Below are 69,059 nucleotides of genomic sequence, written 5' to 3' on the forward strand. Positions count from 1 at the left end.
AGGCTGGGAAAGGGAGTATGAAGAGATGAGGCTCCAGCATCGGGGAGGATTAGGGGCTGGCGACGAAGGGACTCAAAGGCCATGAGGATGACTTGGAACTTTATCCCATGGGCAGCGAGGAACCAATGGAGGGTTTTCAGTTGGTCGGTGACATGCTGGGACTTGTGTTTTGGAAGAAGCCCTCCAGATGAGTATAAAAAGGGTGGTATCCCAGGAACGAAGGCAGGGAGACCGGGAGGAGGTCGTTGCCATCATTCTGAAGAGTAATGATGGTGGTCTGACTCCTGCCATGGCAGTGAGGTGGGAGAGAAGGGGCAGAACCCACAGGAAAGGGTGACAGGCCAGATGTGGGGCGTAAGAAGCAGGGAGGAGTCCAGGCCAAGTCCAGGTTTCCGGATGCCTGGACAGAAAAGCAGGTTTTCAGGAGAAAAAGTGGAGGAGCTCATGTGGGGGCATGTTTAGTTGGGGCATCTGCAGAGTATCAGGGGGAGATGGGGGTCTGAGAGGCAGGACCGTGAGATGCTGCCTGAGGTGGTGCAGAGTCAATGTCATCTCCAGGTCTAGGATGCAGCCCTAACCCCACCACTATCTCCCACCATTCCCAGGCGTGTGCTACCTCTTCCTACCTCTTTTTTTTTTTTTTTTTTTTTTGCAGTACACGGGCCTCTCACTGTTGTGGCCTCTCCCGTTGTGGAGCACAGGCTCCGGACACACAGGCTCCGGGGCTATGGCTCACGGGCCCAGCCGCTCCGCGGCATGTGGGATCTTCCCGGACCAAGGCACGAACCCTTGTCCCCTGCATCGGCAGGCGGACTGTCAACCACTGCGCCACCAGGGAAGCCCTTCCTACCTCTTTAACAGCCTTCAACACACTCTTCCCATTCCAGCCTCCATGCCTTTGTTCTTGCTGTTCCGCTGCCCTGAATACCCTTCCCTCCTCTGTACAAATCCCACTCATCCCTTAAGTTCCAGCTGGAGTTCCACTACAACCCAGGGGCTGCAGCAAAGATCCAGGGTCAGAGGTGGGGTGGGGGTCGAAAGAGAGGTAGTGAGTGTGGCAGAAAATGCAGAGACCTGATTTAGAGCCCAGCTCTGCAGAGAGCTGGCTGTGTGACATGGGGCTGGTCACTTTCCCTCTCTGGGCCTCAGCTTCCTAACCTTTCAGAGGAGAATAAGGAAAGGTCCTTGTCCTCAGGGAGCTCAGAGTCTAGAAAGGGCCATAAGGGAAAACATGACCTGTGAATTTTGAGGTCTATCAGAGTATGCAAATGCTCCCAGAGTAAGCAAATGAGGGAAAAGTTTATGGAGAAAGACTTAGTGGCATTTTCTCTCAGCCTTGAAGCATGGGTAAAATTTCAACAAGCAGAGATGGAGGTGGAGGAGGGCACTCCAGGAAGGGAGGACAGCCCGAGCCAAGCCTGGGAGGCAGAGAGTTCAGGGTGTGTTCAAGGAAGAATGAGTGTCCAGATTCTGGTTCCTTCTGAGTCAACAGCTCAGGCGCTTTTTGTAAGCGGGCAGCCCAAGCTGGGCAGCCTCCAGTAAACACCTGTTTGCACAATCGAGGTCACACACGGGGGCGTGTTTGCACAATGACCTGTTTGCACAATCTCAGCCGACTGCTGTATTCCAGCCAAACCAGCCCCAGGCGGATGAGCAGAGCCTCCGCTTCTGGACACTCACCCTGGCTGGTCCACCTGGCCTCTGCCTGCAGAAACTGAAACCACCCAACCCGCAGTAGGGCTGCCGAGCATGGGGTTCCCCACCACTGCAGAACTCCCTGACTGGGGTTTCCAGCCCCCAGAGGCCACCCAGTCTGAGGGAGGAGGGGGCGGGGCAGGAGAGCTGGAGGAGGAAGTATCCACAAAGCAGACACTAGGTGAGAGGGAGGGGTTGACTTCACAGCTGTCTCGTGCTTTCCAGCTCACCAGAGTAAACATTTATTGAGCATTTACTGTGAGCCTGGCTCTGGCCCATGAGCCTCACACGCATTAGTTCACTGATTTCTCTCAAGGATCCCCTGAAGTAAATACTAACATTATCCCCATTTTAAAGATGATGAAACGGAGGCTCAGAGAGGTCAAACAACTTGCCCAGGGCCACACGGCATTAAGTGGGAAGTCAAATCAGTCTACTCCTCACCCTCTGCTCTTAGCCTCTCTATCTGCTAATGCTTCTTACCTAAGGAAAGTTTCTCCTTAAATCTAATTTTCATTTCAGCTGTGGCAGCTCCATTGCCTGGTGCAGGTCCTCAGTGGAGAATGGAGCAACAGTAGAGCCTTGCTCTGACATACTGAACTCTGCAGAGCAGAAAGAAAGTAAGGAATTTTCTTGAACACCTACCACGTGCTTGTTACCATGCTAGGCTCCGTACCTCCCATAGCTCATTTAATCCTCACAAAACCCCTGGAAGGAGTTATTACCCCTGTGGCAGATAAGGAAACTGAGGCTTGGAGAGGGTAAACAGCTTCTCCAAAGTCCGCAGTCCAATAGATCTGCACTGAGAATTCTGGGTGCCCTGTGCTGAGGCTGCAGGCAGAGAAGAGAACGTGGTTTCTGCCCTCAAGGAGTGCACAGTCTAATGAAGGAAGCAGACAGCCAACAGCCGCTGCAGCATTACAGCATCACCAAGGAGGGAAGGCACCCGACCCAGCCCGGAGAGATGCTCAGGGCAGGCAAGGTGCCCAAGCAGCAGCAGAGCCAGAACTTGGCCAGCTGGAGGTGACGGGGGCTCAGCCCCGGAGGGAGGCAGCAATGTGTCCAGGTGAGGGCTGGGGACACCTGACCCAGAGATGAGATGAATTTCTGAGCTCTTGATAAGCCTGAGCTCCATCAAGGCAGAAGCTAGGGCTGCTTTTGCTCACCATCATGCCCCTGCCACCTACTTGAGGAACGAGTTTTCTGAATGATGAACAAAAGGCCCATTCTCCTTCATTAGGAACTGACTGGATGTGACAGTGGGGGGGAGGGGCGTGAAGAATGACTCCTGGGTCCCTGGGTTGGGGGACTTGGGGGTGATATAATTTACCAAGATGAGGTTTGCAGGGCTTCCCTGGTGGCGCAGTGGTTGAGAGTCCGCCTGCCGATGCAGGGGACACGGGTTCGTGCCCCGGTCCGGGAAGATCCCACATGCCGCGGAGCGGCTGGGCCGGTGAGCCATGGCCGCTGAGCCTGCGCGTCCGGAGCCTGTGCTCCGCAACGGGAGAGGCCACAACAGTGAGAGGCCGCGTACCTCAAAAAAAAAAAAAAAGATGAGGTTCGCAGGGATTGGGGACAGGTTTGGTGACGTGGAGGGAAGATGCATCCATTCAATCGTTCACTCAACGAATATTATGTATTGAGGGCTCCCTATGTGACAGTGTTGAAGACCCTGGAGATAAAGTTGGTTTTGTTTTTGCTTTTTAATTTTATTTATTTATTTATTTATTGGCTGCATTGGGTCTTCGTTGCTGCGCGCGGGCTTTCTCTAGTTGCGGTGAGCGGGAGCTACTCTTCATTGTGGTGTGCAGGCTTCCCATTGCAGTGGCTTCTCTTGTTGTGGAGCATGGGTTCTAGGCACGCAGGCTCAGTAGTTGTGGCGCATGGGCTTAGTTGCTCCGTGGCATGTGGGATCTTCCTGGACCAGGGCTCGAACCCGTGTCCCCTGCATTGGCAGGCGGATTCTTAACCACTGCGCCACCAGGGAAGTCCCTGGAGATAAAGTTCTAAACAAAACAGACTAAAACACTTGCCCTCATGGAGCTTCCATTCTAGTGGGAGGTGGGGCTGGGGGCAGCCAGTGTCAGATGGTGAAAAGGGTAATATTGGGGGGGAAAGAGAGCTAGAGAGTGAGGGGTGGTTGCAATTTTTTTAAAGGGTGGTCAGAGAAGGCCTCAATGAGAAAGTGACACTTGAGCAAAAAACCCAAAGAAGGGGAGGGAGTGACCCATAGAGTGATTTGGGGGAAAAGAGTCCGGGCAGAAGAAACAGCAAGTGCAAAGGCCCAGAGGCAGGAGGGAGCCTAACAAGTCCAAGAAATAACAAGGACAACAGAGTGGCTAGAGCAGAGCAGCAAGGGGGAGAATAATCACAGGAGAGGGGCCAGGGAGGTAACGGGCCCCGGGTTCAGTAGGGCTTTGTAGGTCATTGAAAGGGCTTTGACTTTGAGTGAGATGAGAGCCCTTGGGAGTTTGGGGCAGAGGATGACATGAATTGACTTCTGTTTGATCAGTACCACACTGGCTGCTGAAGGAACAACAGACAGGTTGGGGGGATGAGGATGAATGGAAGTGGGAGACCAGGGAGGGGGCTACTGCAACGAATCAGGTAAGAGAAAGGATGGCTTAGAGCTGGCTGGTACTGGTTTAAGTGATATTTATATTTTCCAATTTTTCATCAGGAAAATATCCAAACATATGGCCAAGCTGAACTTTACAGTGAATACCTATCTACCCAGGATTCTAGTTATATTTTGAAAGAAGAGTCAATGGGATTTGTTGAGCATGTGAGCCTTCGGGGACACCTCCGGGAGGTTGCTACAGACAGTTGGATATTTCGTACTGGAACGAGAAGTGGAGCCCAGGTCTGCCCCATCACAACAGACTCAGAAACCCACTTTTTCTGAAAAGGATCATATGTTATAGACACTCTGCTAGTCTGTTGGTACCTAATCTTTATTGCATCATAAACCCAATAAACTGTGAACAGTCTGAACCCTCTTTAGGAAAATGCACAGAAAATTATTTGTAAACAATTGCAGAGGAATTGTGAAAGACATAAAATGTAGTCTGTTTCACTCAATGAAAAAATATTCAGTTTGGCAGAATCACTGTGAGTTAACGTTACTAATCTCTAGTGAGCTGTGAAGACCAGAGCCTCACAGGCAATCCCCTGCCTTGTCCCCAGAGTCCGCATTCCTCTGTCTGTGTGGCCTTTGGGCAACAGTAAGGAACATGCCATGCAGAGGGAGTGGGGAGGAAGGTACTGTGTTACAGAATTCCCTGTAACCTGGAGGACGCCCCTCTGAATATTGGGAGGATCAGGGCCCCAAGGCTAGTGCTAAAAAGAGGCTTAGGGCCGAGCGAGCCTTCGAGCCAGGGTCTGTCTCCAAGTGATGCTCCCCCAGGGCAGGGGGGTGCGGGGGCATGGGAATGGCACCCAAGCGGGTTGGAGCCTGGGCCCTGCCAGCCTCAGAGCTTTGAGGTCAGGAAATCCGGAGGCAGAGGAGGGGGACAACGTTGCCACATCCCTCTGCCCCTTTAAGACCCCCGAGGCAGGAAGGCTGCCCGGGCCCCACCAGCTTCCCTCCTAGGCTCCTTCCTGGGAGGAAGGGGCTGCCCATGCCAGCTTCAACAATGCAAGGGCGGGAAGGAGGCTGGGCAGGTGTTGCAATCCGCAGCCCCTGCGCCTGTCAGAGGCCGAGCCATTAACGACAGGGCTGGGGAGAGCAGCCGGGCTGTGGCTGTTTTCAGGAACTTGCCTTGAAGAGGAGAGCAGAGACCAGGGAGGCCAGGCGGGCGCCCAGCCGCAGGCTCCAACGTGAGTAGGGGAGCCCCAGGGAGGGCTGGGCCTTGGGCTCGAGGGGACCCTGGAGTCCCAGTTATGCTCCCCCAGCTCTGTCAAGGGCGTGCGTATGCAGGGGGCCTGGGAGCAGAGCTCCTGCCTTTAGGATTTGTCCCTTGGTATCAAGAGCCCTGGACACTGAGTTAATTTTCCCAGGGTGCCCCTACTTTTCTTTGCACTGGGGAAGTCACAGACAAATATCTCTTTGAGGACACTGTTCTGGGCTCAGGAAAGGGCTGGACTCAGCGAAGGGCATACTCATTGTCCCTCTCCCCGTCTCTCTCTCAGAACCTATGTCTTACCTGCTCCCGGTCTCCATCCCTGTCTATTTCACTCTCCATCCCTGTCTATTTCACTCTCCATCCCTGTCTATTTCACTCTCCATCCCTGTCTATTTCACTCTCCATCTCTCTTTCCTCCTCAGCCCCTCTCTGGCTTGCCATGCCTCTGAGCTTCTGTCTGTCTCAGAGTCTCTCTGTGCTTCTCTTTTTGTCTCTCACAGTTCCCTTTGTCTCTTGAATCTTAAAATCTCGAGTATCTCTTGCTTCTCGGCCTCTGAGTGCCTCGGTCTCTGTGTATCAGCATTCTTGTCTCCGGCTCTTTTCTCTCTCCTGCCTCAGTCTTTATCTCTGTGAGTCTCTCTCCATCGTTTTGGTCTGTGTATCTCACTTTCCTACTTTTTCCGCCCGTCTCCCTCTGTCTGAACCACATCTGGGAAGTCCTCTCCCTTTGTTCATTGCCAGCCTCCTCCTCCCCCCAACCCTCTTCCCATGGAAAGAATCCACGTGAAGGGGAGTAGAAAGGACAGGCGAGAGAGGGGTGTGAACTGGAGAAGTTTGAATGTGATGCAAGGGAAAGGAGAAGAAAGCAGAAAGGAGTGGGGGGTGATGCAGTGACCCCAGGGGCCAGCGTGGTGTGCTGGGACTCAGAGAGAGGCCAGAGAGTGAGCCGAGATGGCTGGAGCAAGAGGGGAGACTGGGGGGCCAAGGAGCAGGGGATTCAGAAATAGGGCTTTGGAACGTGCAGTGTGACACGGACAAAAGCAAGGTGGCAGTCCTAGGAGGTTGTGACCACGCAGCCTGTAAGCAGGGCAGGGAGGCACTAAACCATGCTGATTTCACAAGGCGGTGTCCCGCTTTGTGGCATGTGAAAATAACACGGTTATTAAGTGCTTCCTCTATGCAGGCTCCATATTAAGTGCTTTTATCAGGGACCATCTCATTTCATCCTCACCACAACCCTGAGAAGTGAGTGCTATTGTTATCCCTCTTTCACAGATGGGGTAACTGAGGCTCAGAAAAGTGAAGTAACTTGTCCAAGGTCACCAAGCTGGTAAGTGGCAGAGCCGGGGTTCAGACCAGGTGGTCTGACTCAGTGCTGGGCCCCCAGAGAGTGAGACCATGCTCTACCTGGCCCCAGATCCCGCTCAGCTGGGGTAGAGAGCGCCCAGGGCTGCCGTGGGGGACCAGGGACCGATGCCAGACATGCCAACCCTTGGCAACCCTGGGAGAGGATGCCTGGGCCCCTGGGGGTTTGAGGTTGCATTGCCCACTCTGGACAGGAGCCAATGGAGAGGGATGAAGTGGTAATTCGCTGGGCAGGAGGGCTGGGATATGATCAAAAATACATGGAGATGGGCACCAGTGTCCCAAAATCTGGGCCAAGGAGGCTAAATCTTCCCCAACAAGTGTGCATGGTGGATAATCATACTGGCATGCTGTAAGAAGAAAGTTGCCAACCACTGATTGGTAGACTGGGGTGCTCTGAACAGTTGTGCAGGTTTCTCACTGCACAAAGCTGCCCAGCAAGCGGAGGTTGAAATTCAGCCTGTTCTCTAGTTGCCAGGGCCTAGTGTGGGGCTGCATTCATCCAGAGGAAGGGGCGCTTTTTTCTTGATTTGCAAAAAGGTGACTTATGGGCTAGCATTCACCTGGTGTCCTGATACTGCAACACATAAGGACAGACCAGGGGTTTAAGTAAGACCCAGGCAGGCAGGAATAGCCTTGGGTATCTGGGCATTTCTTATTCACACCTCTGTCTTGGAGGGAGAGAAAAGGGAGAGGAGTTTAATTCTTTCTGAGCACAAGGGATCAGCTGAGACACCACGTACATGTATGTGTTCATGTATGTACAGGCTGGTGATTCCCACTGACCTACCAACAAGAGCATCAATTAGTGCTGGAGGATCAGGTGTCTGGCCCCAAGACCCCAGTGGGAGCAGAGTAGAAAGGCTGGAAGCCCACCCCAGCGGTAGAAACCCACGCATACTTCCTGAGACTAATGAACTAATTAGAGGGAACTAATGCTCCCTCCATCTGGGCACTGTCGCCGTGACCACAGGATGCCTGGCCCCAGAAGGCCTCCAGAGGTCTGTGCCCAGAATTGGGGGTATCCTCCAGCCCACCTTCCCTTTAGCCATCTCTGCAGCAGCCAGCTTCCCAAGGTGTAACCTGTCCTCAGCTACTCTGTGGAGTTGTCCCTTTCTGCCAGGGAGCGTCTCTGATATTCACCAGCATCAGAGGAAAGGACTTTGAGCATGGCTCACCCAGGAGAACCTGCCTGGTACTCATGCATGTGCAACATGGACAAGCCAGAGAATTAATACACCAAGGGACAGCCCTTGACCAACGGGGGGCAGGAACTGGTGAATAAATGTTCCCATTCTCTCAGCCAGCCAAGGGATGAATTGTCCCTTGGGTGGACAGTTCTTGAGGCGTGTTCTACATGGCTCCTTGGAAGGTTCCAGCAGGACTGAGCCCCAGTTGTCCATAAATGTGACTGGCTTGATGACGAACTCTTGTGTTGGCTTTCCCTCCTTACCCATTTCATTCTCCCCACTCCCTCACTCTGTTCCTGGAACCGTCCCAAAAGAAACTCCCTGCATGCAAGCCTTCATCTCAGCCTCTGCTTTGTGGGGGAAACCCAGCTAAGACAGAACGGAAGTGGAGAAGAATACTGTTCCCTGCGGCTCCTTTCCCTGCTCTCTCCTGGAAGGCAAATAGAATAATAACAGCGGCTGTCACTTACAGAGTCGTCTCCTATGTGCCAGGCCCTGCGTGAAGCCCTTGACTTGTATCATTTTGGGTCCTCCTCCCAAAACCCTATGCAGTATAGGCTGTTGTTACCTCAATTTTCCAATGAAACTAGGCTCGGAGAGATCAAGTAACCTGGCCGAAGCCACACTGTGGCAGAGCAAGGACTAAGCTCAGCTCTGACTGCAAAGCCCATGACCTTAACCATCCCCCTCTGCCTCCAGGTGAGCACCGAGCCGGCACTATGGCGGGGCTGGGAGCCTGGAACCTAGCGAGAGCCGCTCTGATCATCCTGCTGCTCCCCAGAAGTGAGTGTGGCCAGGAGCGAGGGTGCCGAGGGGAGCGGGGAGCACAGGGAGAGATGCTGGGGGTGGAGGAGGGAGGCATTTCCCAGCACTGCCACAGTGCTCCTGGGACTCCCAGAGAATCCCAAAAGAATCAACTGGGCCACAGATGTGGGGTAGCCAGGCTCCCATGCATAGACCTCTGTAGGCAAATCACCACCTCTGAGGAAAAGTGAGAGGACCTGGGCTGGCCAGCCCGGAGAAGGTGGGGTAGACCCAGGTCTTGCCTGCAAATCTGTGCCGTGTTGTCAGAAGGAACCCCTGAGTCCTGTGCAGCCTTCACGGGCAGCAAAGAGATCAGGGTGGAAGACGTAAGGAGGCAGCTTTAATCCTGAAATATAGAATCCCAGGGAATTCCCTGCCAGTCCAGTGGTTAGGACTCTACGCTTCCACTGCAGGGGGCATGGGTTTGATCCCTCCTCATGAAACTAAGATCCCGCATGCCACATGGCACGGCCAAAAAATAAATAAATAAAATAAAATAAAAAGAATCCCAGGCAGAGCTCTCCACACTATGGAAACTCTATCTTGATAGGTGGAGAGCCTCCCATCTCTGGGGGTATGCAAGCCAAGGCACAGCAGGGGTCGGCAAACTTTGATGTAATGTTCAGCTTTGCAGGCCACCTACGGTCTCTGTTGCATGTTCTTGTTTGGTTTGGTTTTCAACCCTTTAGGCATATAAGAAATGTTCTTAGCTGGCAGGCCATACAAAACTAGGCCATCCTAGCCCTGCTGCGGAGGACTCAGTATCAGGTGGAGTTTTGAAGTGAACAGTTGGCAAGTTTCCTTCTAGTCTGAAATTCTGAGTCTGTGGAGTAGTACAAGCCTCCATGAACTTGCTCTGTGACCCTAAACAAATTGCTCCTCCTCTTAAGGGCTCAGCACCCCCATCAGCAAAATGGGCTGAAGAACACCTGGGAGAGGAGAGAAGGCATCGTGGGCAAAGTGCAGTGCTTACTCGTTTATGCCACACGTACCCACCAAGGGCCTGCTCTGTGCTAGGTGCTGCGAATGCAGCAATGAGTGAGACACCCAAGGTCTCTGGCCTCACAAAACCCATGGTCCAGTTTGGGGGACAGACAAGCAAATGATCACATGACTACGTAATTATGAAGACAATAAGAGCTCTGGGAAAGTTCAAGGGGCTTGGCCTGGTCTGGTTGCTCAGAACCTGGTCTGGTTCCCTGCAAGACGCCTAAATGTTAACCAGGTGAAGGAGGGGTGGGAGAGAAGCGAAGGAGCACCTCCAAAAGGATCAGCAGGTACAAAGATCCGGAGATTGGAGGGAGCATGGCGTTTTCAAGAATTAGCAAGAAGGCCAGAGTGATGGGAGCTGGAAAAGGATGGTCTGAGCTGGAACAAGGAGGCCTAGGCAGGGGCCAGGCCACAAGGGCTGTGAGAAGGATCTGAGTCTTTATCCTAATCACGGCAGCAAATATTTACATGACAGGCACTGTTCTAAGTGCCTTACACGTGTTCTCACATCTAATCCTTCCAGCAAAACTAAGGTAGGGACTTTTTAATCCCCATTTTACAGATGAGAAAACTGAGGCACAGAAAGTCTCAGCGACATATCAAGGTCACATAATTAATAAGCAATAGAACCAGGCTCTAAACCTAGGCAGTCTAGTTCCAACATCCATGCTCTTACCCACATACCATACTGCCTTTCAGAGGAATAACGTACCATTGAAGTGCTATAATCAAGATGGGGTAACAGATTGGAAATCTGAAAAGATTGCTGTGGCTGTGGGGTTCTTATCATTCTAACCATTGTTTCACCACTGCTGGGGAGGGGAGTAATCTCCCATCTGGTGGCGTGCTGGGGTTGGCTTGCAAGCGCTGACTGTGTACATCTCTTCCCGGGTTCACATTCAGTGATGTCACACCGGTAGCTTGCAATCAGCCACGGTGGGAATATTTACACCAGGGAAAGCAGTCCAGGCTACAAACCAGGATCTGTTTCTCTCTGTATAGCCAGCTGATAAACATTTACCCACACACCGCTATCTTGATCTCACCCCCAGAGCCTCTCACGGTCCCCATACACATCCTCCCCATTCCAGTGACACGTCTTGGGAGGTAAAGCATGAAGGTAACGGCACAGAGTCTAGGGGTACTGAGTCTAGGAGCCCAGCTCTGCCAGGCAGAGGAGTCACTTACGGCCCCTTCTCTTCCACCCCAGGCCTGGAGCAGTGCGGGCACATCAGCCTCTCAGCCCCCATCGTCCGCCTGGGGGATCCCATCACAGCCTCCTGCACCATCAGCCAGAACTGCAGCCGCCTGGACTCGGAATCGCACATTGTATGGAAGTTGGAAGCAGAGCTTCAGCCCGGGGAGAGGCAGCAGTACCTGCCGAATGGGACCCTGCAGTCCACCATCACCTTGCCCCACCTCAACCGCTCTCGGGCCCTTCTCTCCTGCTGCCTGCACTGGGGCAACAGCCTGCAGATCCTGGACCAGGCTGAGCTACAGGCAGGCTGTGAGTCCCTGCAGCCATCCACCCACTCTGCCTCCAATGCCCTCCTGCTAATACTAATAAGAACTATTCTTTCTTAAGCTCTTGCTCAAGAAGCACTTTAAAGGCACAATATCATGTCATCTTCCCTACCAGTGGGTAGTGTTATTTAGCCCCATTTTGCAGATGGGGAAACTGAGGCTCGGGGAGGGTAAGTGACATGCTAAAGGTCACAAACTAATAAGGATGGAGCCAAGATTTATAACAGGCAGTGTGGCTCGAAAGCCAGTATAGTAACCACTACTCCATATGGCTGCCGAGTAAGCCCAAGCCCTCAGCCATAGGAGAGTGTCTCCAGGGAGGATGTTCTCTATGAGCTGGGCTTGCTCCCAGCTTCTCCCCTACCCCAGTCTCAGCCTTCTGTTCAAACTGAGAAGGATGGATTTGGGCCAAGCCAATGCATAACTAAAAACAAAGAAAGACCAAGGTTCTCATTTAAGAATCAACAACAGTGAAAGCTAACACTACAGGGCACTCACTATACGCCAGGCACTGCTCCGAGCACTGTATACATAGTAAGTCACTCAGCCCTCACAAGACCCCTAGGGGGTAGGTACATTACCATTACCCCCATTTTCCAGATGAGGAAACTGAGGCACAGAGCCGTTAGGTGACTTCAAGATCACACAGCTAATGAATGGCAGAACCAGGATGAAAACCAGATGCTACACTGTTACTGTCAAAGGGGACAGAGTTGAGAGGGTTGGAGACTCTGTGGTACTTATCCCTGTATGTGCCTGTAACTTAGCTTCCCCCAGGGCTGCCCCTCTGGGGTCACCCTGCATGGAGACAAGGGAATGACCCAGGGCAAGGAAACGAGGCCAAGTGGTCCCAGTAGGAGTTTTCTGAGTGGTCTTACCTGAAGCCCTCACTCTCCCCACCCCATACACAGACCCTCCCGCCACACCCCACAACCTGTCCTGCCTCATGAACCTCACAACCAACAGCCTCACCTGCCAGTGGGAGCCAGGCCCTAACACCCACCTGTCCACCAACTTCACCCTGAAGAGCTTCAAGTGAGTAGGGCTCTCTACGCCAGCCCCCATTCCTTTGGGTCCTGGGACAGAGCATGGGTAGGACTGTAGGGGTGGGGAGCGAGAGCCAGAGACGGGAGGGAGAAGGGAGCCTCGCTTTCTTCCCCCGCCTGACACCCAAGCCTGGCCCGTTGGCAGGAGCCGGGGCAACTGTCAGAGCCGGGAGGACTCCATCCCCAACTGCGTGCCTAAGGACGGGCAGAGCCACTGCTCCATCCCCCGCAAACACCTACAGCTGTACCAGAACATGGGCATCTGGGTGCAGGCCAAGAACGCGCTGGGAACCAGCGTGTCCCCGAAGCTGTGCCTTGTCCCCATGGACGTCGGTGGGTGACACTGAGTGTGGGGGAGGGGAGCGGCCCCCACCATGGGCGGACACAGAGAGGCACGGGGAGGGAAACACAGACCCAGCGACAGGCAATGAGACGCTGCAAGATCTAGAGGTAGAGGAGGAGGAGAGAGAAAAACAAAGTGGATGTAGTCGTAGACAGAGCTGTGGAGACCCAGACAAGGACGCGGAAGAAACACAGAGGCAAAGAGATAATTCTTTCTGCAAATTTCTTGAAGTGCCCACTCTGCGCTAGGCGCTGTTCTAGGTGCTGGGGATATGGCAGTAAACAAAAGGGCAAAAATCTTGCCCCTAAAATGTTACATTCTAGTGGGCAAAATAAACAAAATAGAATGTCGGGTAACAGCAAGCATGATGAGGAAATTGAGCAGGGGGACGCGACGGGGAGAGGGGGCTATTACTATTTCAGGAAGGTGGTCAGGGAAGGCCTCATTGAGAAGGTGACATTTGAGAAGATCCTTGGAGGAAATGAGGGAGCAAGCCACTGGATATCCGGAAGGTAAGTGCTCCAGGCAGAGAGAACAACCAGTGCAAAGGCCCTGGGGCAAGAGTATGAAACAGAGAGAGAAACAGACACATATACAGAGACAGACCTGCAGAAACAGGATGACACAGAGATGAAGAGACACAGAGAGAAACAGAAAGACACAGAGATCCCATAAATGGAGACCCAGAGAAGAAATGGAACCAAAGACAGGGAGACAAGTGGAAGCTAGGATAGAGCCCGACAGGACTGATCAGAGAAAGGGTCTGACGATACCTCTCTTTGCAGTGAAACTGGAGCCCCCCACACTGTGGGCCCTGGGGCCCAGCCCTGAGGTGGCCCCGCCCCAGCCAGGCTGCCTGAGGTTGCGCTGGGAGACCTGGAAGCCAAGCCTACACATAGATCAGAAGTGTGAGCTGCGCCACCAGCCTCTGCTTGGAGAAGCCAGCTGGGACCTGGTGAGGCGGAGGGCAACCTCAGGAGGCTGGGGTGGGGCTGGCTGAGGGCAGGGTAAGTTGAGCTGGCACCGAAGGGCACAGAGATCCAGGCTCAGAGCCACACACGCCCCCCACCAGGTGGGCGCCCTGCCCTCCAGGACCCTCCAGTATGAGCTATGCGGGCTCCTCCCATCCACAGCCTACGCCCTGCAGATGCGCTGCACCCGCTGGCGCCTGCCTGGCCACTGGAGCAACTGGAGCCCCAGCCTGGAGCTGACCACCACACAACGGGGTAAGTGGGTGGTGACAGGCTGGGAGCGGCCATCAGGACCCAGTCTGGCCTCCAGGGCCCTCCCTGACCCTCTCTTCCTGCTCCACCCACAGCCCCCACTGTCAGAATGGACACATGGTGGCGGCAGAGGCAGCTGGACCCCAGGACGGTGGCCGTGCAGCTGTTCTGGCAGGTAACCCCCTCTGAAGGCCATCCCTCCACCTCTTTCAACCCAAACAGACCCCTGCAAGCTGGGGCTCAGGACCCCAACAGGTTTCCGAGGCTTGGATGCATTTGTAGGTGATTTGCACTCACTTTGCATGTGCCTGGGTAGGAAGCTGGGTGGGGCCCTTCTGGAGAGACTACAGTGGAGGACTCATCTAGTTTGCTGCCTGCTGCATACACCGACTTGCTTCTTCCTTCCCTCCCTCCTAGGGCCTGGCACAGAGGGAGGAGGGCTGGCTCCCAGCCTGGGGGGCTTAGTTCTTGGGACATGGCCACCCCATCTAGAAGCTCTCCCCCACTCCAGATGAGCTGGGCATCCCCTTATCTTTTTCCCCCTATGCCCACTGCAGCCAGTGCCCCTGGAGGAAGACAGTGGGCAGATCCAAGGGTACCTGGTCTCCTTGAGACCCTCAGACCAGGCTGGGGCAGACCCAATGCTCTGCAACACCACGGAGCTAAACTGTACCTTCCAACTGCCTTCAGAAGCCCGGGAGGTGATCCTTGAGGCCTATAACACAGCTGGGACCTCTCATCCCACCCCAGTGGTCTTCTTGGAGAGCGGAGGTAAAGGGGGCCGGCAGCTAGTAGAGCGTGATGGTTACGCATGTAAATTCGGAGGCTAGACTGCCTGGGTTCAAATCTAGCCCTGTCACTTGCTAGCAATGTGATCTGGGCAAGTTACTTACCCTCTCTGGCCTCAGTTTACTCATTTAGCAAATGGGAATGATACAGTATCTAACTCAAAGCATCGCTGTGAAGATTACGAGTTAAGACATGTGCCTGGCACAAAGTAACTGCTCCACATGTGTTAGCTATTATTATTATCATTAGCCAGAACCAGGCTAAGCCGGTGGTGGTGCCTACACACACACCGTCTATTCTGCCAAGGAAATGGGAAAGAAAGCCCGAAGTTTTTCCAGCTCGAACACAGTCCCTGAGTGAAATGCTCATCCTCAGGGGATCAGCCACTACCAACCCCAGGTGCCCCTGAACACGGGTCCTCATGAAGTGAGACTCACAATAACAATAGCTAATATTCCCATTTCCCAGCCATGTGACCCTAGGCAAGTTACTTAACCTCCCTGTCTCGGTTTTCCCATTGCTAAGATGGGGACCGTAGCTGTGCCCCACAATGGGACTGTTGGCACACTCCGTGAATTAATACATACCGAGAACCACACAGGGTTAGCTTTCATCATCACCGAGCACTACTCCGTGCCAGGCCTGTTTCATGTACCACCTCATTTAATCTGCACCATGACCCTACGAGGTAGAAACTTTTATCATCGTTTCCACTTACAGATGAGGAAACTGAGGCTCAGATGTTGACTTACCCAAGGTCACCCAGCTTGTAAGTAGCAAAGGCCAGATTGAACCCAGGCATCTGGCTCCAGGGCCTGCATTCTTTTCATCTTCATGTCATCGTCTCCTACTCTGTCTCCAGGCCCACCCCTGGGCAGACTCCACACCGTGGCTCGAGACCCTCACAGCCTCTGGGTGGGCTGGGAGCCCCCCAGCCCTCAGCCTCGGGGCTATGTCATTGAGTGGGGCCTCGGTCCCCCCAGCCCCAGCGGCAGCCCTAAGACGTGGCGGATGGAGCATAATGGAAGCATTGCAGGGACCCTGCTGCAGGGTGAGGCAGGCCTGGGGGGCTGGGCAGGTGGGCAGGGCCCGGGAGAGGGGGGAGACATTTTACCTGCCTGACAGTAGGCAAGGGGCGAGCTGAACCACCCTAAAGACGCAGATTCCCCAGTCTTTCCTGTTCTTTCACTGTTCTCATCTCACATCCTCAGAATCAGGAAGTCCCTCCTGCAGTCTAACTGGATCCTCTGTTTCCAGCCCTGACTCTGCCACCTTCCTAGCTCTCTCTTCTACTCTTTGCCCCTTACCCGCACCAAATGGTCTGAAGAAGAGACTGCAGAGGCCAGCCCTGCAGAATGAGGCCCAGGTTACCCCTGAAGTCTGAGGTTAGCCCCCGACCATCATCAGAGGCTAGCCCCTAACCAGGGTGCCCCTATTTTCTCTCTACAGAGAACATCAGGCCCTTTCAGCTCTACGAGATCACTGTGACCCCCCTGTACCAGGACACCAAAGGACCCTCCCAGCACATCTATGCTTACTCCCAAGAGATGGGTTTGTCAGCCACCAAGCCTTTTCTCAGAATCCTCTCCTCTCTCTCAAGGCCTGTCTAGGCCCCCAAAATCAGGAATACGAGGGAACATTTTCTTCCTCCCCTACCTCTGGCCCAGAAGAGGGTCTCTCCCAATCCTAAGATTACCTCTGGCTTACACTGGACCCCTGCAGCTGGAAAGAAGTCAGGTGGTGGGGTAACAGAAATTGGGCAGTGAGCACGGCAGAATTCAGGGAGCCAGTCTGGCAAAAACTGATCCGGTGTCACGTGTGATAGAAATTCAACTGAGGGCCTGGCATAAACTTAAGAGAGTCAGTGGCAGAAATAATGAACCAGACAAAATCAGGCCTGGCAGAAATCAGGTAGCAAGGCTTTGGAGTCAAAGAGGAGCAGGTTCAAATCCCAGCTCAACCACTTATTAGCAGTCGGTGGGATTCAGGGAAAGTTCCTGGGATAATGAGGCTTGGACATGAGTCCCCCTGGACTCTCTCCTATCACCCACCCCCACAAAGTGTCCCAGTTCTTGGGTCTGGGGAGCCACAAGAAGTCCAACTGGGCTCTCCCCGCCGCCCCGCTCCCTATCAGCCCCTGTACCTCTCTCTTCCGGCAGCCCCCTCCCATGGCCCAGAGCTGCATCTAAGGCACATTGGCAAGACTTGGGCCCAGCTGGAGTGGGCGCCCGAGGCCCCTGAGCTGGGGAGGAGCCCCCTTACCCACTACACTATCTTCTGGACCAATGCTCAGGACCGGTCCTTCTGTGAGTCTATCTTCAGTGCCCCACAGCCCCAGAAGGCCAGGGAGGGCGGGTTCAGAAGCCTTGGGGCGGCCCAGCAGCCAACCCAGACTCACCATTCTCCTCTCCTCCCAGCCACTGTCCTGAACGCCTCCTCCCATAGCTTTGTCCTCCGCGGCCTGGAGCCTTCCAGCTTGTACCATGTCCACCTCATGGCTGCCAGCCAGGCGTGGGCCACCAACAGTACAAGCCTCACCCTGATGACCTTGGCCCTAGGTGAGGGGAGAAGGGGGCTGGCAGGACAAGGCTGTTGGGAGGGTGCCTCACCCAAAGGATCTCCATTTTGCAAGTAGATAAGCCTTGCGTGGATCCCCTGCTTTGAGGGAGGAGACCCAGCCCTGCCCTTGGACCCCAGTCTGAGGCAGGAGACCCAGTCCGGCCCTTGGACCCCAGTCTGAGGGAGGAAGCCCAGCCTTACCTACGTGCACTCTTGCCTCTTCTGGCTTTCCCCTCACTCTAGAGGAGTCTGAGCTGCACATCCTCCTGGGCCTCTTCGGCCTCCTGGTCTTGCTCATCTGCTTCTGTGGGGCTACCCAGCTCTGCTGCAGACCCAGGTGAGTCCTTTTGAGAGGGCTGACACCCAACTAACCCTGCCTGCAGGGAAGTGCAGGCCTGAGTGAGCCGGTCTAGGCTCGTCTCAGCCTTGCCAGGCCTCAGGACCCAGGTCTGGGGGTCGGGCCCTCCACCTTCTCCTCTCTACATGAAGGGGTCATCCCTTCAGCTGCTGTGAGTAGGTGGGAGAAAGGATGGAAAGATGGGAGGGCATGCCTGACCTAGCCTTCACCTGCCCCCTTCTCCAGCAGGAAGAATCCCCTCTGGCCAAGCGTTCCAGACCCAGCCCACAGCAGCCTGGGTTCCTGGGTGCCTACCATCACAACGGAGGTGAGAACACTGGAGGGAGAGGGAAATGGGGCTGGGGGTTAGGCTCCCACCCCAGGCTCAAAGTGAAGGGATACCCCTCTGAGGATGAGTACTCAGGCCTTCCCATCACTTCACCTCTTTGGAGCAAAGCAGACCTAAGTGCGAATCCCTGCTCTACCCATTCAAACCCTCAGTCACCTCACTGTGAAATGGGACTAATCCCATGCAGAAGCGTTGGGGAGATTCACCAGGCTACGTCTAAACAGCACATAACACATGTCAGGAACATATGAGATGCTTTGCATCCTTTGAGTAACCCTTTGAGTTTCAGCAAAGAGCAGCAGGAAGTGTCTGGGGCAGATATCTGAAATGAACCAGGCCCTCACCCCACATCCTTATGTCCAGGATACCTTCCAGCTGCCCAGCCTTCGGGACTCCAGCATGCCACCCATCACCAAGATCACGGTGCTGGAGGAGGAAGAGAAGAAGCCAGGACCCTGGGAGTCCAATGACAGCTCAGGGACCTGTGGCCTCCCCAGCCTGGTCCAGGCCTATGTGCTCCAGGGGGACCCAAGAGTACCTCGTATCCAGCCCCAGCCCCAGTCTGGCACCAGTGACCAGGTCCTTTACGTGCAGGTGCTGGGCAGCCCCACAGGCCCACGGCCTGGGCACTACCTCCGCTGCGACTCCACTCAGCCCCTCTTGGGGGGCCTCACCCCCAGCCCCAAGTCCTATGAGAACCTCTGGTTCCAGACCAGCCCCCTGGGGACCCCAGAGCCCCTAGTCCCAAACCCGGAGGATGACTGTATCTTTGAGCCACTGCTTGACTTCCCTCTCCTGCAGGGGCTCCGGGTCAGTGGGGTGGAGGGTCTCGGGGGCTTCTAGGGCTTCCTAGAACTCCCCACCTGGGCCTGCTTCTTGATAAGCCTGGGCTATCCAGAGAAGAGGAGGTCAGTAAGCCCTTCACTAAAAAACCCCAGCCCCAGGAAAGGCAGAAAGTCTCCCAGTGTCCCCCTATCTCTGGCCCCTAGCATCCCTCCCCCATCCCCCCAATTTCCATGGGCTGGGCCTCCCACTTCAAAGGCCAGAGAATGTTTTTTCAAGCCCTGCCCACTAGCTTTTTGTACTTGTTTCCTATAATTTCAGTCTCTTAAACTGGTTTATGGTCTGATTTGGTTTGGCTTGGTTTTGAGAAACTCTTGAGTGTGCCTGAATCTCTGTTCTTTTTCTTTTCAGAACCCTAGAAATCGGGGCGGGGGGGGTTACTCCTTAGAATCATTCATTTATTTATCCTTTCCTTAATTCCTTCATTCAGCCAGCCCTCACCTAGCATCTAGGCCCTGTGCTGGCAGCGGGGGTTCCAAAATGACTAGGCTCAGTCCATCCTCAAAGAGTTCCCATTCTAGGGACTTCCCTGGCGGTCCAGTGGTTGGGACACCGCGCTTCCACTGCAGGGGGCATAGGTTCGATCCCTGGTGGAGAAACTAAGATCCCGCATGCTGCACGGCGAGGCCAGGAAAAAAAAAAGAGTTCCCATTCTAGTGATGGAGACTTGAGAAATGACCATTAGGGCACGGTGGCCAGGGTTACCGAGGGAGTCACAGAGAACTGTGGGACATGGGGAACAGACCTCAGAAAAGAGTAGCCCCTGTTGCAGAAATGTAATTAAAAACAAAATCTCCTGCCAACCTAGAAAACCTCTCCACAAGGGTAGAAGAGGAAGAAAACTTTTTTTTAATTGGATGAGAATTAAACCAGAATGTCACAGGCAATCAGCTCAAGAGTTTGCAAAGATGAAGAGAAATTGTATCTGTTTACACAGCCAAGTGGATACAACTCATTGCATACATTTTCTCAAGATAATCACTAGTCCTCAAGCAAGAGGACTTGACAGCACTACTTGTCACACAGGGGTCATCCTAAATTCAGCTGGGAAATGGGGTAGCCACCTGGGTTTGCTAATTGCCATTAACCAAAGGAAAAATAAATTTCTCATATCTTTATGAGAGGAGGGAGGTTTGCAACTTGGAGCTGGGCACCTGCTGAAGTTAGGCTCCTACCCTCCAGCACAAACTGGGAGACAGGGGCTCTATCTTTCTTAATGATTATATTTCAAAGAGCCGGCTCCCAGGTCCTTGAAAAACACATTCCTGGGTTGTAAAACTGGCAAGAGCCTTATTTAGCTTTTAAAAAGATTTACATACATCTCAAAAGGGCAGAGAAAGAACTCACAGTTACAGGTATTCTAAAGTAAATGCTCTAAGAAAAGCAAGGGGCAGAAGAGTCTTTCCCCTTTTTGCACCAGAGAAAATTAAGATTTATTTTTCCTACTTTTAATTGGTATTTGTCCTTACACCCCTCATTTCACAAATATCAAAGCTAGTATTTCTTGAATACTTAACTATATTCCGGGTGCTTTGCACACAACTGCCTCCGTTAATCCTCTAACAACCTAAAAGATAAGAGACGGTTATTACCACTCCCATTTCATGGTTGAGTAAGCACACTGTGGCCCAGAAAGGTTGAGCGACTTGCACACAGAATCACACAGCCAGTAAACGGCTGAGCTAGGCTTCCAGCCCAGGGCTGTCCAAAATCAGCGACCTTAATCACCACGCTGCAACACTGCCAGAGAAGAGGCTGAAACCTAGTAGTTCTTACAGGGGTCCATCCTGCACTCTGGAGGGAGAGGGGGTGGAAATGCTAGGTTGGGGGAAGAAGACACGACAGGCCCCAGGGAAGCCCCCAAGATAATCGGGGCCCAAGGTCAGGAACATGGAGTAGGATTAAGGGCGGGAGGCATGCTCAAGAAAACGTGGCATCTTAAGAGTTTATACAGCACCGCACGCCACTAACGATGTCAGGCGACGACCAAGCTCCCTCAATCTCGCGCTACAGCTAACCAGACCTCTCCCCTCGACCCAACTTCGCGTCATCACTGAGTCCGGCCTGCCAATCCATCATCTCGGTCCTCATCTGCTCATCCGGTCTCGCAACTGCACTCGATTGGTCGAGCCTGAGCCAATATGGCGGCGCCCTAAACCAAGTCCGTACCGCGAAGGCGACGGCGGCCGTGGGGCGGGCCCCTCGGGGGTGAGAAGCTACCATGCTGAGGGCGGCGTGGAGGGCGCTGAGTTCGATTCGGACCCAGGCAGTGACCCAGGCCCCAGTCCTCGGGCTGCCGGGCGGAGGGTGCGCCAAGCTTCTCTCCGTCCAGCGGGACCTTCCCTCACGTCCTGGAGGTAAGGAGCTGAGAAGCCGGACAGCGGAAGTAGGGAAATGGGGTTCGGCGAAGATAGAGGGTACGCGGGAAGAGGTTAGGGGGGAGGGGGGGCGGAGTGTAGCGGCAGGAGAAAGAGTGGTGGGTGGGGAACAAGTAAGGCGCGGTGGGAGAGACATGGCGTATTCGGGGTGCGGAAGAAATGGGACTGTGGTCCTCGCAGAGAGGCCAAGACCTTGGAAGAAGGGTAACGCAAGGGCCGTAGACGAGAATCGAGGCTGGACTGTTAAAGGAGAATGTTCTCAGCCCCCACCCTTTTTTGTGTAGGTTTCATCCTCCGGGCCGCCCGCGGATATGCCACCCAGAAACCAGGTAGGAGCTCTTGGGTGGGATTTGGGGCGGAAGAGAGATTAGATTGCCTGGAAAGCTTGGGGTGGCCAAGGGGACAGAGGTGTCTACGTGGAGCCACTGGGGGGGAGGGGGGTGCGGGTGACGGGGGAGGGGGCCGGAGGTCCTGCGAAGAAGCCCACGCCCACCTTATGACAAAGCCGTGGGCCTGGAGCCTGCATGAAGGGCAAGAGGAGGGGAGGTGGAGGGTGGGATATAGCGCTTCGTGTCCGCCCTTCCGAGGGGGAGGGCCCGGTTTCCCATTCCCAGGCAGTCTGCATAGTTGTTCAGATCTCTTACTAAATCTTAGTGTTATTTAGTTAGTACTATTTGCATAGCGGCAGAGCAGGGGCTGACTGGAGAAGACAAATTTCCCTCTCCCATGCCTCTCCCTCACCTACAAGCACATTCCAAGCCTGAGGGTTTCCTTTGATCTCTATTTGGTGTCTACAATTCAGGCATCTTAAAGTTCAGGGTTCCTCCTCAAGCCCCTTATTTCATTCATGCAGTCAGCCAGCGAGCATTAGTTGGGCGTCTATGCTGTGCTGGGCCACAGACCAGACGTGGGGGATTCAAAGGGAGTCGACCTCAGTCCGTCCACAGGAGCACCCATCCTAGCGGGACGTCTGATAACTGTAGAGCCAGACAGGTGTGTGAGAAGTGCAGGCACAGTACAGGGTCTTGGGAAAGGCTACCTACTCCCAGCATGAAATATCAAGGCAGAGGCCCACAGGATTTGCAGAGGAGAAACTGAGCCCGGGGTTACCCAGTGCCTTGCTTGAGACCGTGGATGTCTCTGACAAAGTTGGTGAGAAGAGCCAAGTCTGGGAGGATGGGCAGTGAGAGTTGACTCTGGGTGTTTTCCATCCCTCCACTTGACAGTCCAGCCCAGCCATGAAGATGACCCACCCCCTTCTATGCTGCTCAAGGACTACCAGGACATCCCCGGAATTGAGAAGTAAGCAGGAAGAAATCTCTTTGATGAGGCAGGGGGCCCTGGGAGGATTGGCAAGGAGGGGGCTTCGCGGTAGATGCTTGATGTATCTGCAGCTTGACTATGGAACAGGGCAGAGAACTATAGAAGCCCAGGAATGGTGAGGATGAGTGGGCAGCAGGGGCACATGGAGCACACCTGCTTGCCGTTTTTGTGCTCTGGGTAAAGACCCTCTACCATGAGATACCAAGGAGGCACCGTGCCTCACGGGTGTTTGTAGAAATCTTTCATCTCTTGATCCTGTGAGGGAAGAAATAGTGTCCCCATTTTGTAGATTGTCAGACTGCCCAGTGTCATACAGCTCCTAAGGGGCAGAGCTGGAGTTTGAATCCAGGGCTGAAAGATACCAAAACCAGGATCCTCTGCTCAGCCCCTGTCCTGTGCAGTGGGAGCTGGGCAGTCCCTCCAGTCCCTCCCACTGTGCAGTGTGGCATGAGAAAAAAACAATGATTGTAGAATTGAAGTGTCTCAAGAGAGACTGAACCATACTCCAGCTAAAATGGAAATCCTCTGTTTGCTCTCCCTGTGACAAGCCTGAAACACTTGAGCTGACAGCCCCAATTTTCTGTAGTTACCACATCATTCCGTGTTCACAGCCCAGCAAATCAGATCCGTGCTGACTTTGAATCCCTGAGAGATGGCACCCCGCTTCCAGAGAGACTCATGTTGTAAAAGAAATTTTCACTCATCCTTGGTTTTCAAACTGAAATGAAAACAGCATTGCTCCCCTTCCTTCTTCCCACCCACCACCCCTGCCGACACCTGTCTCTCATTGCTGTGGTTTTTCCACAGGGTTGATGATGTCGTGAAAAAACTCTTATCTTTGGAAATGGCCAACCAGGTGAGTGGCCTTTGCCAAGGCTTGGCCTCTCTCAGTCCTCTCCTCTGAGATTCTCTCCTACCCTGGTAACACCTCCCAGCCCATGCTTCTCAAGTCACAGCACTTATCCCACTCTCATTCTATATCCACTTGTCAATACCCCCAGACTGAGCACCTCCAAGGCCAGGACTGTCTTGTTTCCCATTGTACCCTTAGCACCTGACAAACAGTAGGTACTCGATAAAGATCTAATGCCTGAATGAGTGAGCACGGTTTGGGGACATTCATCCAACATTCTTCTGTCAGTGGCATTGGCCTTAGGCTCACCTAGATGTGAACAACCATGTGGTTGGCCAGAGGCCACACCCTGATGAGCAGAGTAAAGTCACGCCCTGAGCCTTATGGCCTAGTTGCTATGACTGTGGCCCTGGCCCTGGAGGTATGAGGGCAAGTTCTTACAGGGTGGCAGACCTCACAGATTCTCGGTCTCTGTCTTCAACAGAAAGAGAAGCTAAAAGTCAAGAAAGAGCAGCTGATGAACAAGGTCGTGGAAAACCCTAAGGACACCGGCTCCCTGGAGGCTCGAAGTTGGTCGGGGGGCCCTGGGGGGGTCGGGGTGCAGGGGAGTCTGCTAGCTGGTACTTAATCCAGGCCCCTCACCTGCAGATACGCTGGTATTAGATGTGGCTTGGTAAAGGGAGAGACGGGAAGGACCAAGGACAGTGAAAACTGGACTCTATCCGTGATGCTGTAGTCAGCGCCCAGGTCCTGCCTCGTACCTACCTCTGTATGAGCTCAGGCCAAGCTCCTCAGGAACCAGAGCTTGTCTCTGTCTCCACTCTGCAGCTGAGGTGGTGTGAAAGGGCATGGGGTCAGGGGCAGCGTTCCCACTGCACTCTCTGCAGTGTTCCCAGAGCTCAGTGTGTGTACGGCAAGGGCCTGCTGTAGTGACAGCCTCTCCTTGGGGCCACCTTCTGCTTTTGCCTTTGCAATATAGGTTTGAGCTAAATAAGAGGATAGCTGAGGGAAGAATATTCTGGGGCTTTAGGAGATGAGTGGGAGCTGATAATTCTGAAAACTAATGAAAACACAGAGATAAGGATGGCAGCTGGAAGGGAAGAGGCAAGGAGGAGACCCTTGACAGTCTTGGGATCTTAAATTATTACATTGGTGAGGACCTCCAGGGCAGTATTGAATCATAAACCGTGACAGCAGCCATCCCAGACTAATTCCTGAATTTAACAGGAATGTTCTAAAGTTTTACCATTAAGAATGCTAATTTGGGGTTTGGGGATGATACCTTCATAAGATTAAGGAACTTCCCTTCCTTATACTTTGCTTTCTAAAGGAAAGATAATCCAAAGGCTTTTGAGATCTTGAAGTTCAGAGTGCTCTGGGAGTGATAGAGAGGTGTACAAGAGCTTTGGTGATTGTTATTCCTTGAGGTCTTCTTTTTTTTAATTTATTTTATTTTATTTATTCTTGGCTGCGTTGGGTCTTCGTTGCTGCACGTGGGCTTTTCTCTGGTTGTGGTGAGCGGGGGCTACTCTTCGTTGCGGTGCGCGGGCTTCTCATTGTGGTGGCTTCCCTCTTTTGCAGAGCATGGGCTCTAGGCACGGGGGCTTCAGTAGTTGTGGCACACAGGCTCAGTAGTTGTGGCGCTCGGGCTTAGTTGGTCCGCGGCATGTGGGATCTTCCCGGACCAGGGCTCGAACCCGTGTCCCCTGCATTGTCAGGCAGATTCTCAACCACTGTGCCACCAGGGAAGCCCTTCCTTGAGGTCTTAAAACATAACCAGGGTCTGGCTCTTCCTTCCTCTGTGCCCGGCTCTCATCCTCTGTGGTTTGTGGTTTCAGTTGTTGCCTTGACTGTCAAGATCCACAGTTATGAAGCACACATGCAGAAACACCGAAAGGTAACCCTTGGGCCTCACTCATGGCTAGCTGGGGGAGAGGAGCCTGAGCACTGATGGGCTCTGGGTCCAGAGAAACAGCTTGAGAAGCCAGGTGGCTACAGCAGCAGAGCACCCACCCCTCAGCTGCGGTGGGAAACACACTTCCCTTCCACCTCCAGGGGTGAAATGGGAGCCTTACAGGACAGTGCTGAGTGTCACTAATGGTCAAGAACACAAACTTCAAAGCAAGGGCACAGCGTGTGGCACATAGTGGGCGCTCAATAAATAGTTGTTGAATGCGTGCATGGAGTCAGATTGCCCCAAGTTCAAATCCTAGCTCTGCCACTGCCACTTAACTGGCTGTGTGGCCCTGGGGAAGTTACATGTCCAAGCCTCAATTCTCCTGTCTGTCAAACGGGGATCATAATAGTACCCACCGACAGGATTGCAAGGACTGTATGAAGTAATGGCAGCCAACATGACGCATATAAAGTATTTAGGCCTCATGCTAAATACTTTACATGCATCAGTTCATTTAACCCTTATACTTGTCTTTGTATCCCATTGTACAGAAGAATGAGCTAGGCTGGCGTAATGAAGTTATCCCTCCAGGCACAGGCACACCACTAGGAAATGATGTGCTAGGACTTGAAACTTGGTGATCTTGCTCCAGGGCCCACACTCCTAACCATTCTGCTGGATCTCAGCACAGTGTCGGACACAGAGCTGCTATAATTAGGCAATTGCTGGTATTTTTAATAAACACACAGTTGTGAACACAGACTGGCCCAGCTCCACACCTAGCACCTCAGTGTTCCCTGAAGCTAGTTGAGCTGTTCCTTGGAGATCAGAGTTGGAGTATGGAATGCCAGCCCCACTGAGGGAGCAGTGCCTGGCTGAGAGCAGGGGTTTTCCTAAGCCTTCCCTCCTCTCCACCCCAGCTGATAGTTTGCTGAGCTGTGCAGAGGCTGAGTGGGTGGTACAGGGGAAAGAGCATGAGATGTGGAGTCAGACCACTAGACCTGGATTCAGGGTCTAACACAAGGTCCCGACCCAGCAGTTCTAGAACCTTTAATGAATCAGTTAACATCTATGAGCCTTTATTTTCCCATCTGTAAAATGGGAATAACAGTAACACTGCCTACCTCAGAGTTGCACTAATATTTGCCTAAGATTGTGGGGAAGTTTCATTGCCAGGGTAAAATGACCATCCTTTGCTACTGTGAAGTGGCACACCACTTATTTACATAATACTCAAAGTAATACCAACTCTCGTACAGGACAAAGCCCACAAGCGCTATCTACTGATGAGCATTGACCAGAGGAAAAAGATGCTCAAAAACCTCCGCAAGACCAACTATGCTGTCTTTGAGAAGACATGCAGGGAGCTGGGGATTGAGTACACCTTTCCCCCTCTGTACTACCGGAAAGCCCACCGCCGCTGGGTGACCAAGAAGGCTCTGTGCATTCGGGTACGAGTCGGGACTGCTGCTTTGGTTGCCCCACTCCAGGACCGTGGTGGGGAGAGCATAAGGGAGGGGTCGTCTGTTTCTGAGCAAGGCGTGGAGCTGGCCCCGAGGCTTTGAGGTGGCTCCCAGGGCACAAAGCCCATAGAGAAAGGCTAGGGTGACCATCTGGGGGAGTCACTTCCCACCCCAGATGCTCGAAGTCTGAGGTTTTGCATAGCATTACAAAGTTTTTTCCTGCCCTCTCTCATCCCCAGGTTTTCCAAGAGGCTCAAAAGCTGAAGAAGCAAAAAAGGGCCTTAAAAGCTGCAGCTGCAGCAGCCAGAAACAACGCCAGAAGAACCCAGAGAGGCCTTCCAAAACTGGACCAGAGGCAATCAAAGAAAAGCAATAAATGTTAAAATTATGTCTTGCTGCCTTAAAGAATAACAGTAGACAAGGTGGGGCTCTTAGTGGCCTGAGGACGAGGAAGAATTCATTCCATCATGGAACTCTGGGGTCCCGGGGATATCTGAGGCAGAGTCCCTGCCCTCACATGCCAGGGGATGCATTCTCATAACGCACCTCACACACACTCACAGAAACAACCCCCTGTCCTCCAGGGGCCGTTCAGTGGAGGCAAGACTGAGCACACAGCAGCACAGAGGAAGCGTGAGGAGGCCAGCATACGAACTCCCTTCTAGATGGGGCCGTATAGGATGAGTGGAAGTTCACCGGGCAGAAATGGGAGCGAGGGCATCCCGGGCAGAAGGAATTGCAGGTGCAGAGGCAAAGAAGTGTACAGGTGCATGCTGCATTCAGAGAGCAGCAGAACTGGACAGACAGCTTGACGGGTAAGCTGAAGCTGGGATATGAGAGGTTTCCTATGCTGGCTGAGGAGACTACACGGTCCTCTACGGAGAGGGGAGACAGTTATGGTTTGAAAACCAAAGGCGTGATGATGGTAACAAGGCTGTTTGATAGTTAAGCAGCATCAGTGTGGAGGTGGATGGGAGGGGGAGAGGTCAGAGCGATTGAGTGATTGGGGGGCAGTGGTTTTGGTGTTCAGATTGAGAATGGTAAAAGCTACAGGTCCTGTCCCTAAAACTGCACATGTACATAACATTGTTTATAAATTCCGGGGTGTCATGGATAAGCCCTTCCCCACAAAGCCCACCCACTTACACCAAGTTAAGTGCCAAGGCCTTGAAGCCTGAGTATGCTTAGCATGTTTGAAGAACCCAAAGAAGACAGTGTGTCCAAAACTGAGTGAGCAAAGAGTAGGAGGTCCGAGAAGCAAGCAGAAACCAGGTAATATGAAGCTTGTGGGGTGTATTAGTCTGTTTAGGCTGCCGTTTTTAAATACCATAAACTGGGACTTCCCTGGTGGTCCAGTGGTTAAGACTCTGCACTCCCCATGCAGGGGGCCTGGGTTCAATCCCTGGTCAGGGAACTAGATCCTGCATGCTACAACTAAGAGCCCACATGCCACAACTAAAAGATCCAGTGTGCCACAACTAAGATACAGTGCAGTCAAATAAATAAAATACCATAAACCGAGCGGCTTGTACAACAAATTTATTTTCCCACAGTTCTGGAGGCTAGGAATTCCAAGATCAAGGTGCTGGTCTGTTTGGTTTCTGATGAGGAATCTCTTCCTGGCTTGCAGATGGCTGCCTCCTGACTATGTCCTCACATGTGGAAGGAGGGAGGGACGGGGAGAGAGAGTGAATCTCTTCCTCTTATAAGGGCATTAATCCCATGATGAGGGCTCTACCCTCGCGACCTAATTCTCATGATCTCCTAAAGATCCCCTAATACCATCACATTGAGGGTTAGGGCTTCAACATTTGAATTTGGGAAGGACAAATATTCAGTCCATATCACTGTGGGGAAGACCTTAGACTTCATTCTGAGTGAGAAAGGAAGCCAGAATTTATAAGCAATGTTTTTTGTACCTGTGTGATTTTAGGGACAGGACTTGTAGCTTTTATCTGATTCTCAATCTGAACACCAGTACCCCTGCCATTGAGGAAAGCCGGAAAGGAAGGAAGGTGTGTTAAAGTGATGTCCAAAGAGCAGCTGGAGACAGGTTTGGGAGTTACGTTTAAAGTGACCCAAGCCATGGGTGAGTGAAATTGCCCAGGGAGGGAATGTAAACAAAGAAGAAAGGACCATGTCTGGATGGGAAGAATGATCTCTGAGGGCATAGCCTGAGTCAGGAGGAGTAGCCGAGGTTAAGGGGAAGGTGAAGTGAGGGTGGAACAGAGGACCTGGGATCCTGCAGAATCAGAAATGAGATGAGAGGGTCAGAACTGAAGATGAGCTGCTCAAATACCACCTCAAGAACAAGAGGGAAGGCCTTTTATGGGGCAGGACTCACAGCTACTTAAGAGGTATTGTGTGGAGGGCCAGGTGCTGACATTTAAGGGGGCTAGTGGAAAGAAGGCAAGAAAAGGAACACATTCGCACATTCGTGGAACAGGCCCTTCGGGAAAGGCATTGTTTTAAGTGCTGTGTTAGGCACATTAACTCATTTCATCTTTAAAGCTGCCTTTACCTATTTGGCTCCCCTCACCATATTGGCATAATTATCCTCATTTTACCGTGAGAGAATTAAGGCTCAGAGAGGTTAGGTAATTTGTCCAAATTCACACAGCTGGTTAGGGGCAGGCAAGGATTCAAACCCACATCTGTCTTGACTCCAAAGCCCGTGTTCTGTTCATTATCACACAGCCTAGGGCAAAAAGTGGTCTGAGAAGCTCTGGTAATTAACACTGTAGCAAACTCAAAAGCCTTTAGCAACCAGGGAGACAGCATAATGCATGAAGGCCAGGTGTAAGATAATGATGCTAAGCTGCTTGTTACATTCCCATCCTAGTTATATTCCCTTTTGTGCACAGACCAGGCAAGATCAAATCAAAGCCTTGGGCTGCCGGCTTTCAATTACTGTATAGTATCCAATGCTGAGATGTCAGTTAAGGACCAAAAAGTCTTCATGGTGAAGCAGTTTCAGTAGAGTGGAGGGAGCTGAATCCAGTGGTAGTGAGGTGGGGAATGAGGATGTTACGGAAATTCAGGTTGTGAGTGTAGACTACTCTTTTTTTTTTTTTTTTTAATTTTATTTTTTGGCTGCATTGGGTCTTCATTGCTGCGTGCGTGCAGGCTTTCTCTAGTTGTGGGGAGTGGGGCCTAGTCTGCGTTGCGGTGCACGGGCTTCTCACTGCAGTGGCTTCTCGTTGCGAAGCACGGGCTCTAGGCACACGGGCTTCAGTAGTTGCGGCATGCAGGCTCAGTAGTTGCAGCGCGTGGGCTCTAGAGCGCAGGCTCAGTAGTTGTGGCGCACGGGCTTAGTTGCTCCGTGGAATGTGGGATCTTCCCAGACCAGGGCTCGAACCCTTGTCTCCTGCATTGACAGGTGGATTCTTAACCACTGTGCCACCAGGGAAGTCCCTAGACTACTCTTTTTAAAACTCGGCTTTGGGCTTCCCTGGTTTCTCCATATTAATTGCTCTCTTTTCTTCTCCACGGGCCTGGCTGCTAGGCTAAATTTCAGAAGACACCACTTTTAGTATGACATCCCTTCAGTGGCTCTCTACTGTTTGGCAGATCACAGGTGAAATGCCTTTGTATGGCATTCAAGGCTGTCCACTCTGGCCAGTAGAGAGCCACTGAAGGGATGTCATACTAAAAGTGGTGTCTTCTGAAATTTAGCCTAGCAGCCGGGCCCGTGGAGAAGAAAAGAGAGCAATTAATATGGAGAAACAGTAATGCAGATAGAAAGAAATGAAGAGGTAAATTTGAGAAAGATTTTGGTGGAAAAAGCAGAATTGGTGACATAAGAGGACCAGGGGGAGGGAGTTGGAAACCAAGGCTAAGGTTTCAAGTCTGATTGGTTGGAGGGGAAGATGATGAGTAGGTCATAGAAGTATTGAAATTTACAGAAATGGTTGCTCATCAAAGTAAAAATGTGCAACAGGTGATGAAAATGTGATCCTGGAGCTCAAGATGGGGGTGAAGTATGTGGTCACTGCCCTCAAAGCAGAGAATTGGATGCCAGGCCTGCTTAACAGCGTGGGGGGTAGCTTCGGAGAGCCCCCAGCATGCCTCTTCCGACAGCGGGACAGACGTGAACAGGCCTGGTTTGCTTCCGGTGTGTGAAACAGGAGGGGCTACACTCCAAGTAGCTTTTAGGGAGGAAATGCAAATAGGTCCTTCCCCCACCTAAAAGTCAGTTACCATTTTATTGAGTGCTTTCGTGGCATTTTGTGATCGCAATAACTCCTCTCTGCAACCCTGGGAGGTGGGTGTCCCCTCCATTTTCCTATGAGGAAGCCCAGGCTCAAAACACCTGCCCCAAGTCAAACAGCGAGGAAACTGTAGAGCTGGGATTCAAACCCAGGTCTGTCTGCCCGGAGTCTGCTCTAAAGGAGTTTTGCTTGGGTTTCCCTGGTTCAGGGGCACGTGGGCACGTGGGCACGTGAGCACGCGGGCCGGCGGGGTGAAGGTGACTGTGTGAAAGCCGGGCCGCCAGCCCTGCCGGGTACTCACCCATCCGTCGGGGCTCAAGAAACTCAAAACAGGCGCTGCGGGCCTAAGACCCAAGCCGCTCCCACCTCCGGCTCGGACCAATCTACCCTGTAGGTCTTCGCCGCCCCGCCCAATACGCGTCCGCCCCCGGGCTCCTCCCAACAAGCGGCCTGTTGATTGGCTCTTCTTTGCCGTCCGCCGTGTTGCCTAGCAACCGGGCTTCGAGGACGCGTCTGACGGGCCTCCGGGCCTCTGGCTACCAAACTTCCGGGCTCTGTACCAGCTGCGTTCGCTTCCGACACCATGTCGGTGCGGACGCTACCGCTGCTCTTCTTGAACCTGGGTGGGGAGATGCTTTACATCCTGGATCAGCGGCTGCGAGCCCAGAACATCCCGGGAGACAAGGCCCGAAAAGGTGAGAGGGACCAGGCCCGCACGGCCAGCCCCCGCCCCCGCTCTCGCAGCCAGAGCTCCCCAGCCAGGCCCCTTTACAGACTGACCAACACCCCTGCACCCTGCTCTCTCGTAGCCATGGACCTCTTTCACAACCCACAGCCCCATCCAGGCAGAGCCCTCATGAGCAAAGTCCCCAAAAGATCGTTTCACCGCGGAGGGATTTAATACCCCCGTTGGATATTATTAGGGAACCTGACCCCCCCCCCCCGCCATTTACTCATCCCCTTAAATTGGAGATGATTTCCCAATCTCTCTTGACAACCGGTCCCTCCCAAATGTGGGAGTCCCAGTAGCCCACCACCTGGCGACACACTCTGCTAGTCCGAGCATCTTCTTTCCCCCCAGGGAAGGTTCTGAGCCTCCATTCCTCTGTGTGGTATCCTCCTTCATAAACTGGAGGCCAGTCTTGCTAAGTTCAGAAGCTATTTCTCGAAAGGTGAGGTTCTGAAGTAACATAGATAAATAAGAAAATAGAAGACAAGTTGTAAATCTTTTCCCTTCACAATTGTTTGGAGAGAATGCAATTGTGGAAGTAATGATATGAGAGCTTCTAAAGTGCAAAATGTGCCTCCCGTGCACAGCACATCTAACCCCAGAGGAATGTCCACCCAGAACTCTCTGCCACCCCTTTTCTCTCCCTTTTTCCCCCTCTTCTCAACCAACAACTGTTTTCACCAAGTTTCCTGGATTAACTATGAAGGAGATATTATATTTCAAGGTAGAGGAAGAAAAGTTGGTACAAAGGTAACTGACATAGCCGCTGGTTAAAACATTTATTCTATCCAACAGTTTCTGTATGCTCCATTGATGTTAAACATACAAATTCAGATGTTAAGCATATATATTCAGATATTCACTACTGTATCTGTGCAACTGAGTGCAAGTCCATGCATAAAGAGATAAAAGAACTCCCTATAGCATACCTCCTCCATTCATTCTGTACGCTGCTGCCAGTGAGCTTTCTAAACTGCAAATCCGTCCACACTTCCTGCTACTTGAAACCCTTTGTCAGCTTTCCACTGCTCTCTGGATGGAGGCCAAGTCCTTGGCAGGACATTTCAGGGCCCTTCCTGATCTGACCTCTGTCCACCTCTGCAGTCCCACCTTTCACCACTGCCTGCCTCCTACTGTGTATCTTAATACCAAACTGCTTGTAGGTCTCCATTTAAAGCATGTTCATTCGTGTTTGCATGCTAGTAATTCCCATTCTACCCCACACCTCCCATTTCCATGCTAGTTATCCCCTTGCATCCTGCATTATTCAGCTTAAGAACCATCTCCCTCTCATCTCCGCATGGGAAAGGGCCTGTGCATACTCCCATAGCACCCCAGTGTGTCCCTCTCTACCTTATCGCTGGCCACATGATACTGAAATGGTCTGTATATGCGTCTGTCTCCCCCATGTGATTGTCTTATTCATCTTTGTATTCCAGCACCTAGCATAATGCCTGCAACAGAATAAATCAGTGCTCAGTAAATGTTTGTTGAACTGCTGTTTTGTATGACATTGCCATTTCTTCCTCAAAAGTGTTCTGTTTTCCTTGGCGCTATGTTATGTGATTTCATCTGGGCTATTGGCACTAGTGAGCTGACAGGTAGTTCTTGGACTGGTAGTCTACATCTTGGAAGGCAGTGTAAATTAGCGATTAAGAGCATGCTCTCTGGAGTCATACAGATATGGGTCCCAATTCCAGTTTTGCCATTTAACTAGTTCTGTGACCTTGGAATGTAACCTCTATAAGCCTGTTTCTTTCTCCATAAAAGGGGAATAATAATATGCACTTTACAATGAATTTGTAACGATCGAATGAGGTCATGTATTTAACACGTTTAACCCAATGAGTAGCAGGTGCAGTCTTTCAGGAGGCAGTCTGGGCAAGATCCTGTGAATACTAGGGGACTGGCTTCCTTTGTGTTCAGGAGCTGCAGTCCTTCTGGGTTTGCTAGATACAGCTTCAGGGAGTTTCAGCCACCTTTCATAATTCACCTTCACACACTCATTCCTTCCACAGTTGGGTTGAGTGTCAGATGCCATGTGAGATGCTGGGTGGAGCCTGATGCAGCCCTTCTGCACATCCACTGGAGGTAGGGCTTTTGATCAGTCTGTCCAGTAACTGATTCTAAACCTGGGGGATATGTCTTCCTAATACAACAACAACAAACATTTTTTTAATTTATTTATTTTATTTTTTTGACTGCATTGGGGCTTCGTTGCTGCACGCGGGCTTTCTCTAGTTGTGGCGAGCAGGGGCTACTCTTCATTGCAGTGCGCGGGCTTCTAATTGCGGTGGCTTCTCGTTGTGGAGCACAGGCTCTAGGTGCATGGGCTCAGTAGTTGTGGCACACAGGCTCTAGAGTGCAGGCTCAGTAGTTGTGGCACACAGGCTTAGTTGCTTCGCGGCATGTGGGATCTTCCCGGACCAGGGCTCGAACCAGTGTCCCCTGCATTGGCAGGCGGATTCTTAACCACTGCGCCACCAGGGAAGCCCCAAAAAACATTTATTAAGCACTTACCATGTACCATAGACATCTCTGAACACCTTAATCCCCACAACTATCTTATCATATAGGTAATAGTCCTGTCCCCATTTTACAGATGGAGAAAGTAGGCTAATTTGCCCAGGGTTACATAGCTGGTAAGAGGAAGAGTAAAGGATTTAAACCCAGGTCATCAGACTCCAGAGTTCATACTCTTCACCTGTATCCTTAACTGCTGCCCTGTACTTCCATACCCAAGGGGACTGTGTCAGAATCTTTGTGGGGGGAGTGGGGTAGGGAGGGGACTGGAAGATTGGAAGGAGACAGAGAGGTTTGAAAAAAAAATACAGTATAACCACTGATTTTGTAAAAGAAATGACAGAAAGTAGTTAGTTGATGAGGACCTGCAGAAGACAGAGCGAGAAAGCAGGGCAGGGAGTGCGGGATTCAAAACATCGAGAAACACTCATCTCTTCCACCACTTAGAGCTGGCGTAGCTGCAGGAGCAGGGGCCTCTGTGACAAATGCCCCTGCACAGAGGCCTATAAAACACCAGACACAGTAAACTAGTCCTCATTGAAGCTTTGAATGGAAATCGTATTTCTTCTAGATGTTTTCACTGCCTTATACAACTAATTGGTCTCCTGGAGGCCATCCTGCTCCCACAAGGCCAGTGCAGATCTTGCAGTTCTTCCCCACAGTGCAGCCTCTAGTTTAGAATTCAACAGAAAGGAAGTGCTCTCTCTGTGGGGCAACTTTTGAGTGTTGCATATTGAATGCGGTCCCATGTTTAAGCAATCGCGAGAATAATAAAAGCTGCCTTCGCCTCACTCCCACCCTCTTAAAGATACTCATCAGTAAGACCCTCTTACGTTTTGTCTACGTTCCTCAGCTGACAAGGGGAAACTGAGGCATGGGGCCATTAAGTGATTTTCCCAAGATGCGCAGATCACAGCGTAGATCACAGCAACCGAATGCCGTGAGGTTCTGTTTTTATTTTTCTAGTTCCAGTTTAACAGGCAGCTCTGGATATCCTTGGGCCTACCTCCCACTCAAAATATAAGTAAAGTGGAATTGTCGCAAACAAGTCATCTGGAGAAATAATAGAAAAACAGGGCATCCTTTACCTTCCCCGGATCCTCAGGAGGAAGTGGGCCAGGTGCACACAGCACGACAGAGACCTCTGCTGGAGCTGATTGTCACTGCCTGCAGGAGTGCCTGGTAGCCCTGGGCATGTGTTAGCCAGCTCTGTTTTGTCAGCAGCAGGTAATCACTGTCCCTTAGGGTAGGTGAGCCCCTGGCAGCCCCTCTGTTCCCAAACACACCTTCAGGAGGGTTGCAGCTCTATCTCTCTGAATTCCCACGAGCCTATCAGGCAAGACCGCCTGTAAAATAAATGCCACGAAATGATAGAAGATGCGGACATTATGCCAAAGAAGCCAGCATCTGCTTTAAGAAGGCCAGACTCTTGGTGCTGCTTCCCCAGTGTTTTCTCTCCTAAACCCTGTGACTCTTGTGGGAGAAAGATGATGAATTTTCCCAGCGGAGTCTGACATTGCAGTGGGAACCCTTTGCAGTTAGTTAGGACATGGCACTGGCTGTGCTTTCAGGCCAATCTCTTCGAAGCTGTTGGTATTGTGTACTGAAGGCACATATATGCTTTGCTTATAACCTCAGAAATCACCGCTCAAACAATCTAGTGCAAATGTTTCCAAACTACACCAAAATACAAAAGGTTTTTGAAATGTGGATGTGTGTGGAGCTCTGTTTATCTGTGGGTGGTTTCTCTAGATTGTAATCTCTCCCAAAAAATTAAGGAAAAACAAAAATCACCATCCTTTATGGGTGGTGTCCAAAGTTCTGCAGTAGAGAAAGCAGAATTAGGAGAGAAGCCAGCTAAGTGCCTGATGTGTCTGTTTCATCCCCACAACAACCCTACAAGGTAGGTGCAGTTATCATCCCCCTTTCACAGATGAAGAAACTGAGGTTAAACAAGCTGTTTGAAGTTATCTAGCTAGTAAGTGGTAGAGCCAGGTCTCAACCCATAAAGGGTCTTGATTCTCACAGGTTTCTCTAGCCAAGTACATTTTTCCTTATTTGGTCTCTTCTTGGCATCTCCCTGACTACCTTTGTCCTCAGGAGCTTTCTGTACATCATTATTTCCCTCTTTTTACATAGAAGTCATGCCTCTCTCTATAAAAAGTAAATCAGAAACAAATAGACTTTTTTCCCTATTAATTCACATTTCAAGATTTTTTAATTTGAGCAGTTCTGTCTGTACTCTAGAAAGCAAAATCTTACAGTAATAAGAAAATCTGGTTGTGAAGAAAGAAAATCCTTTCTCTCCCTGTTCTTGGGGTTATTCTAACTTGTGGAAGTTAGTGTTTTTAAAAGCCTTGTATTGAATGACGTGTATTTTCAGAGTGTTAGAGGGGATGACTTCATGAGCCTTTCAAGCTAAACCCCAGGGTAGCTAGTCCTCCTGAGCTTCCTCTCCTCCTAAGCCACCCTCTGTAAGATAACAGCCCCCCTAGGGCTTTTTTGGAACTTGTTGTTTAACCATCATCCTTTTAAGAGTTTCAAATGGAAGACAGAGCATTTGCATTAAACGTTAATGCAAACATGAAAACTGAAGTTTCATAAGCCAGGTAATTGGAATTGGTATTTTTAAAGTCTCATTGAAAATAACATTCTTGCTTCATGAACTGGTGTTTTCTTTTTATATGCTTCATGTAGATGAATGGACAGAGGTGGACAGAAAACGAGGTATGCTATTTCGGGGCTGCATGTATTCAGTCTGCATCCACAGGTTCACCCAGTCCTTCATCAGCGGGGCTTAAAGTGGGACCACTCTAAATATTTCCAAATAAAAGAATAGGTGTGAGTTTCTCTTTAGCTGAGACATCGGTTATACATTTGAATCTTTTACTTAACTAAATACAGAGTGGAAGATGAAAACCAAGGAAACATTGGCCAAAGGACCATATTGCACCTGAGGTATTTGTCCCTTTTCATCAGTTCCAAGCTTTGCAAGGATAGCTGGAGCAGTAGCTATATTTCTGGATAGGCTGTCCTATTTAGTCATCCTTAAAACAATTCTGTGATAGCATCGTGTAGCCTAAGAGCTGTTCTGCTTAGCACACGGAGATATCTGTTGAACAACCGAGAAAGATGGAAGCCTATGGCTGCATGGCCGCCGGGATTGCGTGCAGAAGGCATGACACGCATGCACTATGGCCTTATCATGCCAAATCTTCAGTTTCCTCTTCACCTACAACTAGCAGCAAACCTGAAAAAGCTGTCTATTCCTCAGAATAAAACCTTAGCCTTTCTCACCTTTAACTGTCACGAATATCTTCCATCATTTGACATTGGGGTATAGTTTATGCACGTCATAGCCAACGTCCTCGATATTTTAAGTGCTCTCCCCACACCAAGTATGCTGAGGAGATAATGTATATAATATTTAAGAGCACAAGCATTAAAATCAAACAACCCCATTCTAATTTCAAGTCCACCGTCTGCTGTGTCATCTTGGACTTCAGTCTTTCTAAGGCTCAGTTTTCCCCCTTGACAGAATTGGATAATAATTCAGAGCTGTCCTGGGGTTTAAATGAGATAATGCATGGAAAGTTCTAAGCCCAGTACTTGGAACATAATAAGGCTTCAAAACATGGTAATCATCCAGAAGTAGTAGCTTCTCTGTTTTACCCTTGGTTCCAAGTTGTATGTTCCCATAAACAATAAAATTTGCAGCAGAGGTAGCTGATAAAAACTCAGTTGCTTTCATCAAGAGAATTATTTCATCAGGCCAGGCTCGAAGAAAAGCCCAATCGAAGTGGTTGATACTCTTTTATGATATTTCACAACCATCTTTCACCACTTCTCTTGAGCAATTTTTGGCCCACCTCTTGATGCACGGCAGAACTTCAGGTGAGAAGCATGGATTTTGAAGACTCTTCATGTAAGTAATTGAATCACTGGAATTTATCTTAACTTAAGCATCTAAAAATAATAAGCAGAGCCTGACTTCATAATCTGACCCCGGTATTAGAAGCCTGTTATGTGAAGAACTCAGTTGTTGACCCTTCCAGTGCACCTGTGAAAAACCACCCCACTCCCTGGCTTTAGTCTCCTGATGAAATCTGGCTGCTAGCACATTCCTGCCTCATGAAAGTATGCAGAGCTCGTGAGAGTGCCAGAAACCAACACCGGCACCAACTGACAGATCGGGTTAAAACTATTTCTCAGGTTTAACTTGAATACGGTGCGGGCTGCTACTCTTGGGCAAGGACAAAGTTTACTTCCTCTTTGTGCCCTGCTGTTCATCTCAGTGTCTGGTACTCAGCAGGCCCACGTCAACCAAGTGCCAGGTGAAGCACACTGTGAGATATAAGCATGTTAATTTGTGCCCCCAAAGAATTAAGTGAAAGGTGGGCACTCTGAGTGCCAGGGCCCAACAGTAAAACTGCCATTTCCTCTTGGGGACATTTGTGTTCAGTGCTCTGCCCACAGGGACAGGGCCTGTTGTGCTTTCTTTCCAGCAGGAGAACTTTCTGGAAGTTCTCTTGCAAGGAGCCATGGTGATACATAGCTTGTTCACTTCCCCCCGGGGGAAAGGCTTCATTTTGCTTTTTACTTTGCCAGAGTGGCTAACAATCACCTTGGGATTGTCTTTCCTCTAGAGCTGATTTATTTGAGTCTAAGCTAATTTCCTAGGTTCTGCTAAAGGCTCAAAGACCCTAGGGACATATTTCAGCCCCTAGGGGAATGGGAGCTCTTTGTAAGCGTGAACATAATCAGAGCTGGTGTGATTCTTTAACTTGAATTCTTCCTCTTTGGCACTCCTCCCTGGCCTGCATACACCTATGGAAAATTCTTCAGATTCTCTCCTCTGAGGCTTTATACGTGTCTTTCCATTTGTAGCTATTTCCTTGCAAATTCTACATGTTATATAGGCTGGGGTAAGAAAAATGTCAGAAAGCCCAATTTATTGCAGGTCCTTGCTTGGTTAGGTCAAAGGCAAAAGGCTGTGCTTGAGGCAAACCCAGAAGAGTTCATCTGTCTCTAGGGAGACAATGGGGAAATGTTAGTGCACACCGAGGGTAAGCTGCCCTGGGTTGGAACTGTCCAGTGTGAGGGATGCCCTGTGTTGGTAATGGATGTGATTCTTCCTCACTAATGGGATGGAGTATAGAGTAAAATCCAAAGGTCAAGTGTGAGTTCAACACTTCTGGAAGGAGTCAGAATCGGGTTCGTTCTTTTGTGTCTTGAGGGGGGAGTGGGGAGGGAGGTGTTTCCCTTCCCCCTCTCCCCTCTCTCTGTAGCCCTTCCATTTAAGATTTAAGTACGACTAGCCCTCAGCTCCCCGCTTCTCCCCAAAACTGCCCTTTGAGATACTTTAAAATGCTGGCCTGAGCCCTCAGTGTACGTCTATCAGTTACTTACAGGTTGAGAGGGTGCCCGAAATCATGACCTTGCCTTCACTCTCTAAGATACAAGGCCACAGCCAGTCACCTGGTGTGTCCTCTGTGTGGCAAGAGAAAGAGGCGTCTGTATCTTTCAGCAATAATCACCCATGTTTGATAATTGATTTTGTATAATTATGTTAAGTAACAAGTTTTCTTTCAAATTTTAATTACTATGAATGTATAGTCTCAGCATCCATATACCCTCACCTTTAGGCAGGAATATATCTGGCTTAATTAAGAATAATCTGTGTTCAACCATACCCATTCTTATTTCTTGCACCAAAGGGTTTTCCTAGCCCTCAACTAATGTTATTTGAGTAGCACAAAATATCTAAATGAATGAGTGAATGAAAAACTAGAATTGTAGAAACTTTGGTGTGCACATGCCTTAGGACCTTTTATTCTCACCGTATGGACATTTTCCATCTGAACAACAGTATGAGACATATCACTACAGTATAATATCAATATTATAAATCATATATAGAAATTAAGGCATCCTAAAATGTTTATCTGAAGTACACATCTTATAGAAACATTAGAAAAGTTTTAATCTCTAACCAGTGGGTAGACTTGTCTATTTTTGTAAACTGTTTTGCAAAACAAAAAAGAGTCAATTACCATTAGAGGTCCCATTTTTATAAAATTTAATTTTAAGTAAAAATGTTATAAACTTGCTAAACAAACAAAACAGCATGATGCTGTTTATCATTTTAAGGTAGAGCTCTCATCGAAAAGAATCTTTTTTAAAGATTCTAATAGGAATCTATTTTAAAGAAAGAAGAAACTTATCCCCTATCACCAAGTGAGATAATGTATGTAAAAGTGGTTTGTAACCGTTGAAGCACAGCGTATTTGTACATTGTCACATGTATATTTGCCCTGAGATGGTCTCATAAAGCACTCCTGACCCTGCTTTCTACTGGGACACCTGTGTGGTTTCTCCCCAGGGAGCAGATCTCACCAAACACATCCACATCCCCACCCTACATAGGCCCAGCTCCTCCATTCCATTCATACACAGGGAGCATTTCCTGAATAAAGCTTCCGCCAGTACCTTGTTCAGCTGCATCTTCTCTTGTCTCTACAGTTCTGAATGACATCATCTCAACCATGTTCAATCGAAAGTTTATGGAGGAATTGTTCAAACCCCAAGAGCTCTACTCCAAAAAGGCCCTGAGGACAGTCTACGACCGCCTGGCTCACGCCTCCATCATGAGACTAAACCAGGCCAGCATGGATAAGGTGAGCAGACAGCTGCCTCTGTCCCCTGGGCTGCATTTCTTGTGGACGATCACAGACTGGAATCAAATGAGATGACGTATGCAGTGGTGCCCGGCAAAAGACAGGCACATGTAAACATGGGTTGTTCTTGAGTTTCAAGTGGGGAAGGACCTCAGAAGTCATCTGCACCAACCCCTGTGTTGTTTATTCCATTGTGTCACCCAAAGAGTGTGCTGATTTGCATGTCCATGTTTAGGAACACCTTAACCCAATACAAGCACCCAACCCTAAAAGCTTTAATTCTGCTTCTTCCTTAACAAAGCTCAGCTCTGCAAACCAGGCATTTTTTTTTAAAGCAAATTCAAAACTGCTCAGTCTTTATGGGGTTGGTCAGAAAGTTCGTTGGGGTTTTTCCCAAAGATGTTACAGAAGATGTAAAGATGTAAGATGTTACGAAAAAACCCAAACGAACTTTTTGGCCAACCCAATATTTATAATATATACATATCTGTTTCTTTGCGAAACCAATTTTTGGGTACTCTGATTTTAAAAGGAATAGTTCCAAATAAATAATGGCAGAGAATAGATAAATCTCCTGTTCATAAGAATTCCAAACACTTATATAGATACTCTGCCCTCAGGAATAGAGAGCATAACTCCCCACTGCTTGAATGTGGCTGCACTTGGTGACTTCCTTCCAAAGAAGACAGTATGGAAAGGAGGGGGAAAACAGCTAACTTCTCAGTGGAAAAACATGGCAAATATTACCTCAACCAGGTGATAACATCAACAGTGATAAGCCATGTGGTGGTACCCTGATATGATGTGATGAGGATAACACTTTGACTCTGTGATCTTCCTCCCAAAAACCCACAACCCCAGGCTGATCATGAAAAAAACATCAGACAAATACCATTCGGGGGTCATGTTACAAAATACCTGACCAGTCGTCAAAGCTGTCAAGGCCACCAAAAACAAGGAAAGCCAGAGAAACTGCCACAGCCAAAAGGAGCCTAAGGAGACATGATGACTAAATATAATGTGTGATCCTGGAACAGAAGTAAGACACTAGGGTAAACTAATAAAATCTGAATAATACATGGACTTCAGTTAGTTTTTAAAAGAATGATAATAGTAATTCCTTTTCAAGTCCCTTCATTATGTGAATTTTTATAAATCATGAGGACTGACAGTGGGTGCTAGGTGTGCGAAAATCAGCACTGTCTCATTGCTGGTACCTGGAAACCCCAGAGAGACAGGCTGCCTTTAACTATGCCCTCTTACCTTCTGCCACTTACCTTTAGAAAGTTACTTGCTTTCCCTGAGCCTCCGTTTTCTCATCTATAAAATGGGGATAATAATAGCTACTTCATCAGTTAGTGGGAAGATTAAGTGAGAAACGTAGATAATAATGACACAAGAAGGCCTGGCACATAGATGTTCGATAAATGTTCGGTATCTTCTCTTCTCTGCTTGTTCCTCTCCCTCTGCCTTTAAGAAAGTTTAGGTTTCCACTGAGAAAGGACATGGAACTTGGAATAAAAAACCCTGGGTTCAAGTCTTCTTTCTACCAATAGGTCTGAGACACAATTGACTGAATAACTCATCTGAACTTTCATTTCTTCATCCTATACCTGTTTTTATCCTTTATTCCTAGCACAGTGCCCTGTACACAACAGGTACTTAATGTTTTTTGGTTTTTATAAATTTATTTATTTGTTTATTTATGGGTGCGCCGGGTCTTCGTTGCTGCGTGCGGGCTTTCTCTAGATGCTGTGTGTGGCCTTTCTCTAGATGCGACGAGCAGGGTCTCCTCTTCGTTGCGGTGTGCAGGCTTCTCGCTGCGGTGGCTTCTCTTGTTGCAGAGCACGGGCTGTAGGCGCACAGGCTTCAGTAGTTGTGGCTCACGGGCTTAGTTGGTCCGCGGCATGTGGGATCTTCCTGGACCAGGGATCGAACCCATGTCCCCTGCATTAGCAGGTGGATTCTTAACCAGTGCGCCGCCAGGGACGTCCCAGGTACTTAATGTTTGATGATGATGATGGAGAGTCTTAAATCTACATCTCCAGTATCAGACACACCTGCGTGTGTGCGCACGCACACGCGCGCGCGCATATGTGCACGCACACACACACACACGCACACGCACACGCACACACCAGGCTGCTCCTGCTGTATGCCACCTTCTGAGCGAGATGTTTATCTGCATGTTGGAGAAAGGGGATCGTGTAGAGGGTTCTAGCACGTGCTTCAGGATCTGACCGTCTTTAGTTTCAAATCTCACCCTTCTACTAAGTACCAGCTATTGAAATTAGGCAAGCTTCTTCATTTTTAAACTTGGGATAATACGTACCTCATAGAGTTCTTGTGAAATTAAAGGGGATCAGTTGAGGCCATGCATATCCACGTGCTCGCACAGCACCCAGGTGGCTGTAGTTTAATTCCCAAGCCCACCTCAGATGTGTCCATACCTTCTCTCCCAAACTCCCCTGCCTCCGTCGTAGCATCATGTATCTCCCAGGCACTAAGTTGGAAATGCTGTGGTCCTTTTGGACAGCCCTCAGATCGTCTCCCGAATCCAGTCAGGCGAGCACCATGTACTGACGCTTTCCTCCTGAGTGTCACATGCTCTTCTTTTCCCTTCCTTATCCATCCCCACCATCTTTATTCCAGGCCTTCCATCTGGGTCACTCCAACAAAATTTTTTTCATTCATACAATCAGTAGATGTTACTGCCACCCTCTTAGGAGCCAGGCATCAGCTAATCCTCCCCACTCCAGTCTCTCCCTTCTCTCGCATCTCATCATGGCCAGAGTCACCAGTCTCACTTAATTACTACTTTTATCACATCAGCACAGAGCATTTCAGTAGCCCCCTAATTCCTACCACATCTAGTCTAAATTATCTTGTCCATCTTTCTAAAACCTCTAACATTCCAACCTTGCCGTACCCACCTTTATTTCCCACCACCCCGAACACAAACCATCCCCTCCAGTCAGGCTGCTCTACTCTTTCTCCCAGGAAAATAGCATGGCTATGGCTGCCTCCGGACCCTCACGCATGCTGTTCCCCTCCACTAGAATGCCCTTCCCCTCCCTCAGCCAGCTGGAACCTTGCCTTGAGTCTGTAGCAGGCCCAGTTCTTCCACAAAGCCTATCGTGACCACTTTGGTCCTCACCAGTGTCTCACCTCTGATCTTCACGGGTGGTCATACCATACTTGGGGCTTGTTGATTTCTTACTAAGTTTCATTTTTCATCTCAGTCGTGGAACTTCATTCTTGCCACTTTCACATGTGTTTTCTCATTTACTCCTCTCAGCTGTTCTGTTGGGAAATTAGGGAGTATTTTTTTTAATATTTATTTATTTATTTGGCTGTATCGGGTCTTAGTTGCGGCATGTAGGATCTTCGTTACAGCACGCGGGCTTCTCTCTAGTTGTGGCTCTAGAGCACATGAACTCAGCAGTTGCGGTGCACGGGCTCCAGAGCGTGCAGGCTCAGTAGTTGCAGTGTCTGGGCTCTCTGGTTGTGGCGTGCAGGCTCCAGAGCGCACGGGCTCAGTAGTTGTGGCACACAGGCTCAGTAGTTGTGGCACATGGACTCTCTAGTTGTGGCACATGGGCTCTAGAGTGCACGGACTCAGTAGATCTGGCGTGCAGGCTTAGTTGCCCCATGGCATGTGGGATCTTAGTTCCCCAACCAGGGATCAAACCCGTGTCCCCTGCATTGGACTCCAGGGGAGTCCCAGGAATATTTTTTACGCATGAGAAAACGCAGGCTTAGAGAGGCGAAGAGACTTGGCCAGGGCCATCCAACAAGTCAGCAGCAAGGAGGGCTTGAATTTGGGTTTTCATTCTCCACGTCCAGCACCTTGTCCAGGGCCCCCCAGCTGCCCGTACTGTTTCACGTGTGGTCCATCAACAATACATGTAAGCTGGCCAGAAATCCTGGTTTGCCCAGGAATATCCTGGTTTACTCCTGTTGTCCCAGCTTAATTATTACTATCACCCCTTTTTACTTCAACAGTGTCTTGGTTTGAGTGATGACTAGATATGGTCACTGAGCTGCATGATAAGCCCAGAATTGGTTTCCGGTAAGTGCCGCCTGAATCATCGTTTGAGGTTCTGATGTCTGCCTTTATGGTCCTATTTCTTTTATTCATGTATGGGTTGGCAGCTCTATGACCTGATGACAATGGCTTTCAAATATCAAGTATTGCTGTGTCCTCGTCCCAAGGATGTGTTGCTGGTCACTTTCAATCATTTAGATGCCATCAAGGGATTCATCCGAGACTCCCCAACCATCCTGCATCAAGTGGATGAGACTTTCCAGCAGCTGACTGAAGTAAGCGTATCGTCAGTTTATCACCTCTCAGCCCCAATACTCGTTCTCATTCCTCTGTTAAGGACAGGCAGATTCTATGACAAAGAGAACAGGGTGAGGAATGACAAAACCTGCCTCTCCCAGAAAACTCTCAAAATCTACAGGTATCCGTTTTGGAAACACAAGAGACATTATCATCTTATACCCTCTCACTGTTGCCTTCATAATTGGGGAAGCAATGATACAGAGCATAGCTGTTCTCCCCTAACTTTTCTGAAAGGGAGTTGGTGGTGGATGTTCTATAGAATCTTGGGGAACAGGGGAGGTAAAGTGCACGCTGCTCAGTGTGCCACCGTGGGGCTTGTCCCTCAGGCGAGGGTGCAGTGCTGGCCCTCCTGCCCCGCCTGCCCAGCAGCTGAGTCCTCTCCTTGCTCTCTGGCTCCCATCCCTGGGCACCCACCCCCGCCCCCCGCCTGTCCGCACTTTCCATCTCACTTCTGAAAGTGGAATGCCTCTATCTGCTTTGCCTCCGCAGATATACGGGGGTCTCTCTGCGGGGGAGTTCCAGCTGATCCGGCAGACGCTCCTTATCTTCTTCCAGGACCTGCACATCAGGGTGAGTGAGTCGGAGGCCTGGGAGCACCCTGCCGCTGCTGTCCTGGGGAGACAGGGTGCAAGTCTTCAGGGCAGATAAGGCTGGGATTCTGCCCAGTTAGCAACATCCTCGGTGTTTGGCTCCATGCTCATAGCAAATCTCAGCAGTTTTTCAATGGACCAAGGAAGACAGTGATGCCACCATTCCCTCCCAGTTACCTTATGTGTTTCTTTAAAATGTGGCTTCTTCCCTTGCTTTCCCAGGCCACCAGCCTGATCTCAATTCCAAAACCTTTTCTCAAGCCTTTATCATCTTGACTTCTCCAGTGTCTGAGCTGTCAGGAGGCTGCCCTCCTGCTGCATGAAACTGTCGCCTTTCATGGAGTTTCCTGGCACCATACCGTCCTGGCCTTCCCTTACCTCTCCCATCTCTCTGTCTTTCACTCTTTCCTCCCCCTCCTGCTGTCTCCAAACCTTCCCCCTTCTGCCTCTACCCACCCCCTGCTCGTGAGGAATCGCTTTCCTCCCCACTTTGGCTGCCGACTCACCCTTCCACCTATGACTCCTACATCTAACCTCTACCCAACCCTTGCCCCAGCCCTGCCGTCCAGACCCACATCTCCACCCGCTTGGGGAGACACTCTCCCATGCCCACAACCTAATGTCTGTAGCTAAACTAGTCTCCACAATTCAAGTCCTGCCCAACTTCCGGTTTCTTTTCAGGGCGCCACCATTCCCTCACTCACTCGGCTCAGAACCAGAGCATCACACCTTTGATTTCCCTTCTCTGATCTTCTAATTGCTTCTATGGCCCATCGAGTCTGCCTTTTCACTCTCCACGCCCTCCTTTCCATTCCTGTCGCCACCAGCCCAGCTCAGGCCTTCATACTTCTTGTTGGCTCTCGCCTCCCAGTTGACCCTGCCTCCTCCAGACAGTTCTACACCCTAACTTTGAAAAACACATTTCTGAGCTTCTGAATTTGGGGCCTGTCTCTCTGGCACAGGACTTTGTTCCTTCCCAGAATTTAACATGCTGGTATGGGAGGGTGGGTGATACAGCAAAATGAGCCCAGGCTCGGGAGTCAGGCACTCCTGTGCTTGAATCCCGCCTACAGCGCAGCTCCATGACCTTGGGCAAATTACTTCCCTGGCGCCTTAGTTTCGTCATCTGAAAAGTGGAAATGATAGTACCTAATTTAGGGTTTTTCAGGAGGATTAAGTGAACCATCACATGTAATATATATGTATTTGCTTGTATATATATGTATACACTATAGAATGCTTCTGGAAGGATGTACAGGAAACTGGTCACAGTGGTTGGCTCCTGGGAGTGGGGAGCTGCATGGAGAACAGGGATACAAGAGAGACTGACTTTCCCTCGTGTACCCTTTGAACCTTTTTTCTTTTTTTTTTTTTTTTGGCCGTGCCACACAACTTGTGGGATCTTAGTTCCCCGGCCAGGGATCGAACCTGTGCCCCCTGCATTGGAAGCACAGAGTTCTAACCACTAGACCGCCAGGGAATTCCCACCCTTTGAACCTTTTAAATTTTGTATATGTGCATGTGTAACATATTCACAAAATAAAATTCAAAAAAAGAAGAAAAAGGATATGCTTAGAACCTGATTGTTATTTCCCTCCTGGGGACAGGGAAAGACAAATAGATTTCAACGCTGAGGCCAATTTTATTTTTAACCCCCATGAATAATTTAATTTGCTATGGATGGAGCAATAATAGCATCAATATAAATTAAGATCTCTAATAGTCACCAATTAAAATTAAAAATATGAAAGTACAAATAAGATTAAGTTTCGCATTGCTTTAAATATTAAAAACTCTGCATCATATGGTTGTCAAGACTGCATATTTGGACATTAGTTTATGGACTGTAGTAATATAAGCAGCCTATTGATTTCTCAGTTCTGGCAAGATAAAATTCGTTATGATAAAAAGACTTTCCTAATAATAAGTCTATAACAAAATCATTAAAATATATTAAACCACAAAATACATTAAGCTTTAATTGCTAAATGGGCAGGCAATGAAACATCAGAATGTTCATCAAGAGAAATCGGAATCGCATATCCTGACGTTACTCAGCCACTGGTCTGTAACATCCGGCTGCTTTTCCAAATCTGGTCTTTAATGGTATTTCTGCTCAGCTGCAAGTTATGATTGCCTATACAGATTCTCTCTGTGCTCAAAACAACCTTCATAGCTTTTAGATTTTGTTAGCAAAACTAACTAAATCAAGAAAACACAGCTCCGAAAACTCCCTTGCTCATTGTTTAACCAAAGCAAATGCAAGACTCCTCACCCTCATGTCCAAAGCTTTCTGTGATATCACAAAACAACGTGAAGTGGCCTACCCTGTGCACCAGGCCCCAGAGGCTGCACGAAGACCGATTCCATTTGGAGTCCTGAGCAGTTATGTACAACCATCTCCAGTCCCTTCAGCTCTCCAGAGCCCCTCCAGAGCTGCCTCCTAAAAGGTGGGCCTCAGGTCACCCACCCCGTTCCGAATGCTCCTTCCCACACGTGCGTCTTCTATCATGGACTTTCTTCCTGCACTCCCCCTCTTCCAGTTGTTGGAAAACATAACTCCATCTTCTCCTCTTCATAGCATGGTCCTTACACCTCCACTCCAATATCCACTCCACTTGGAAACAGTTCATCCCTGGAAAACTAGTCCGTCTAACAAATACACCAGGCAGTTTTCAGTCCTGAGATACAGAAGTGAACGAGGCAGAGGCCCTGCCCTGAGGAGGTTCCGTGCTAGTAGGTAGAGACAAGGAGGACACGTAAATCGTGTTATGGCTCTCTCTTAGGAAGGTGGCCATATACAGTAAAGTTATAGAAGGCAACTGGGACAGGATGTCGCCTTAGACCAGCACTGTCCAACAGAGCTTCCTGTCAGTGATGGAAATGTTCTGTATCTGTGCTATCCAATACGAGAGCCACTAGCCACATGTGGTTGTTGAGTACTTGAAATATAGCTAGTTCGACAGAGAAACTGAATTACTGATTTAATTTAAATTTAAATAGTCATGCTTAACTGGTAGCTACCATTACTGGACGGTACATCCGTAGACGATAGAGGCAAGGACAGCCTTTCTGAGGACAGATATTTCAGTTGAGAGTGTAATAACAAAGATCTCAGGGGAGAGCATCTAACCTGAAGGGACAGCTAGTTCAAACGCCATTAGGTAGGAAAAAGCATGATATGCTCCTTGGACAGAGCGAAAGCCAATGAGGATGGAGCATATCTAGGCAGGGGTGATATTTAAAATAAAGTTAACCACCTGTGCAGCATGGGCACTAACTAATCAGAAGAGATGCCAGTCATGAATAAACTGGTACCTACCTAGCAGCTGACTTAGCTTTAGACCCTAGTAAAGGAGTTTATTCTAAGAGTAAAACAGAGGTCTGGAGCATCTTAAGGTGAGTGGTAACATGACTTGTGTCTGGAAGATGAATTAAATGGGACAAGGGTAGAGGTAGGACAGCAGTTACAAAATCTAGGTAAAATGAAAGCACTGGGACTAGGTGCCAGCAGTGGAGACACATATGGAATATACCTTCGGGGCAGGGCCAGTAATATTTACTAAGAGATTAGATGTGGGGAATGAGGGGAAGAAGAAGAAAGAGAAACTCCTAAGTGGCTGATACCATTTTCTGAGTGGGGGAAGGGCTGAAGGGAAGTGTATTTGAGTAGAAAAAATAATCAATTCTATTTAAATTGGATTTGCTCTCCCAGTAGCAGAGTCAAGTAGGTAGTTGAATACCTAATCCTGGAGCTCAGAGGAGAGCACCAAGCTGGAGACGTAAATGTGGGAATCCTCAGCGTACAGCAGAGAGACGGTGTGCGAAGTCTTCTGGCCACCTGAAGGAGGCCGGTCATTCTCCCTCATCCACAGGCAGGATGTGAGAAGCAGAGTCAGTCATTCTGCCAGCTTCTCCCCCTCACCTTCCGATCATTATTTTCCTGCCCTCACAAACTTAGCCCTCCTCTTGTAAGGCCAGTCCAGCAACCATTACACCATCCAAAGCCCTGCACTCATCCCTCACTGCTGAAACCGACTGCCAAGCCACTCACCCGCATTCACCAAGCATTTATATCCCTGGCTCACTTCCTCTTGGCCACCTGACTCCTACCATCGTCCTGTGGAATGTGGGTGCTCATGGAGATGTCTCATCCAGCACTCCAGCCCCACAGCTCCGTGACCTTCATTCCCTCTTTCCATAGGAAACGTGGGTCCTGGCTTCAGGACCTCATCAGAGAAGGGAAAGTGCACTAAGTACCTTGGGTATGTTTGGTTCTGACCCAGAAGAGTGTGAAGAGAGAGGACACAACGTGGGCCATGGCCACCTCTACCCAAGAGCATCAGGGAGTCTTCATAGAGGATCCAATAGCTTTTAAAAGAAATAGGTTTGGGGGCCCTGGCAGTCCAATGGTTAGGACTCCATGCTTCCACTGCAGTGGGCTCGGATTTGATCCCTGGTCAGGGAACTAAGATCCCACAAGCCATGTGGTGTGGCCACAAAAAGAAAGAACAAAAGAAAAGAAATAGGTTTTCACCAGGACCATGGGAAAACAGGAGGAGGGGTTAAGAGGACACCATCTCAGTAAAGGCACAGGCATGTAACCACCTGGTGTAATTGGCACGGGGGGCCAGAGGGCTGCAAGCAATCGAGTATGGCGAGAACACAGGGTTCAGGGAGGAGCGTGGCTGCGGAGAGGAGCAAGGGTCAACTGGACATTATCTGCCAGGCAGCAGAGAGCCAGTGAAGCAGGAGAGGGACACAGTCAGATAGGAGTTTAGAAGAGTCTCTCTAACAGCAAAGTGGAGGATGGATGAAACACAGAGGAGAGCGGAGGCAGGGAGACCAGTGTGGAGGCCAGGCTGGAGGTGATGAAGGTCTGCACTAGGGAGCAGGGTAGAGAGGAGGGGCCAGACACAGAAGTGATCACCAGGTGGGCAGGGCTTGGCGACTGAAGAGCCATGGGAAGGTGGTGGGCAGGGGACTCAGACTGCTGAGTTGGTGACCTGATGGTGTCATTCACTGGGATCAGGTTAGGGCAGACAGCTTGAGCCCTGTTCTGAGCAGGGTGAATTGGAGGTGCATCCCATGGAACCCACAGGTGGACACGTTTAATAGGCAATGGGGTAGATGGGTCAGATGCCCGGGGGGAAGACGGAGTGGAAGCTCCAGATCTGGGAGCCATCAGCGCAGAGGTGAATACTGGCACGTGGGTGTAGATGAGATCACCTCGGAATAAAAAGGGTGGAGCGAGAGGAACAGGGCACGGGAGAGTCACCCCTACAGCTGAGGGCCAGCAGAGGGGCTGGGCAAGCAGGCAGACCCCAAAGTCCCATTCAACTACCTACAGATCTATGATATAGTCAACCCTGTTAGAATTAGCTAACAGAGAGTCCAGTACCTACATATGGTCTCACTTCTCTCTCAAAATTTTCCTTCTCCATGCTTATATTCATATCCCTAGGTCACAGAATCTCAAGGTTAAGAATTCCTTAAAGCCAAACCTTCCAACCAACCCAGTGTCCACATTTTCCCCAAAACATGCCTTGTGCCTGCCCATCTCTGCTTCCGAAGTGTCTTCACACCCACCTTCCTCCTCCAGGCCCAGCTCCAAACCCGCAGTTGCACCTACCCACCCCCTCTGCCTGCGGTCATTCTCCTCAGTGGGCTCATCTGCATATTCCATTCAGCGTATCGTGTTTTATAGTCGTTTTTCCATCCTATGCTGTGTCCTGTGCCCAATTAGACTGTGACACTGAGAATATTAGTTATCTCTTATTGAGCACTTACTATGTGTCAGGCTCTGTGATGAGTGCTTTTTGTTCATCATCTGACATAGTGGTCAACTAACCCATTGAATAGGTTCTGTTATTATCCCCAGTTTACCAAAGAGAAAGGTGGTGTAACTTACCAAAAAACCCCGAGCCAAGGAGAGGCCCAGCTGAGCTGTGAGCCTGGGCAGTCTAACGTCGGCAGGCCCGACCGCCAGCATGCAAATCCTTACCACTTGGCGCTTTCACTGCCTTGCATGCAACAGATGCTTATTCTTGATGATATTACTAATGTAATCTTGTAGAATTTTAGAGTTTCAAGGGACCTTCAAATGTATCTCACTTTACAGATGAGGAAGCTAAGCTCCAATAAAACTGATTTATTTATTTATTTTTTGGCGGTGCTGCACAGCTTGCGGGATCTTAGCTCCCCGACCAGGGATTGAACCCAGGCCACAGCAGTGAAAGCACCGAGTCTAACCACTGGACAGCCAGGGAAGTCCCCAATAAAATTGATTAACTGCTACAATCTTGATGCGATTTAACCTGCCCAAGACCTGAATACAGAGCGTACAAAGCAAGGGGTAGAAGTAAGCATCACGTGGGGTTTTCAGGCACAGAGGAGACCTTCAGACTCTAATGCCAGCTGGCCACCGGTCCAGCACATAGCTGAGAGCTTGGCGTCAGAAACACCAGGGCTTGAATCCTCAGCCCTGCCCCTCATGAGCTGGCTGGCCTAGAGGAAGTGTCTTAACCTCTGAGCCACCAATTCCTCATCTGTAAAACGGAGATAATGAGGTTCTTCTAGCTCAAGCCTCACAGCTGTATGGAAAGTTTGCAAGGAACCAAGGAATGGATGTGGAATTCGGAGTCAACCTTGGTTTTGAATCCTGGTCCTGTCTCTTTTTGTTCTCTTTGGGCGAGTCATTTCACTCTGTGAACCTCAGCCTCCTCATTAAGGCAGGGGGGTAGCACCACTCACCTGGAAGATTTGATGTGTGGCGCCAAAGAAGTTCTGTGTAAAAACACTACACCTCTGCAGGTGTTAGTTACGGTGCGTTTTTCTCTCTCAGGTAGCATTCTTAAGCCATTACACACTTTCCATCCTCAGAATGCATATGTCTATGGAAATATACCAAGAAAAATGACAATAAGTATTTTTTTTCCAGGTGTCCATATTTCTAAAGGACAAAGTTCAGAATTCCAACGGTCGCTTTGTGTTGCCAGTGTCTGGGCCTCTTCCCTGGGGAACCAAAGTTCCCGGACTCATCAGGTGAATTCTCAACAGTAATTGTCAGACCAATGTTTGGGGTGCTGGGAAACCAGTATGTGGGCCACCACGTAGAATGTTGCCCTGCTGGGGCCCCTCCTTTTCTTCAGTTGAGCACAGCAGTGAGGAGGTGAGGTTGAATCCCAGCTTGTCACCTCGCAGACTCTTGAAACAAACCACCCAGTTCTCCAGGATTTATTTCTTCATCTATTGAACGTTTACTGTGAGGATGAATAAGATAATACTGTAATGCTCCAAAGTGCTACACAGCACCCGGCACATAACATGTACTCAATAAATATTATTATTGTTATTATATTACTATCATTATATCAACCAGCATCTTTATCTTGAAGCAGTGCGTGAATTCCCTTTGGTCCCATAGTACCAAGATTAAAGAAGCCTCCGGGACTCTCCAAGCCTGGAGAACACGTCATCACGTCCTACTTTGTATTGTAGGACGTTCAACAACAAAGGCGAAGAAGTGAGGAAGGTAGAATTCAAGCACGGCGGGAGCTATGTCGCTGCCCCCAAAGAAGGGTCTTTTGAACTCTATGGAGACCGAGTCCTGAAACTGGGAACTAATATGTAAGCAAATTCCTCCTTCCCCAAATGAATTCAAGTCCAACGGAGGTCCCTTCACTTAAAAACCAGCTTGACTTCTGCTATGAAAAATCCCTGCTGACAATTGGAGGAATTTCCCCTTAGATATACGGCATGCAGAGCCCCGATGTTTCCAAAGGGCACCTCAGATTTCCCAACGTAAGGTAACTTAACAAGTTGAAAAGATAAATAATGTTAAATAGCCACGCAAGAGAGCTAGCCAAAACCTTTGTTGCAGTGGCGATCCAAAAGGGCCTGGCCTTCACGTACCGATCATGTTTTTTTCAGCAATACACATTATTTTGCCAGAGAAAAAATTTCCACACAGCTTCCCAGATATTTTGTTTGGGGAAGAAGCAAAATTTGAGTGGTTGACACCCACTTAGTTGTATTCTGTATTCCCAGCACCTTTCTGGACACTTTCTAATGCCTCAAAATAAAAACTATGCACTATATTTATGAGTTAGAAGGAAGTCAGGGTAAAAGGGCTGGACAATGTTTTTGTGGTTTTCTGTTGCCACCAGGTACAGTGTGAACCGGCCCGTGGAAACCCATATGTCTGGAGCATCAGAGAACTTAGCTGCACAGACACAGGTAAGCTTCTGCCTCCCTTGTTTACCTTCATAGCTTATTTCTAGATACAAGAGTCTGGATGGGGAGAGAGAGGGATCTCTAGATTTCAGAGCTGGCCAACATTTCCCTCATTGTTTGCAATCTTCTCCATTCCGCCTTACCAGTACACAGGTTTTTTGTTTTTAAATTGTATTTGTTTATTTATTTATTTATGGCTGCGTTGGGTCTTCATTGCTGTGCACGGGCTTTCTCTAGTTGCAGCGAGCGGGGGCTACTCTTCATTGAGGGGCGTGGGCTTCTCATTGCGGTGGCTTCTCTTGTTGTGGAGCACGGGCTCTAGGCACATGGACTTCAGTAGCTGCGGCACGTGGGCTCAGTAGTTGTGGCTCACGGGCTCTAGAGCGCAGGCTCAGTAGTTGTGGCGCACGGGCTTAGTTGCTCCGCAGCATGTGGGATCTTCCTGGACCAGGGCTCAAACCCGTGTCCCCTGCATTGGCAGGCGGATTCTTAACCACTGTACCCCACCAGGGAAGTCCCCATCACGCAGGTTTTTAATTACAGTTTCTCATGGAGACTTCCAGTGATCTGACTAATTAGGTAATTTTAAACTTGGCTCTCACCATAATTAAGCGGGAACCACACACCAGGACATGTGAAATAGCATTGTACCAGTGTCACGAGGTCTGTGGTTGCTGAGTTTAGCACTTCTGTGTATTCTGATCCTTAAAACATCCCTTTTCAATGCTTTCCTGTGTAATGATGTGGAAGCTAAGTTGAAAATGGGGTTTTTGGTTCTCTGAATTCTGTTGTACAAATTTTCACTGAACTGGCTACCAGCTAGCTATAGGACAAATCATGGAATATTCAGTTATTCTGTAAACATTTACTGGACTACGTCTATGGGCTGGGTTCCCAGGACACAGAGCTGGCTTAGATGTGGTCCCATCCTGAAGGGGCTTATAAAGACGGTGATGGAACAAATAACTACAACACGGCGGAAGACGAAAGACGCTCGCTGAGCATTCTGAGTAAAGAGCTGTGTCAGAACACATGTCCTGTGGGGGGGGGGGAAGCGGGGGACAGGGAACAAGAAGGCTTTTCAGCGGAGGAGACATTCAAGCGAGGCTGTAGAGTGAAGAAGATACTAAATAGCCCAGAGGGAGAAACAGGCATACAAACCCAGGTGACAGCATGAGCAAAGGTACCCAGAGGCATAGTGCTGGGGGAAGCCGGGAGGCAGCATCTCTCCCACATGGCTAGATCATAACGCGATAGCAGCAGTGGTCAGAGATTCGCCTGGGCAGGGACATGGGGCCTGATTCAAGAGGCAAAGCAGCGAAAGGCTGGGTTAGAGAGAGCCGGTTAGGAGGAGGGCGGAAGGCTGCAGTGGGACCAGGCAGTGTGAGTGGAAGCCACAGGACGGAAGGGATTCGGTGGGGGGACGGGGGGAGGGGTTGTGCACGGGCACCACCTGCGCGCAGTGTGGTCACTCCCATGGAATGAGTGCCCTTGGACCTGGAGCCTCCTACTTGTAAAGGCTGGGGGAACTAGATTGCCTGAAGGAGAAGCAACGTTCTTCTCCTTCAAGGAGGAAGGTAATTTGAGGAGAATGGGGGTCCCTGGGGCCTTCCCCTCATCTTGAGAATCTCTGGTTTGTGCCTTGTTAGAGTCCCTCTGCCTCTGACAGAGGTTATTTCTCTCTTGGTTAAGCCTGTTTTCTATGTTTCATTTGGACCCAGTCCTTCCCAGAAGTAATTTAAACTGTTATCGTTTTGCCTTGTTATATAATACCACCCCGGGGCTCTGGGGTCTCAGCAGAAAATGTGATCTCCTTCATGTGGCTAAAAATCATGAAATTGTTCCTGCAGGAAAGCATTGCTCCAAACCCTCTTGCTAAAGAAGAGCTGAATCTCTTGGCCAGGCTGATAGGAGGCATGGAGATTAAGAAACCCAGTGGCCCTGAGCCAGGATTCCGGTTGAATCTCTTCACCACTGACGAAGAGGAAGAGTATGTTTTCAGCCTGTTTCTTTAAAGACCTATATAAAAATCCTAAGTGTGATAAGAACCGAAAAATGACTGTTATAAACCAATGACACTTATAAACACAGATGTAAAGACCACAAATGAAATACCAGCAAACTCAATAACCTAGTTAAAGAAGAATCCACCAGTATTAAATAGCCTGAACTTTGTGGATTCATTCAAAAAACAGTTCTAATGTTTCATTTAGCAAAGTACAACTCAATGAGAGAATTGGAAGTCAAGATAATCACGTTAACAAAAGACTGGTAAACCGGAAGGAGGTCAGAGCATGATATCTTTGGGATCAGTCTCCCCCAGAACCAATAGTGGTGGCAATTCACTGAGACTGACACAGCGCTCTACAGTTTACAGAGCACCTCTGCCTTCATGATCTCATGTGATGCGCCTCGCAACCAAATATTTGGGGTGGGGGTTGCCTTCTATTTCCCTCTCCCCTGAAGTGGCAGGTGCTATGGTACGTGTGGGGACCCGCAGATGGAGCGGAAGACCTGGGACCTGTCCTCAGGCACCCTCAGTGTCGTAGGAGCACGAACACGTGCACAAGTCACTCGAGCGCCATAAACACTCAAAACAAAAAGTGTCATAAACACTCCAGTGGAGGACACGGCGACTGACTTTGTACCCACGGATTGAAGGAGTTGGCAACTGAGCTGGGTCTTGGAGTTTGCCAAGCAGAGGAAGGGGAAAAACATTCTTGGCAGTAGTACGTGCAAAGGCACAGAGACATAAAAGGACTTCTTGGAGTGTAGGGTGCACTGGTTGGGGACAGGGTAGAAAGTGGAATGGAAAGGGCAGAAGGTGAGGCAGAAAAAATAGGTTGCCAAATTATCAAGGGCCAGTTTGCCACACTAGCAGGGAGAAAACCCTAACCTTTGACCCATTTCTCTACCATCTTGTGCAGACAGGCAGCGCTAACCAGGCCAGAAGAGTTATTCTATGAAGTTATCAACATCCAAGCTACTCAGGTGTGTGCAGGGGATTACACAAGTCAAATCTTATTCCCCTCCTCATCTTATAATAACATTGAACTTCAAAGGCCCTCCCTTCTCCTCTCTAATCCGCACGTAATGTAGTCCCTATTCTGACAAACAGCTGAGGAACTGAAATGTGTCACAGTGGTGGGAAAATTAACTACCAACTGCACAAAGAGGCCATGGTGCCCACACATCCTCCTCATTCCCTTCCACCTCTCATTTCTCTCACAGGACCAGCAGACGAACGAAGAGCTGGCTCGGATCATGGGGGAGTTTGAGATCTTGGACCAGCCAAGGCGGAGTGCTAGCAAGGGCGATGATCTGCTTGCCATGATGGATGAGTTATAGCTGCGCTGACCAGGCACGACCCTCCCCCTGCGGAGAGGCTGCTTGATGAGGACCCTGGGGGATGTCCCCAGGGAGCCAAATGATGCTGCTAGTTTTCTACTAAGTGAAGCCCTTCCTTACCTCTTGTTCCTGTTTATGTCCGAACGAACTGTGCGGGTCTCCCTCAGGGAGCACAGTCTCTGGAAGGCACACACACATTCATATTTTCAGCAAAATATATTCTGGCTTTTAAACTGGACCTTTCCCATGTTCTTGCTCGTTTTATGGCAATCAAAGCATCGGGAGCCACAGGGTCACGCCTGAGAGCCAGTAGGAGGGCGCTCCTGTTGCCGTTTTCATTACAGCTTTGCCCGGGGGACCTACCACTCACAGATGCCTGTGAATCATCACGAAACTTCGGAGCTTTCTCGGATGTATTCTGCCTTGTGAGTTTGACGTAAGTGGAAAAGGCAGTTGCCTCAAGCAGTCGGGGCCCAGTTTATACAGCCCTCCTCTCCCTGGCACACTGCGAACTGTCACCTCAGAGGCAGAGGAAGCAAGGCCGTGACGGGGAAGCCTCAGGCAGGCCCCGCGCAGAGCGTGTGGGTGTCTGTGGTTCTCCTCACGTCTCTCTATCCATATGTAGTGTGGACTTATCCCATATGGAAATGTGTACCAAGGAAACAGTTTGCTTTTTAAGAATGATACGTCCTCCTTACCCCCAGAGTCTTCCTCTGCCACTTAGTGTTCTTGCCTTCTAAAGACACCCAGCATGATGTGTCATGACATGTGTCTCCTCTGCTTCGCCATTAGCGGCCAAGCAGAGCCTTCAGTTTGATGTACGGGAGGTGAACACGGTGTACCACTTTCCCATCCGTGCACCAGATGAGTGACTTAATTGGGCTCCATGAGAACTGTCTCAGGCCAGGGCTGCCCCGATTGCTTCAGGAAGGAGGGTCAGCCCTCCACCTCATATTCATCCTGAATTGAGTAACTAACTGGCGGGCTCGGGATCAGCCAATATCCAGAGGCCAAGGTACATTCAGTCCCGTGGAAGCAAATATCCAGGACGGCAGACGGTAGGAGAGAATCTGAGCTGAGCTGCTCGTTGCCTGAGATTGAGCCACAGCCACCAGGACCACTCGGGACCCTGGCACCTCAGCAAGAGTTGAGGCGAACATATTTCTGGAATGCAAGGGTGCCTGTTCCTTAGCTTACCCAAGGCATAGAGTTTGAATACAGAAGGGTAAATCGCCCAATAAAGTTGCTTCCTACCCATGAAAGTGACTCTTTCTTACCCACCAAAGCCCCCAAAAGGTCCGCTGAGGAGGAGAAGCACACCGTGCTGTGTAAGCTGCTTCTTACAGGCTTACCAGGTGCCTTCAAACTGTTTTAGTCTCTTTTAAGCAATCTGGCCACCGGTTGGGGTGGCCTGACTGGATGACAAGTGAAGGGGAAGGCTCTGTCTTAGGTCTGGCTGCCACCGCACTGCCACAAACCTGAACTTCACTGTCTGCTCCGAGCTTGTCCTGGGGCCTTGGAGGTGGGCCACGGGCTGCTGAGAAGCAGCCTCCTGCCTCCACCTATCCCAGAGCTGTGCTGATGATTTCAAACCTATCTGTTCTCTCAGTGAATAAACAAGATACAGGTCTCTGGTAAGGCAGCCTGGTGATGAGACAGTCTTCGGGTTTCATGTCTCTAGACTTGCACAAATGTTGAGAAAAACAAGTTTATTTGCATGGTGATTCAGGGTACCCAGAGAAAGCAGGGGAGTCGGGAGGGAGCAAAGGAAAGAGAAGGCAAGGATTACCTGGGCAAGAATGTGGCCTGAGTACTGACAAGGCATCATTGTTCATTTAACACCAGGCCACGGGGTCTGAGGGTGTCACACAACAGTGCCCAGTGCGCTCCGAGGGAAGGCACACCGTGGTCCCCATCCCTTCCCCGAATTCACCACGGCGTCTTAGGCAGTTACCCTCACCGAGCCTCAGTTCTCTCATCTGTAAGAAAGGAAAAGAACTAGTTCATTGACTCAAAGCCAGCGTGCCCCAGCTAAGTTGCTGAGTTTACAGATTCTTAGCCCCTGCCCCAGGTGGGGTCTGAGAACTGGAATTTTACCCACACCGCACTCCCCCACCCCACTCCATGCTTTGGGAGTATATCTGCTCTCTTTCAGCAATTCTGTGACTTAACCTCTTCTCAACTAAGTTTTAAACTGTCCTGCTCTTGTTCTTATCATAGTGTTGGAAGGCCCCGTAGAACATGCAAGGCAAAGCACTAGAAAAGCCTTCTGAACAAAAGTACTTTAATGGCTCCCAGAAGAAAGATGTAATAAAAATTGAGAGTGAAGGGGAAGAAAAAAAGGAGGAAATGTATTTAACCCTTAGTTCTAGGATGAAAGTCATCCCATGCAGTCCACATAAGTATGTAACAATTTTAAAAGATAAACTCACTTTTTTCCTTTGATCCAGATCCTGGTAGGCGAGAAACAAATTCAAACATCATAACCAGATCCTGGAGATCCCCAAGTCTGAACAGGATCAGATTCCCTCATCCTCTTCCACCTGTTTTGTCACTCTGGTTTAAATCCATGGAGACCAACTCAAGCCTCAGGAAACCACAGAAAGACAAATGCAAATCTTAGGGGGAAAAAAATATATACATTAGCATAATACCGAATCGTAAAGACCCAAATTAAAATCCAAAAACTGATACACTCTTTACCTCTCCCTTCCTCCCTTTGAATTATGCCCTGGAAAACTCCTCGTCAGCTGCCACATTCCTGGACAGCTGGCAGCAGAGGGAGTGAAAAGAAGTGTTTTCAAGGGCCTGGGCTGGAGAACCCTCTTCACAGTTGAATCTTCCCTGCCCAGTTTCATGATTCAACCTGAAGCAAATTCTCAGATCATAGCCACCTCTTTCCAGATGAGAAGGTCAAGATGCGTTCCAAGGGCCAATGGAGATTATTCTGAATTACTTAATCCCCTTAACACCCCCCACCACCCCACATACACAACGCTGTGTTCTTTTTGTTTCCGGCCAGTCGCTCCTCTGATGTCAAAAATAACATTACCTTCTCTATTAGTTCCCAGAACCACAGGAAACCCCAGCTGCCTGAGGCCTAGCGAGGCCACACCACTAGGTGTGGCCTTTTTTTTTTTTTTTTAATTTCATTATGAAGGTGAAGGATCTGCCAGGTCATTAACACTAGTCCCAGTATCCTGGGAGAAAAATAAGAGGAAGAAAAGAAAAGTGACTTCTTGAAAGTCACAGAGACAGCTGAAATTACAATAAAGGAAGTTGTTTAAATTCCCATCTCTTACATAATTCATCCAAAACCACTGTCTATAAACTTCAAATATTGTTTCTTTATTTTAGGGATACTTGATACATACAACTTTAAAACACACAAAGGATAAAATAAGTATTATAAACAAAGCTTTATAGAGCTCGGGGCAGACCCAAGACTCCTAAATCCTAGATGTGCACATTGGCTTCAGATCACTCCACCCTCCTGCTCTTTATAAAATTCCCCAGGGGCTGACTTTGTTTTCAAGTATTCAAGGGGAAGGTCAAGGATGCTTGACTTGGGTTTTCTGGATATCCAGAAGGCCTCTCAGCTTCAGTTACAACTGAGAAGACAATACCTGTGTCAGATGCCCTCCCTCGCCTCTCCTCTCTACCTCACCACATCTTTTATCTCTTTTTCCCTACCCAGACCCCTTTCTGCACCTCAGAAGTTCACCAGGGACTTCCCTGGTGGTGCAGTGGTTAAGAATCCGCCTGCCACTGCAGGGGATACAGGTTCCATCCCTGGTCCGGGAAGATCCCACATGCCTCAGACCAGCTAAGCCTGTGCGCCTCAATTACTGAGCCTGCGCTCTAGAGCCCACGAGCCACAACTACTGAGCCCGCGAGCCAAAACTACTGAAGCCCCTGTGCCCAGAGCCCGTGCCCCGCAACAAGAGAAACCACCGCCATGAGAAGCCTGCACACAGCAACGAAGAGTAGCCCCCGCTCGCCGCAACTGGGGAAAGCCCATGTGCAGCAATGAAGACCCAACGCAGTCAAAAATTAATTAATTAATTAAGTGTTTTTAAAAGTTCACCAAATGGCAGCCGGGGAGCTCCTTGGTCCAAGCCGCTACCACGCAGCACGGCCTCTGCTCCTCCAGGGCCTCCTCAGCTCACTCACCAGCTCTACAGTCTTCCGAGCTGCCTCGCCTCCCTCCCTCCTGCCCCCCATAGCTCCTGCCACTACACAGGTAGGTCCCTTCTCAAGTCTCCAGGCCTCAACTTTGCTGGACCCCCCACCACCTTCTCTGCTCCCCATTCTCCTTGGCCCTGCTCAAGACCCTTTTCTTCCTAAAACTCTCTCACCCTTGCCTCGGGGGCTCCAATCTTACTAATTTCTTTTCTTTCCCCCACCCCACCAGCCACGCCAGGCCCACTTGCAGGATCTTAGTTCCCCGACCAGGGATTGAACCCATGCCCCCTGCAGTGGAAGTGCGGAGTCTTAATCACTGGACCACCAGGAAAGTCCCAGATCCTAGTGATTTCTGACCACACTTCTCCTCTCTCCCCCGGTGGCTTCTGATTGAGGATGGCCCGTCTTTGATGCAGGCATTAATGTAGCTGTTTCTAAGTCTGTCAGAACGGCCAGGGCAACTGCTGGAGGATCCTTATTTCATCCCTGGCGTTTTCCCCCACCCCCATCCTCACTCTCACCTCATCTGTCTCACACACTCCATTTCTCACCTTCACCCTGTCCCTTACCCTCACCCCAGTGCTCTTGCCCCGTGCTGACCAAATGTTTCATGTGCCCTGTAGTGCTCAGTCTGCACTCTTCTGCAAATTGTTTTGCATCCCTTTTTTCAGAGAGGCCATTATTTTCAACCAGTACTATTAACTCACAAATCTCTGTATCCCCCACCTCACCTTGACTGCAGACTCACTTTCCCTGAGATGCTCCATCACCCTAAGCTTAGTGTCTAACACTGACGTCATTTTTATTTATTCAGGACGTTTATTCCACTTTTGAAAGGCATGAAGAAACTTCTTAAATATAATACGAAATAAGACAGTTCTCCATAGAAAAGAACCAGAAGTGATGGGTAGAAGTTACCCAAAACTTCTCAACAATGGAGTAAAACAGCTGGCACAGGAGTGAGCTGCTGGTCACTGGAGTCTCGGGCAGTGGTTACAGGGGGATCTGTCGGGGGGTGAAGTGGGGATTTGGACCCTGGGTGGTAAGTTGGAGCAGGTGACCTGGGAATCGCCCTAACTCTCAGGATTCTGTGATCCTCTGACAAAGGGATACAGAACCACAACAGAGCTCATCTAAAGGGAACAGGGAAATTCAAGGCTCTTGAATTCAATTCAAGTGGACCCTTGTCTGGGTTTGAGGTTGCAAAAAAAATTGGAAGTAATTCTGGTTACTTAGGTAGAGAAGGAATCTACTGAAAGTGCCTTCAGGCAACTCACAGTTGTCAGGAAGACTGAAGGACCATGGGAAATGGCCAGGAACCGAGGAAGGGCAGGCAGCATAGGAAAGCACTCCAGCACCAGCAGCACCCCCAGGAATGAGGCACTGGATGACGCAGACACCAGGACGGAGGCTAAACAGTTCCTGCGGGTTCATGTCACTTGCTCCAGATTTAGAATCTGATAATGCCTGAGTTTATGTCACAAGCCCAGGCCATACCTGACAAGGCCTTTAAATCATCTGGAGTGGGAAGCAGAACCTCACCTCCCACTGAAATTCATAGAATGTCAGATTTCCCCGAATGGGAAAGGAGTTCGGTGGCTGAGTAGCCAAAAACTGAGATACCCTCCACAGGCATGACCCCCCAACCCTCTTATTCCTATCAGTGGACCACCACCTCTCTGGATACACAGAGTTAAAATTTAAATCATTGATTCCCCCTCTGCAAACCACGCTCCAGATTTCATCAGCCCCCAAGGATTCTGATTAGCTCCCTTCAGAGTCTGTAACACTCATCCCTTCTTTCCACCCCACTGCCACCAATTCATTCAGATCCCCATCACCTTCTCACCACATTCATAAAACCAGTCCCTCCCGCAACTGCTATTTGTAGGGTGAAGCATTTGTGCCTCTTAGGACCTTCTCCCTGTCTCAACACCCAAGAGATGAGCAGGAGAAACAAGATTTACATAAATAACTGTGGTGAAACTGCATGCAACCAGCAAACATATACCAAGCAATACGATATCAGCGTCACTCCCAATTGGGGTAATCAGGGAAGACTTCAGAAAGGTACAGCAATGGAGCCAGCCTTTGAAGGAGGGATTGGACTTAACATCTATAGAGAAAAAGAGAAGATCCCAGGCAGATGGAGCAGGATAGCAAAGGCAGAGACAAGAGTGCAGGGCTTGTCTGGGGGTTGCTGAGTCTGACTAGAAAGGAGGGCAGCACGTCTCCAATTGTAGTGTACACTGTTAGATGTGCAGATCCCCGAGCTCCACTCCTGAGTCTGTAGGTATGGGGTTGGGTTTAACAAGCATTCCAGATAACTTTAAGGCAACTGGTTCCCAGACCACACTTTAAGAAACACTGGTTGGAGAGTTTGGGTAGAGAACCTGAAGGAGATTCAGCTGGAAGGTAAGTTGGAATCAAATCAATGTCAGCACTGGAAACTTTATTCTGCTAGTGAATTGATTTTTTTCTTAGCAGGTAAGTAAGATCATAACTGTACTTTGAATCTGTTCGCAAAGGATCATGGGACACAAAGACCAGTAAGATGGCTTTTATAATGAATTAAATGAGAAAAAGAGGGTCTCAACTAGAATGGTGGCAGTCAGAATAAAAAGGCACGTGAAGGCTGGGAGACAAATTCCAAAGAATCTTCAGAGTTCAGTGACTGTGACAGATGTGGGTGAATCCGGAAATGATAGAAGTTGTCAAGCTTATTCAAGGTGCCCAACTTGGGTAGTTGAAAAATGGTGGTAGCAACCACAGAAATAGAAAAATTCAGAGTAGCAATTCATTTGGGAAGGACTTGATGAACTTGTCCTATAGACACGCTGAGTTCCATGTACCAGTGACACATGTGAGAATAAGCGACAGCTGGGAAATGGAGGTCTTCTGTGGAGCACTCTGGGCTAGAGATGTAGACAGAAATTCAGCATATAGTAGTAGGTGGCAAAGAGATACTCGACCAAGAAGAGAGCTGGGCCAGGAATACAGCCCCAGAAAAAGCACACATGTTTAGGGAGCAGAATGAAGTGGGGTTAAAAAAAGAGAGATGGAGAAGAAACAATCAGAGAAATGGGTGAAACCAAGTGATACAAAGCCCCAGGGGGAAAAAAATTACCAAGGAGGACGATGGTCAGTATGGTCAATCACTGAGAAGGATCATGGAAGTAAGGACTAAGAAAGAGATAGAGGTTCTCTTAAGAACAAGGAAATCATTAGTAACCTTCTTCAGAGAAGTTAATGGGAGTAGAACTCAAAATACTCGAGAAGAAGCCAGATTACAGTGAGGTGAGTGAGTAGGTGAAAGCCTTCAGGATAGAGCAGCAGTTCTCAAACTTTCAGTCTCCGGACACTTTTGTACTCTTCAAAATTATTGAAGGGACTTCCCTGGTGGTGCAGTGGTTCAGAATCCGCCTGCAAATGCAGGGGACACGGGTTCGAGCCCTGTTCCAGGAAGATCCCACATGCCGCGGAGCAGCTAGGCCCGTGTGCCACAACTTCTGAGGCTGTGCTCTAGAGCCCGTGAGCCACAACTACTGAGCCCATGTGCCACAACTACTGAAGCCCGTGCGCCTAGAGTCCGTGCTCTGCAACAAGCGAAGCCTGCAATGAGAAGCCCACGCACCACAACGAAGAGTAGCCCCCGCTCGCTGCAACTAGAGAAAGCCCACACTCAGCAACGGAGACCCAATGCAACCAAAAATAAATAAATAAATTTATTTTAAAAAAAAATTATTGAAAACCCCCAAAAGTGTTTGTTTATGTGGGGGATATATATATATATGTGTGTGTATGTGTGTGTGTGTGTGTGTGTATGTGTGTGTGTGTGTGTGTGTGTGTATATATATATATATAGTAATCACATATCTATGAAATTAAAATTTTAATATTAATTCTCTTTTAAATAACAACAGACCCATTAACATATTTTTATTTTAAAATAACTATATTTTCCAAAAGAAAAAATATGGTGAGAAGAGTGACACTGCTTCATAGTTTTGCAAATCTCTTTAATGTCTATCACAGTAGAAGACAGTCGGATTCTCATATCTGCTTCTGCATTCAGCCCATTGTGCTATGTTGTTTCGGCTGAAGTACATGAAGAAAATCCAGTCTCACACAGAAGTAAGGTTGGAAAAGGGACTGCAACTGGAGAACCACTGATATAGAGGACTCTCCTGAGAAGTTCTACTGTGGAAGGTAGGAAAACAAGAGTAGCACGCATGGAGGAGAAAGACAATTTCCATTTTTAGGATAAGGAGAGGTCTCTGTGATGACTGGAGATGACTGGTAAAAAGAGAAGGCTCCTGGGGAAGGTGGAAACCAGTGAATGAGAGGATAAAGGAATGACACAAACCTAACTCTTATTGAGCTTCTGTGTGCCAGGTGCTTTCACACATTAATGAAGGTCACTCAAACCTTAAAACAATTCTCTGAGTTAGTCATTATGTTTTGTTTTTTCCTAATGAAATTGAGGCTGCAGAAAGATAAGGAGCTTTTCCAAGGCTATACAGAATGACCTTTTAAAATGTAAATTAGATCCTGTCACTCTCCTTTGATGGCCTATCGTTGCACTTCCAGTAACAGATGAGGAAACCTGAGGCACAAAGAGGATAATTAACTTGTCTAAAGTCACACAGTTAACAAGGGGCAGATTTAAACCCAGGCACAGCCTCCAGAGCCTGCACTCCTCATCCAGAAATCCAAACGCCTTACCTTGTCTTGCAAAATCCTACATACCCTGGCTGTTGCCTTCCTCTCCGACTTCTTGTCACACTACTCTTCCCAGTCTTACTGGCCTTTCCGCTTTTCCAAATTGTCAAGCTCATTTGCACCAGGTCCTTTGCACAAACTGTTCCCTCTAACTGCAATGCTCTTCTCCTAGCGTTCACAAGCTTGGCTTCATGTAATTCATCTCAACTCAGATGTCAAATGTCACCTTCTCAGGACACCCCTGACCGTCCAATAAAAAGTCACCCAGTCACTATAACATTGACCCGTTTTAATTCTCTGAAGAAATTTTATCATAATTTTCTTTTTCTCATAGGCGACTCCCCCGCCTCCCCCGCCTCCCCCCGCCTCAGTAGATTTAAGGGTCGGGTCATCAGATCACGGAGCTTGTCTCCTTGGTCACCCCTACGACCAGAGCCTGGGAAAGTGTCCGACACACGGTGAAGGTTCAATGAATACAGCTGGCCCTCCGTATCCGCGAATGCGGAACCCTCCTATACGACGCCACTTCATAGAAGTGACTTGAGCATCCCTGGTTTCGGTATTCGCGGGGGTTCGGGAACTAACTGCCGAGGAGGGCCGACCGGATTCGCTGAACGGAAGAATGACTCCAAAATAGGAGAGAATCCAATGACGTAGGCCGCGGCTGCAGGAGCGCGAGTCACGCGCCCGCGAGGCCTTCTGGGGATTGTAGTTCAGGGCCCACCGCGGGGTCGCGGGCCCTGCGCGCAGCCGCGCTCTCGATGCTCCGGGAGGGCAGAGCGGCCCCTCGGTTGCCATGGCTTCTGAGTTCGGCCGCGGGAGAGGAGCAGCCCGGCTAGGCGCTCGCTAGTTTCGGCGGCGACGCGCAGCGGGACAGCGGAAGGAACGCGCGCGGTGGGTCCGGGAGCCAGGGGCGGAACGCTGGGGAACCAGGAGCCGCGGAGGCGGCGGGAGCGGGGCCAGCGTTTTCCTCCCGGTTGCTGAGCGTAGCTGCTCACCCAAGCCCACTCCCACGCTCTGTGAGTAAAGGGTGATCACCATCCCCCTTTTAGGGATTGGCTAACAGGCTTGAAGAAGCCAAGTGGCTTGCTCGAGGTCGCCCTCCTAGGAAGTGGCCGTCCTCAAGACCAGACCTGCCTCTTTGCAGTCACTGTGCTGCCCCAAACCCTTGCTTGGACACGTACTCCTGGTGAAGCCTGGGTGGGGTCGTTAGAGTCGGCCGGCCCAGCTCCTAGCCTCTCGTCAGTGGTATGGGTAGCTTGCCACACTTAATGCCACCCTGCACAGCCCTTTCGGTATCCTGAGTGAGGTCTTAAGGAAAGAAAAGAAAGTTCCACCAACTTGCACTCAGGGTCTGAAAATGGAGGATAGATACGACAAAGTTACATTAATACAGCATCAGGGCATAATCGAAAGCAAAGGAAAATACATTCAGTGTGGTGAGAGCTTGTTAGCCTCATTTAGCCTATGGTTCAATAGACGTGGAAACAGGTTCAGAGACATTAAGTAACTGTCTTACGTTTACAGAGTGTGGGTGGAGTGGGGAGTCGAACCTCCGTTTCTCTACCTTCAAAACATATGTGCTGTATATGCTACCATTTCTTGTTTTCAATCAATTATCTAAATTTCTGGTTACATGTTGGCAGCATCCTGTAGACCAGTCGTTCTCAGTGCGCCCCAGGCCAGTAACATCAGCATCAACTGAGAATATTTTAGAAATGCCCATTCTTGGGCCCCACCTCAGACCGACTGAGTCAGAAACTGAAAGGTGGGCCCAGCAATCTGTTTTAACACGTTCTCCAGGTGATTCTGATGCAGGCGATTGAGAACTGGTGGTTCACCTGGGGTCACGTTAAAATGCAGATTCTCTAAGTAGGTCTGGGGAAAGCCTGGAGATTCTGTATTTCTAACAAGTGCCTGGGTAGCAAGGGTGTAAACTACACTTGAGAGCAGTGGTTCTCAAACTCAGATGCACGTTAGAATTACCTGGGGAGCTTTTAAAAAATAGGATACCTGGGACCCACCCCTGACCAAATGAATCAGAACCTCTGGGGTGTGGCAGCCAGGTAAAAACACAGCGGATGATTCTAACATACAGTGAGGGTTCAGAACCACTGGTGTGGGGTTTAGAGCCAGGGAGAGATGGGTTTGAATCCCAGCACCTCCGCTTATCACCTGTGTGACCTTGGGCAAGTGACTTAACCTCTCCCGGCCATATTTTCCTCATTTATAAAGTGAGTATAAGTGATCCTTGGCTTGCAAGGTGTTGTGAGGATTCTATGAGGTGTGTACATGAAGCACCTAAGGGTGCTCCATAGACACAGAAATTGGGGAGGTGGGCAGACTTGGGAATGTCTGGGCTGGGGATTTCGTGCTAACACCTGGTGGAGGTGAGTTAGCACCTGCACCCGCTAGCCTGCCACAGCTCCCCTCTGTGTGCCCCTCCCAGAGCGAGCAGCCGCAGTGTGGAAGAATGGCAGTGAGCCACTCAGTGAAGGAGCGGACCATCTCCGAGAACAGCCTGATCATCCTGCTGCAGGGCCTCCAGGGCCAGGTCACCACCGTGGACCTGCGGGATGAGAGCATGGCCCGCGGACGCATAGACAACGTCGATGCTTTCATGAACATCCGCCTGGCCCAGGTCACCTACACGGACCGTTGGGGGCATCAGGTC

General features: G+C 49.7%; 4 protein-coding genes across 11 annotated transcripts in view; all 4 read left to right on the plus strand.

The window, feature by feature from the left end:
• The first annotated feature begins 5,381 nt into the window (after window positions 1-5,381).
• Window positions 5,382-19,188, plus strand: CSF3R (colony stimulating factor 3 receptor). 2 transcript variants are annotated; one of them, XM_033422128.2, is made up of 17 exons: window positions 5,382-5,514; window positions 6,816-6,870; window positions 8,795-8,878; window positions 11,100-11,396; window positions 12,325-12,448; window positions 12,605-12,792; window positions 13,588-13,757; window positions 13,875-14,028; window positions 14,121-14,200; window positions 14,583-14,796; window positions 15,677-15,865; window positions 16,264-16,365; window positions 16,974-17,120; window positions 17,232-17,372; window positions 17,617-17,710; window positions 17,960-18,038; window positions 18,423-19,188. In XM_033422128.2, exons 3-17 carry the CDS (start codon window positions 8,815-8,817, stop codon window positions 18,900-18,902), a joined length of 2,523 nt encoding a protein of 840 aa, XP_033278019.1. In that variant the 5' UTR covers window positions 5,382-5,514; window positions 6,816-6,870; window positions 8,795-8,814; the 3' UTR covers window positions 18,903-19,188. The 2 variants fall into 2 exon arrangements, with proteins under 2 accessions (XP_033278019.1, XP_033278018.1); XM_033422127.2 differs by having other exon boundaries at window positions 5,383-5,514; window positions 17,957-18,038.
• A 126-nt stretch (window positions 19,189-19,314) lies between these two features.
• MRPS15 (mitochondrial ribosomal protein S15) lies at window positions 19,315-27,206 on the plus strand. Its single transcript, XM_033422129.2, is given in 9 exon segments — window positions 19,315-21,259; window positions 21,565-21,609; window positions 22,507-22,582; window positions 23,411-23,459; window positions 23,941-24,025; window positions 25,295-25,353; window positions 26,613-26,804; window positions 27,056-27,118; window positions 27,121-27,206. Coding segments are annotated over 9 exon segments (777 nt in total). The 5' UTR covers window positions 19,315-21,123; the 3' UTR covers window positions 27,193-27,206.
• A 4,286-nt stretch (window positions 27,207-31,492) lies between these two features.
• On the plus strand, window positions 31,493-58,740 carry OSCP1 (organic solute carrier partner 1). Of its 6 annotated transcripts, XM_033422131.2 has the most exons (12): window positions 31,565-31,722; window positions 33,776-33,848; window positions 36,978-37,007; window positions 40,803-40,957; window positions 45,113-45,280; window positions 45,795-45,875; window positions 52,836-52,939; window positions 53,396-53,524; window positions 54,064-54,133; window positions 55,981-56,120; window positions 57,058-57,121; window positions 57,362-58,740. In XM_033422131.2, the coding sequence occupies exons 2-12, from the start codon at window positions 33,821-33,823 to the stop codon at window positions 57,476-57,478; spliced, it is 1,086 nt and encodes a 361-aa protein (XP_033278022.1). In that variant the 5' UTR covers window positions 31,565-31,722; window positions 33,776-33,820; the 3' UTR covers window positions 57,479-58,740. The 6 variants fall into 6 exon arrangements, with proteins under 6 accessions (XP_033278021.1, XP_049561374.1, XP_012387315.1 ...); XM_012531861.3 differs by lacking the exon at window positions 33,776-33,848 and having other exon boundaries at window positions 31,495-31,722; XM_033422132.2 differs by lacking the exon at window positions 36,978-37,007 and having other exon boundaries at window positions 57,362-57,716.
• Window positions 58,741-67,074: 8,334 nt separating this feature from the next.
• The window catches only part of LSM10 (LSM10, U7 small nuclear RNA associated), a 2,561-nt gene continuing 576 nt past the window's right edge, over window positions 67,075-69,059 (plus strand). Inside the window, exons 1-2 of one of the 2 annotated variants that reach the window (XM_033422133.2) lie at window positions 67,075-67,279; window positions 68,835-69,059. The exon at window positions 68,835-69,059 is cut by the window's right edge and continues 576 nt beyond it. In XM_033422133.2, coding sequence (XP_033278024.1) covers window positions 68,859-69,059 — 201 coding nt within the window. In that variant the 5' untranslated portion in view covers window positions 67,075-67,279; window positions 68,835-68,858. Of the gene's footprint in view, window positions 67,405-68,834 lie in introns of both variants that reach the window. The other variant, XM_004266452.4, reaches the window with a different exon arrangement.

Source organism: Orcinus orca, chromosome 1, assembly GCF_937001465.1.
Source record: "Orcinus orca chromosome 1, mOrcOrc1.1, whole genome shotgun sequence".
NCBI classification, from domain to species: Eukaryota; Metazoa; Chordata; class Mammalia; order Artiodactyla; family Delphinidae; genus Orcinus; species Orcinus orca.

Excerpts from the sequence above, each read along its gene's own strand:
- CSF3R (XM_033422127.2), top strand. The coding sequence starts at position 8,815 with ATGGCGGGGCTGGGAGCCTGGAACCTAGCGAGAGCCGCTCTGATCATC. Across the intron at positions 14,797-15,676 it reads GGTCTTCTTGGAGAGCGGAG|GCCCACCCCTGGGCAGACTC; the intron begins GTAAAGGGGGCC and ends CTCTGTCTCCAG. Across the intron at positions 17,711-17,956 it reads CAGCTCTGCTGCAGACCCAG|CAGGAAGAATCCCCTCTGGC; the intron begins GTGAGTCCTTTT and ends CCCCTTCTCCAG.
- OSCP1 (XM_012531861.3), top strand. The coding sequence starts at position 31,611 with ATGTCGGTGCGGACGCTACCGCTGCTCTTCTTGAACCTGGGTGGGGAG. Across the intron at positions 54,134-55,980 it reads ACTTAGCTGCACAGACACAG|GAAAGCATTGCTCCAAACCC; the intron begins GTAAGCTTCTGC and ends TTGTTCCTGCAG. Across the intron at positions 57,122-57,361 it reads TCAACATCCAAGCTACTCAG|GACCAGCAGACGAACGAAGA; the intron begins GTGTGTGCAGGG and ends TTTCTCTCACAG.